The sequence below is a fragment of the Alligator mississippiensis genome, chromosome 4 (assembly GCF_030867095.1).
Source record: "Alligator mississippiensis isolate rAllMis1 chromosome 4, rAllMis1, whole genome shotgun sequence".
In the NCBI taxonomy this organism is placed as follows: domain Eukaryota; kingdom Metazoa; phylum Chordata; order Crocodylia; family Alligatoridae; genus Alligator; species Alligator mississippiensis.
This window is the reverse complement of record NC_081827.1, coordinates 4,182,622-4,253,468: the sequence shown is the minus strand read 5'-3', so window position 1 is coordinate 4,253,468 and position 70,847 is coordinate 4,182,622. Positions and strand designations below refer to the sequence as shown.

General features: G+C 52.0%; 1 protein-coding gene and 1 long non-coding RNA gene across 4 annotated transcripts; one reads left to right on the top strand and one right to left on the bottom strand.

The window, feature by feature from the left end:
- Positions 1–12,479: 12,479 nt before the first annotated feature.
- On the bottom strand, positions 12,480–56,979 carry LOC106739265 (uncharacterized). 3 transcript variants are annotated; one of them, XR_009461458.1, is made up of 6 exons: positions 56,917–56,979; positions 24,194–24,260; positions 24,009–24,096; positions 21,070–21,441; positions 17,816–17,923; positions 12,480–17,124 (listed from the first exon to the last, which is right to left on the bottom strand). It is a non-coding gene; the product is annotated as an uncharacterized LOC106739265 (long non-coding RNA). The 3 variants fall into 3 exon arrangements; XR_009461457.1 differs by having other exon boundaries at positions 24,194–24,263; positions 56,917–56,963; XR_009461459.1 differs by lacking the exon at positions 56,917–56,979 and adding an exon at positions 37,622–37,738.
- A 9,068-nt stretch (positions 56,980–66,047) lies between these two features.
- LOC132249885 (uncharacterized) lies at positions 66,048–69,687 on the top strand. The gene is made up of 3 exons (XM_059725545.1): positions 66,048–66,457; positions 68,784–69,083; positions 69,662–69,687. Exons 1-3 carry the CDS (start codon positions 66,079–66,081, stop codon positions 69,685–69,687), a joined length of 705 nt encoding a protein of 234 aa, XP_059581528.1. The 5' UTR covers positions 66,048–66,078.
- Positions 69,688–70,847: the final 1,160 nt, after the last annotated feature.

Below are 70,847 nucleotides of genomic sequence, written 5' to 3'. Positions count from 1 at the left end.
AGGAGGGGAACTACTGAGCACTCCTGGAGAAGCGGCAGCAACCCCAGAAGAAAGACGGTAGCACATGGTTGGGGAACAGAAGCACAAACCCCTGAGAAACTGTAAGCAGGCATGCTGCCTTCTTTAATCATGTTTTCTTGGTGGCGGTTATAGCCCATGGGCAGGACTGTTCATATTTTCTTTATTTGTTATTAAATAACATCAGTGGTTTGAGTGAGGCTATTGGAGGAGGAGTGTTTGGGGCACACAGGCACAGTGACAGAGAGGGCGCAGTATTCGGGGGCATAGGCCCGGCGCCAGAAAGGGCAAGCCTAAAAGGCTGGGCTGGCCTGGTGCACCCAGGGTGCAACTGTGTGGGGTTTTGGGGGGGACGGGGGGAGGGTTTGGACTAGGATGTTGGAGGTCCAAGGCCATTGTCTGGCTTCAAACTTGTGACCCTCTTGGATATGAATCAGAACTTGCAGCATGAAAGTAAATGACTTCTGCTTTAAAGGAGGCTGACATACAGGCCTCATTCTCCAGTTCCTTCCAATACCCATAAGTCAGCAGTAACATAACACATTACTACAACCAGGCAACCATCAGCTTCCCGTCACAGACTAGGAAGATCTCCTTTTCTCAGGTATTCTTTTATTCAGATGCACACACACTTCTTATAGTAAGAGGTGCTTTCCATCATTGAATCTGCTGCCAACTGAGATGCCAGGGGGCTTGAGGGAGTGGTCCTAGCAGGGCTTGCTGATAATAAACAGTGTGTCCTAAATTTCCAGCCTGAAAAAACTAGTAGCTGGGGATACTGGAGAACAATGCAAGACTGCTCCTCAACCTGAAACGCACTTCTCATTTCAAATGGGATGCTCTTTGTCGGGTGTGTCTGACAACACTAGTCCCAGCCCACTCACAGGAATGCTGGCTCTACGCAAAGATAGAGAAAGCACTGGACCCTGTGACAGAGACAAGCTTTTCTGCCTGGTGCAAGCACCGGCCTGTCCCCTGTCTACGGGTCAGCCACCCGCCTCTCTCGCCTGCCATGCCTGGATGTAATAATATAGATGTAATACTTAGGCGGGAGGCTGGCCATTATACACCCTGATATTGGGGCTATCCACGGCTCCATTCCACCCCTGCACTGTGGCCCAAGCCTTGCAAATGGCATCTCAGGCAGCCAACTTAACCATCCCTTCACCCATTAACTGTGGCCCCTTCCCTGGGACCTTCAGCTTTCCTTTAAGCCCTGGCCCCATCTCAGGTCAGCCAGGACCCCACGCTTCTCTGCTCTATATGAGCACCTCTCACGGTGGGTCCTGGCCCCAGCATTGACCAATAAGGTCCCTTGGGTTAGGTTTAAGCCTCCTGCCAGCACTCAGGGATTGGAGTCCCCCATTCCCAGATCAGGTGCTTTACAAAACATGCCTGGCCTGCAGGGTCACTCACCCCAGCAGGCTCAGGTGCTCCAAGAAACTTACCTGGCCTTCCCTGGAATTGACAGAACATATAACCCACCCGAAGGTGGGGGCTGGGGTTACGGCATCCCCACCTGCCTTTCAGCAGGGTGGTCACTGGCCTGGCATTTTCCTGGGGTTCCCATGCCACTGGGAGCCCCACCAGACCCCCCACTCTGAGCAAGGTGCAGTTTTAAGTCATGCCCAGGACCAAGAGCCTACAGCTCCGACCTACAAGATGTTCTGTGCAGCAGCTCAGCCAGGCGATGCTCCTGCCGGGCTCGCCAGCAGCGAACTGCTCGTGTTTATACAGGCGGCCAGAGGTCTAAAATGGCCACCGTAATCAAACACCAGGTGAGTGCTTGATCTACCCCTTAAAGCGGCAGGTACCACTGGTGCCCTGCCACAGATCAAATTACAATTACCTTCTGTTTTCTTCCTCCTGCCTTCTTTTAAGGTAGTAAATAATAATCCCAACCAAAATGAGAACAGGAACAATAACTGCAGCAATCCATCTACCTTTCACTTCAGAGTTTCTCTCTGCAGGTTTTTCTGAAAAATGATTAAAAAAGAAATTGAAACAGCTTTTCTGTCACCATTTCCAGTGAGACCCACCCCTGCAGTGACTATAGTCTTGGTGATATTCCATCTTTCTCCAGGTAGTCAGAAACGCTGGTCCCAGATTGAACTTGCTCCAGGGGTACAACATAGCATCAGCCACCACTTGGCCTAAGACAGACTAAAGCAAAGATATGGCAGGGTGAGCACAAGGAAGGATGGGCAGCTCAGCCACGTGCCCCACACCTCAGAGTGGAGAAAAGCAGCCACTGACCCCATAGCCAGTTGCTGCAGGGGAGAAATCTCCACCTGGGTTAAATCTAGCCCAGGGGTAAGCAAGGCCCAACCTGCACAGCCATGTCACCCAGCCCACAGGGCTTCCCCCAGCACCAGGCACTGGGCAGCAAGGTGTGTAGGGGCAGTACTCATTACCGTGGCTCCAGGAGCTACCGCCATTACAGAAGCTACCAATCCTCCTGCCACCAAATCTCCAGAGCCCTGTGTGCTGGACCTGGAGCCTGGAGCCACAGCATCTGGCTTGCGTGGCTGCCCATGGGGCTGAAAATCTGGCGGTGTGGGGAGCAGTGCTCGCAGCTGCTGTGACATCCACAGCAATTAAGCACTGCCAGAGCAACATTGTAGCCTTGTGGCCACACGCCCCAGATCCAGCCTGCACACCTGCCCCACGCCACTCCCCTGGCCTGGAGGGACAAGCGAGCTGGACACCACTGCTCTAGGCAGCAGGGGCTGGGCAGGCTGGTGGCTGGATGGGCAATGTTACAGAAGGCAGAAGAGAAAGGGGACTGAACAGAGGAGAGAAGATCTGTTGTGTGTGCATTAAGACTGTGGGTGGCATAGGAAGGTGGAAGAGCTGAAGGAGCAGAAAGGATATATTTCATCTTCCTTTTTCTCAAAGTATGAAGAACCTCGCACTTAGGCACCCACACTCAAGTTACAGATTTGGAAGAAGCAGGGAGGGGAGGGGGCAGGGTGCGAAGCAGGGAAATGGTATCACTAACTGTGCTTTCAAAGCTGGACGGAGCTCAAGCCATGGAGCCTCCTCCTAAACACTATTAGAAAGTGGACAGCAATGGCCCAAGTCTTACACTTAGTGTTTCTACCAGAAATAGGAGCTCTCTTCCAAGCTCAAGCTCTGTTGTATAGAGCCAGGCTTATTACATTAGTTTCTGACACATGGTGTAAGAGCACATTTCATTAACCAGGGTTACTGCGCCGACATACCTGTCACAGTAAGCCGGAAGGTGCGTTCAATAGGCTTACAATTATGGTAAAACAAATAGACATGGTAGGTTCCCGTATCGTTCAGGGTTACATCTCTCAGTTGCAAAGATACATTGCCGTTCTTCTCTGGAAACACTTTAGTTCGCCCATGAAACCTCTCGGCTTGGCGATCCAGGGCATCCTTGCAACGATGAAAGCTGTGAACAACTTCTCTCGCGTCGGTCTGCCAGTTAACAGTGAGTTCTGAGAGCTGCACATCTTCACTCGCAACAACATCTAGGGGAAGGACCACATCCCTGCACATGGAGCTTGTAATGTGTCTGGGTTCATTTCCATGCACGGACCATGCCGTGTCGTTGAGTATGCACCCTAGCAGTGAATAAAAGAACAGGGCATTATTTACCCTCCTCCCTTCATTTCCTCATTTGCCTTATCCTTTGCTCTTAGTTTGCCAACGTAATGCAGCCTACGGACACGCGGCTTGATCTGGCACCTCTACAATCACAAGGAACTTGCCAAAGGCAGCCCATTATCAAATACGTTAACTGAGACCTAAATAGATTATATCAGTGGTTTTCAACCTTTTTAGACCCAAGGCACCCCTCAGTAGACCCAGGGCACCCTTCAGAAAATGCCAACTTAGTTGACTACAGACTACAGAAAAACACCAGTGCAATTTTTCTGTTGCAAAGAACTCAGACCACAACAGGGCACTGCTGATCCCTGTTTGAATCTCTGGGTCTATTGCTAACATCACAGGCACCCCAGAGAGCCATGCATCCCGGCTGAGAATCACTGGATGAGATCAACGGCGCTTCCTTTGTCTAGCTCTGATCACAGAAAGCGGTGGGTTAGTCTGGTGCGGTTGATCTACAGGGAACCGACACTGCTTTGTACCCCTTTTCCCTTCTGCGTGTCTGTAGTCATTCCCTTTCCAGCTTCTTATTGCTTTGCACGCCCTTGGGATCAAACTACCCGGCCTGTAGTTGCCTCGTATCAGTCATCCCCTCACCCCACTTCTTAAAACACAGCCCCGCATGTGTTTTCCTCCAAGTGGACAGCACTATCCTGGGCTCAGATTTATTACAAATCCTTGCTATCGGACCTGTCCTTTCCTGGGACACCTCTTTTTATGAGCATTCATCTGCATTTGTCCAGTCTGCTGCCAGGAGCGCAAGAAAGAAAGCCGGTTTCACTTACCAGCTGCAGTGAACACGGCCAAACAGAGAACCAGGGCTGCTGTCCCGGTTCTTCGGGGTTTCATTCTCCGCCGTCTTCAAGCCTGTTGAAACAAATACCATTTGCTTAAACCATCAGGTTGGGGCAGCTCCTTGGAGGAGACACACAGGTTAATGCCCGCTGCACCCCCAGGAGCTGGAGACCTGGACCCAGACCCAGAAACCACTGACCCCCAGCAAAAGCTCTGCTAGCCTTGGTCCTGGCCAAAGGACTTAAACACAGTGTAGCCTGGGCGATAGTGACCGTGAATCCATTACGTTCACTGTCCGTCACAAGGCAGACAAATTAGATAGCAGGCTTGAAGTATGGGACTTCAAAAATTCAAACCTCAAGAAGCTCAGGTCACGAGTAGGGGAGGTGCTGTGGGACCAGGGACTGACGGCGAAAGGAGTACATGAAGAGCGGTTGTTCCTAAAAGACATGATCCTTGAAGCACAAAGGAAGTCCATTCCCACGCGGAGGAAAGGAAGCGGAAGGGCTGCGAAGCCCTCTTGGCTAACCAGGGAAATCACGGTCCTCTTAAGAAAGAAGAAAGAGACGTCCAGACGATGGAAGCTTAGGACAGGCCCCAAGGAGGACTACACAGCAATGGCCCGCACTTGTAGGGATCAGATTATAGATTCATAGATTCATAGATGTTAGGGTCGGAAGGGACCCCGACGCTCCCAGGAAAGGCTCTTAAGGCACCCCAAGGCCCAGCCCCTGGTCGAGACTCACGGCACTGAACAGGCGCAGGTGGATTGCCAGGCCTGGGGCCCAGGAGCCTGGAGGATGGATTTGCCTGGCTGCATCCAGCCAGGCCCTAGGGAAGCAGCCAGGCAGGGCGAACTAAAGCAGAGCTGAGTGCTGGAGACATTAGGGCTGAATCCAGCCAGCTCCAGCCAGGCGGCCAGGCCCCGCCACCCCGTGCGGAGCAAGTCGATGCAGTCCAGCGGCCGCACACCAGTGCCCAGACTCTCTCACGGGCAGGGTGGTGAAGCACTGGAATGGGGTACCCAGAAAGGTGGTGCAGTCTGCATCCTTGGAGGTTTTAAAGACCCGGCTAGACAAAGCCTTGGCTGGGACGATGTAGTTGGGGCTGGTCCTGCTTGGAGCAGGGGGTTGGACTGGATGTGACCTCCCGAGGTCCCTTCAGCCCTCATTTTCTGTGATTCTAGGGTTAAAATGAATCACCTGAGGGCCTGTAAGTGATCCATCAAACCAGTAACACTGTGACACGTGTGACTACCTGCCTTTGCTAGGCTTGGTGCCATCCCTGCCCTTCTGCCCTTCTCTTCCTGTGCTTTCTCAGACCTGCTGGTCACACGTTGCCTCGGGCTGTGAAATCATGGAGGCAGGGCAGTGTTTTCCCGTGTCCGCGCTATGCCCAGCACGACAGCACCAGGGCCTCCTCCAAGGGCTTCCTGACACCACCTCGATGCTGGGCCTAGGAGCACCGTGCTAGTTACATGCAATTTCTGTGCATAATATAACAGATGATTCTAGTAAAATAGTAATAAGATTTGGAATTTGGGGGGGATGAAGCACTGTGTCCTAGTAAACTACGGGTGGATTCTGCGACCCATGTACTTGAGGTCAGAAGTCACCCTAACCAGCTGTAGCTTGCGTGTGCTTTAAGCTCAGATAAGTGCAGAGTCCTGCACCCTTTCCCCCCAAGGCTGTGGGGTTAGAGTCTGCACAGGCCAATGAGCACAGAGCAGCTGGCACCCAAGAAACCCACCCCGCTTCTCAAATATCTGCCATGTGCTCATGGCCACTCACCCTTGCAGTGGAAAAAGGCCCTGGGGATGAGGAAACGTTGCCTCCAGTCATCTCAATCACATTAGATCCTGCAGCCCCATCTCAAGGTGGAGCTGCTTATGGGCCAGTGTCTGCAGCGTGAGTCTTGTCCATTGTCCCATGACAAAGCTCCACTCGCAGGCCCCCCCCCCCCCCGACCTGCTCTTCTGCTATTACTATAATCCCCCTATAACTACCAGGCTGCTTTTGCTCATTGATGATGTCAACAGGCTGGGTACCTGAGAGTAGATTAGGAAGTGGTACAGACTGGGCTTAAATTGATTTCCCTAGACCCTACTTTTGCAGAACCACCTTTGCTTGCACACCAGCTGGAGGAACCATATAAGCACCTCCAATGCTTTTAAAGCACCTCCAAGGGAGAAATGGAAGCCAATGCAAATGGTACAGGTTATAATCTAAGGGGACCCAAGCTAAAGTTGCTGTGTGATCACTTGTGTGCTTTAGCTGAAATAAACGGTTTTCCTAGACCAGTAGTAGAAGAGTGATGGTCCAGAAGTTATGCAAGTGGCCAATATTGCAAACCATATTACAAAGAGACCCTATTCTTAAAAAGATCTTCCCAGAGCCACCCATCCTAGCCTTCAGACAAGCACCGAACCTCGCCAACCTCATCACCAGAAGCAAACTTCCTCAAGCCCAGACACACCAAAAGGATCCAGACCGTGCCAGGACAAGAAATGCAAAGCCTGCCAACACATCTCCACACCCCACTATGACTGCACCCTGCAACAGAGCCATCGGCATCCCAGGGTCTTACAGCTGCACCTCCAGGAATGTGATATCCCTCCTCCAATGCCCCAAATGCCCTGATGGAAGAGAAGTAGGAGAGACCAGACAACAACTGCGCACCAGCATGAACGCACACTGGACATCCATCAAAGACAGAAATACCCAATTACCGGCGGGGGCACATTTCTCACGGGAGGGCCACTCTCTCTCCAGTCTCTCAGTCCTGATCCTCAAGGGAAACTTGCACAACACGTCCCAGAGACGAGCCTACGAGCTCCATTTCATCAACCTCCTGGATACCAGAGATCAGGGACTGAACATAGACACTGGATTTTTGATACATTATAATCTGCCTGGCAACTGACTCCCCAGCCCAGCCCAGCCCAGCCCAGCCCAGCCCAGCCCAGCCCCTGGCTTCTTCACTTGTCACCCCATCCAGGAAGAGCACACACTGACTGCTGCAGCTTCCTTAGCCTGACGAAGGGGTTTTGAACCCGAAAGCTTGCTTAATAACTGTTCTCCAACCATTTGGGTTGGTCTAATAGAAGAGATCAAATCACCCAAGGAACCTTGTCTGCAAGTGGCCAGGATTTTGTTGGGTGATCTCTTATCCCAACTACATAGTTGGTCCAGTAAAATTAGACAAGCTTTCAAATGCCAGACATTCGTCCTCTGTTCTTATGTTCCAAAGCTTGCCTAACCTTTACCTAAGTCAGTGCTGTAAGCGGTCCAGTTGTGCTAGGCCATAATTATGCTAAACTATAGTAAGCTCCGGTGCCAAAAAGCAGTATGGGAGAAAGGGGCTCTTGACTGCCAGGTGACCCAGTAAGAAAGAAAATAAATAAATAAATAACACCCCCCCTCCAAAAAAACCCAAACCAACAAAACCCCACACACCCCTGAACAAAAAGACACTGAAGGGAGTATGAAGCAGAAGCTACACATATACACGCTAGAACCTACTGATGAGAGTATGGTGTAGCATGTCGGGGCCACACAGGTGGCTGTGTCACCTTCCTGGTGGCTCTACAACCAGGCCCTGCTCTGCCCTTAAGGTGCCTTCTCTTCTTGCCTGCCATGCCTCGATGGAAAAATCATAATAATAGTAGGGAGGCTGTCCATGGGCCTTCGTGCGGTCCCAGTTCAATCGAACCCATGCTAGGGTTCCCCGGCACCCTACTGTCCATACTATTCCCCAGGCCCCTCACTGGGTCTCTCTGGCTGACTGTGCTCTGCAGGGCATCCAAAGCCTTAGGGGCTAATTTTGTGGCTCCAGTCCTTCCCTACCCCTTGCCCGAAGCCTTGCAGGTGTTACAATATCACTGTTCCCTCCGTTGGGGATTCAGCCTATTTGGCCTCTGCCCCTTTACTCCAGCGAGGCCTTCTAGCCTGGGACTATACTGGACCTGCCTTTGAGACGCTAGCTCTGACTCACCTCTTCTTGTTACTGGCTGCACCCCTGTTGGGCACCAGGCCCCTGGCCCCTGCCTGGCCCTGTGGCCTTGCTCAATAGTTACCTGGGCTTGAAACCTGCCCCTGGCAAGGCTTAAGGTGATCATGTGCCCCTCAGGCATTAGTGGGACCTCTGTATGCTGCCCTTTACAACCCCAGCTCAAACCACTGGTCTAAATATAACATCAACATCAAGCCTCTGGGCTACAACATAAACAGTGGAAGCAGCCCTCTGCCCCTTGGAGAGGGCAAACCCTCCTTCACCCCTTGTGCTGGCATATCTCCCAGCATGGGCTCCTCGTGAGCTCCCCAAGCCTCACTGTTCCTGCAGGCAGCAAAGCAATCAGGCCAGGGTCCCTGGATGGCTCTCCCAACCCTGCAGCTGGGCGGACTAGAGTGGCTTGCTAGCTCCCATCGCCCTGCCCGCTTCCAGTCAGCAAGCTGCCTGCAGGTGCCTGGCAACTTGTGTGCTGTGCCCTGCCTAGCCTGCCCGGCTCCTCGGCCCGCCTGCTTTTACAGGAGCTGAAAGGAACAGGGCACCCCGGGCTGTCTGGTACACAGCGTGGGTGTGTGACCTTGGCAAATGCAACGAAGATGAACACTTTGACTGCGAGAAGTAGGAGCGGGCACGCGGCGGGCAGTAAAAATACAGGGGTTGGGAGCCCTGCCCCTTGTAGAGACCGCGGGGAGCACGACCAACTAGGGCAGGGGGACTAGGGGAGGCGCTACGGGGTACATGCGGGTGGGTGGGGATGGGGCGTCCCCCCGCACCCAGGAGCAGGGCTGGGGGGGAATGCGGGCAGCCGGGCCCCTCTGCCGGCCGGGCACGCGCCGTGGGAGGGAAGCTGCGGGCAAGTCAGCCCCGCCGTGCGGCCGCTCCCATCCTCCTCTCCCTGCGGGCCGTGGGATCCGATCCGATCCGATCCGATCCGATGGGAGCGGGGCCGGGCCGGTTTGTCTCCCAGCCCCGGCTCGCTTACCGTCCAGGAGCAGGGGCCGGTGCCTGCTCCGCTTCCCCCGCCTCTCTCCGCCTGCACAAAGCCGGGGCCGGGCCGGGCCGGGCGATGCGCGGGGCCGGCGGCGCCTGGCGCGGAGCGGGAAGTGTCCCCGGCCCCCGCGCCGTGCGCCCGGCGCCGTGCTCGCGTGACCGGGGCGGCGAGTGCGGTCTGCAGGGAGCCGCGCCGGCAAGAGCCTGCGGCTGGACAGCACCGCCGCTGTCCTCTTGTACGGACTGACTGCGGGGCCGGGAGTCCCGCCGCTCTCGCCGCTGTCCTCTTGTACGGAGTGCGGGGCGGGGAGTCCCGCCGCTGTCCTCTTGTACGGAGTGCGGGGCGGGGAGTCCCGCCGCTGTCCTCTTGTACGGAGTGCGGGGCGGGGAGTCCCGCCGCTCTCCTCTTGTACGGAGTGCGGGGCCGGGAGTCCCGCCGCTCTCGCCGCTGTCCTCTTGTACGGAGTGCGGGGCGGGGAGTCCCGCCGCTGTCCTCTTGTACGGAGTGCGGGGCGGGGAGTCCCGCCGCTCTCGCCGCTGTCCTCTTGTACGGAGTGCGGGGCGGGGAGTCCCGCCGCTCTCCTCTTGTACGGAGTGCGGGGCCGGGAGTCCCGCCGCTGTCCTCTTGTACGGAGTGCGGGGCGGGGAGTCCCGCCGCTCTCCTCTTGTACGGAGTGCGGGGCCGGGAGTCCCGCCGCTCTCCTCTTGTACGGAGTGCGGGGCGGGGAGTCCCGCCGCTCTCCTCTTGTACGGAGTGCGGGGCCGGGAGTCCCGCCGCTCTCCTCTTGTACGGAGTGCGGGGCGGGGAGTCCCGCCGCTCTCCTCTTGTACGGAGTGCGGGGCCGGGAGTCCCGCCGCTCTCCTCTTGTACGGAGTGCGGGGCCGGGAGTCCCGCCGCTGTCCTCTTGTACGGAGTGCGGGGCGGGGAGTCCCGCCGCTCTCGCCGCTGTCCTCTTGTACGGAGTGCGGGGCGGGGAGTCCCCCGCACGTGGGCCCAGCCCCAGCGCAGGAGGAGGCAGGGCTGGGGCTGGGGCTGGGGCTGGGGCGAGCCGCCGGCCCGTGGGGACGTGCCCGGGGCAGCACGGGGCCGGGGGGGAGGCGGGACACTGCCCAGCCCCACCCTCCCCGGTGGGCCCCGCGGGGACGGGCCCTGGTGCTGCAGCCGCCCCCTGTGAGGCCCGCAGCTGGCGAGCGCGCCCCGTGCAGGCTTCGTCTAATCGCAGGAGGTCCATGACTTCCCCGTTGAGCCACGGAGGAGCCGGGCCGGCACTGCAGGAGCTGTAGTTGGGGGTGGGAGCAAGGCCCTGATGAAAGGAACCCCAGAATCTTGCTTTGATTTGAGGCAGAGGTGTAGCGAGCTCCGTCAGTGCTCTGCTGGGCACGGGCGAGGGGATCCTGCCGACCCCTGGCAGGGGGACCTGGAGCCTTGCCCTGCCCTGCCCTGCTCTCTGCAGGCGGCAGCTGCTCTTCCTGTGCTCTGGCTGTGGCAGTGCAGCTTGGGCTGCTGGGCCCCCTTGGGCAGGCTCATCTGGGGGCAAATGCAGCCCTGTTTTGCCCCCTCCCCTCTCCCAGCGTGCTGCTGGGCATGGGGTAGGTCTTCCAGGCTCTCAGCTGTGGCAGTGCCATTGTCCGTGGAGTTGGACCAGGGGCTGGGCCCCTCTCAGCCATCCCTGCTTTCACACCTGACTGGAGACGGCACCGGTCCTGGCTCACAGCAATACGTGATGGAGCTGAACCACAGGCCTGGCCCAGCCAGAGCTGGAGGAAGTGCTGCAAGCCCTTCCTGAGCGAGCAGGGGTTCGCTCCCCCCCAAGCTGGGCCGGGATACTGCCCAGGGAGCCCTGGTTCATGCTGATGTCCCAGCTCCCTTTTAAGCTATTTTGGTCTTTGTCCTTCTGTGATACAAGATCTTCCACGCTCATGATGTGAGCAGCCCTGAGCCTTGCTAGGATGAGCGGCTTGGGAATATACGTGAGGTCTGCTCTGAGCCGACGGCCCAGCCTAGAGCTGCGTCCCTTGTGGATGCCCCTGCCGGGGGCCCTGCCTGGAGTTTTTCCACCAGCTCCCAGGCTGTCCAGGCTCCGTGGGAGGACATCACAGCTCATGGCCAGACAAGGAGGGAAAGGTTGGGAGTCAACCAGCAGCTTCCCTCAAGTCACACTCTCCTCACCCCATAGCCATGGAGGGGAGGGACAGCCAGCACCTGGGGGCCTTCTCTGGCCAGGATCACCCAGGGCAGAGTCCCTGCCTGCCCATCCCTGCTTGGAGGCACCTTCCTAGGATGCTTACCCTGATGCCCATGGCCTGGGGATCCCCAAGACTGTGCACAAGGAGGGAGCATGAGGACTGGAAAGACTGCAGGGCCAGGGAGCTCGGGGAGGCTCAGCCCTTGGGACACAGCAGCATTTTCACCTGCAGACCTGCCGCTCCTCTACCCCCTCCCCAGTTGTGCTTTTCCTGCAGCTCAAGCGTCAGGACAGCTGCAGCCCTTCCTGCGGTCCCAGGCAACCCTGCATCACCACGGGGCTGCCCAGCGGGAGTGCAGGGGGCTGAGTAAACCTCTGGGCTGGCCCACGCAGTGCTGGATCGCAGCCCGTGCAGGTGTCCAGACCAACCAGGCACGTGAAGTGAACCAGGACGAGCGCTGGGGCCCGCTCCCCACAGCAACCCTGCCCCAGCCTTCCCTTGCAGCCTTTCAGCTGGGCTTTCTCCAGACCAGTCAGCCTTTCGTCCCTTCCCCCAGCCCTGCTCAGTCTCCTGCCCCATCTCCCTGTGCAGTCCAGATCCGGCCATCTCCCCTGTGAGCTTCTCCCCCTTTCACCCCCAGATCCCTTCTCCCTCCTATACCCCAGCCAGGGCAGATCCCCTGCGCTCTGGCTGTTGCTGGTCCATCCCATGGTGCTGGGCATGGGGGCTGGGATGCTGCACAGGAGCAAATCAGCAGCTGGCCATGCAGCCAGGTAGATGCTACTGAGTTCTGCTTCATTCTTCCACGTCGGGGGAGGACAGACACCATCAGACGCCCAGAGTGAAGCAAATGCACTTTATTACCCAATATAACAGCTAGAAAATGAACAGAACAAAAGCAGGACAAGCATTCAGCGCAGGGCTCCAACAACAAGTCCCTTCCTCCCGTTCCCTTGCTGAGGTCTCAGCAGTGTTAGCAAGTCCGCACGGGCCCCAGCCTGCTTCCCAAGGCCGGACTGATGGAGGACCGAGCCTTGAGACCGTTCCAATGATTAATTGGCCCTGGGACCCGTCAGTGTTATACACAGCAATTTTCCCCCTCCCTCCATTTCTCTACAAACCAGGGTAAGAGATACTATACACACATACATATACACAGACCTATGCAAACACACGTAAATAAGAACACATACTCACACATCCATCTCGCACACACATTTATAAACAGTGCCCCAGTGGTTCTTGGCAGGTGTGTGCTAGACACGAGGTAACACTGGGAAGAAACGTGTCCCTGAGTGGAAACGTGCTGGTCAGGCCGAGCGAGCGACTGAACTGCTTTGCCCAGACTCATTAGGCCTTTAACTTTCAGTTATTAATAAACACAACAGAATTGCAGAGCCAGCCCCGTTCAACACCTACCTCTTATAGTTGAACTAACAGTTTCCCTGTGAACAGGGTAAGTGCATGAAGTGCCTAGTGTCTCCCAGCTGCAGCCCCTGCCCTGCCACGGGGACAGGGATGCAGCGGGCAGACAGCAGCCTCTGCATCCCCTGGTGCTGAAGGGAGGTTGCAGCTGTGAAACTGGCCCTCTCCTCTCCCCGTCCAGACATAGGCAATAGAGTTGTGCATTTGATGCTTTCAGCAAGGAGGTGGAGGTGGAGCAGAGCCAGTTGTCTTTGGCCAGCTGTCCCACGTCCCGACAGATTTGCAGAGCAGCGGGGCTGCAGCTTGCATGGAAGCACGAATTCACAGTGTTGGACCTACCTGCAACAAAACCGTGCTGGATGTCATTCTGAAATTTGCCTTCTACTAGCGTATCAACAAGGAGAAATGCAAAGTGCTGCACCTAGGGAGGAAAAATGTCCAGCACACCTACAGCCTAGGAAATGACCTGCTGGGTGGCACAGAAGTGGAAAGGGATCTTGGAGTCCTAGTGGACTCCAAGATGAACATGAGCCGGCAGTGTGATGAAGTCATCAGGAAAGCTAATGGCACTTTATCGTGCATCAGCAGATGCATGATGAATAGGTCCAGGGAGGTGATACTTCCCCTCTATCGGGCGCTGGTCAGACCGCAGTTGGAGTACTGCGTGCAGTTTTGAGCGCCGCACTTCAAGAGGGATGCGGATAACCTGGAGAGGGTCCAGAGAAGGGCAACTCGTATGGTTAAGGGCTTGCAGGCCAAGCCCTATGAGGAGAGACTGGGGCACCTGGACCTCTTCAGCCTCCGCAAGAGAAGGTTGAGAGGCGACCTTGTGGCTGCCTATAAGTTCATCACGGGGGCACAGAAGGGAATTGGTGAGGATTTATTCACCAAGGCGCCCCCAGGGGTTACAAGGAATAATAGCCACAAGCTAGCAGAGAGCAGATTTAGATTGGACATTAGGAAGAACTTCTTCACAGTTCGAGTGGCCAAGGTCTGGAACGGGCTCCCAAGGGAGGTGGTGCTCTCCCCTACCCTGGGGGTCTTCAAGAGGAGGTTAGACGAGTATCTAGCTGGGGTCATCTAGACCCAGCACTCTTTCCTGCCTATACAGGGGTCGGACTCGATGATCTATTGAGTTCCCTTCCGACCCTAACATCTATGAATGTATGAATCTATGAATCACATATGGACTCCTTGACAAATTTTTCAAGGATTTTTCCTGGGAGTGGAGGTCAGGCTGATCAGCCTGTATTTCCCTGGGTCCTCTCTCCTTCCCTTCTTGAAGATGGGCACAACATTGGCCCTCTTCCAGTCTTCTGGGACCTCTCCCGAGTGCCACGAATTCCTGAAGAGGTTGGCCAGCGGTCCTGTGATGACTTTGGCTAGTTCATTCAGCACTCCCAGCTGGAGTTCATCTGGTCCTGCTGACTTATAGGTATCCATCCTCCCTAGCTGTTCTTTCACCAGCTCTACATTGACTGTGGTAAGTGATCAGCCCTCCTGCGACTCTTCTGTGTCATATTTGCATTCGGCAGCCTATGAAGTCTTACATTGGTGGACTACAGATGCACAGTATTTGTTTAGGAGTTCGGTTTTCTCCTTGGTGTTGGCAATCAGATGTCCAGATGCACTGAGAAGTGGTCCTACGTTTCCACTGGTTTTTTTCCTGTTACCTATATACCTATAGAAGAACTTCTTATTGCCCTTGATTTCGGTTGCCAGCCTGAATTCGGTCACCGCCTGTGCTTTTCTAATCTGCTCCCTGCAGGTCTGGGCCATTCTTATGTAGTTCTCCTTGGGGCCTATGCCTAGCTCCATCACTGGTAAGCTTCCCTTTTCTTTTTCAGAAGACCTAGGACTTCCCTATTGAGCCAAGATGAACTTCTGGCGGCTGTGCCACCTTTTTGCCGTAGCGGTATAGACAACTTCTGTGCACCGAGGATCGTGTCCTTGAGGAACGACCACTCTTCATCCACACTCTTTCCCTGCAGTCCATAATCCCATAGGGCATTGCTCACTAAGTCCTTAGCTTATTGAAGTTGGATAGACAGCTATCTATCTCTAGATAAAGATAGATGTGTTAGAATTATGAAATTTTAGGGAGGGGGGTCTTGGTGTCCTCAAGGTTTTCTTAGGCCCTTAGGGACTTGGAGATAGTGTTTGTCAGAGGAAGATGCATTTTCCCCTGGTTCACAGAAAAATGGGAGAGGGGGGGAAAAAGTAATATGTATCAATACATATATCAATTTCTCCTTCCCTTTTTAATACAAAACATGATAAATTATAACACACACACGCACACACACACAGATACATAAACAACAAAACACACATACACCCAGATTTGTAAATAGTACTCCCGGTGGTTTTTGAAAGTTGTCCATTGGACATGGAGGTAGCACTGAGGAGAAACACAGTCCCCGAGTGGAAACATTTGGGTCTGCTCCAGTGAGTAACTGAACTCATTAGGCCCGGACTCATTAGGCGTTGAACTTTTTAAACTTTCAGCTATTAATTAATGTAACAGCATAATAGAGCTAGCCCCATTCAACACCAATGCCCTCTCTCTCCTCTCCTCTCCATCTCCATCCTTCCCTCCAGAACCTGGCCAGAGCTGTCGTTCGCCAGCAGCCCCAAAGCTCAGCAGAGGACCACGATGGGGATTTGGCCACAGCGGGCAGGTGGTGGCATCAGCGGTGGGCACAGCCAGCAGGCTCTGGAGCCTGGACGCGGAGTCGCCAGCGGTGTCACAGCTGACACCCATCTGCCGCAGGCGCAGCTCCTGACCGCAGCCACGGCTCGTGCCAGCATCAGGTTCCAGGTCGGGGCTCTGCGCTGGGGCGGGGGCGGCGGCAGCAGCTGTGGACACAGCTGGCAGGTTCTGGGTTCAGACCCCTGAATCTGCCAGTAGTATCCATAGCTGACACCGCCACTCACCTGCTGTGGTGGAAACCCTGCTCAGGCCCACAGCTGATGCTGGGCTGATGGTGCTGGGTGGAAACAGGCTTGCCCAGCCACTTGGCACCACACAGTACCTGGACCTGCCAGCCACCTGTGAGCCAGATGCAATGAATTGGTGGCTGTCCACATGTGGGCCAGATCCAATCTGCTGGCACACCAGATCCAGCCTGTGGGCTGTATTTTGCCCACCCCTGCATTAGATCCTAGGGGCCCATCTCAAGGTGGACCTGGATACGGGCCATTGTCTCCAAATGAATCTCTTCCACTGTCCTATGACAAAGCTCCACCTGCAGCCTTTCCCCACCTGCTCCTCTGCTCCACATCCTTGCTTTGGTCCTGGCATGGCCTTTACCGCTACATCCCAAACTTGGGAGCAGCATCTGGGAATCATTCAAAAGTGTCTACTTTATGAATAAAGTGGTAGTGCCATTTTAAACACTTGACTGGTAAATTAAAGTGCAGAAACTTTTCCTAACATCCAATTGTATAAATTTATATTTTTTGTAAAAAAAAGTTTATTTCTACCAATAGCTAAAGGTTTATATATAAATCTCATGCTGGAATTAGGAACTTTGTTGGGTCTTAGTGTCCTCAAGGCTCTCTTAGGCCCTTATAGACTTAGAAATCGTGTCTGTCAGAGGAAGATGCATTTTCCCTTGGTTTGTAGAACCCCGCCCCCCAGTATGAATACATTAATATAAATGTTTTCCCTTCCACTAATAGATGGGGAAAAAATTATATGAATTTATACATATTAATTTCCCCCTCCCTCCATTTTTCTATAAACCAGGAGAAAATGTATTATTGCACACATAAAACACATACACCCCTCCCCCTACTAGCATTTGCACCCGCCAACCCATCCCTCCACCAGGAATCACTTTTAAGGCCTCCTCTCCGGTGGGACTTCTGCCTTGCCAGGTCCTGGGGAGACTTCCTGAAGCAGCAGCTCTTGGCAGACGTCCCACCGTCCGCTCCACTGGGCCCCGGCAGTCGCAGCAGCAGGCAGGTCACGTACCGTAGAGGTGCTGGGAAAGATGAAGCGAGACGCACTTTGGGTTCCTCAGTGCTCGGGCTCACAAGTCAGCATTTGCATCTGGGCTGCAACAAGCAGAGCTGCGTTACTGGAGGCGAGAGGCGGCCAGGCCAGCCAGCCTGCTCTTCCCTCCCCACGCCATGAACAAGGAGCCGTGGCCACTGCTCCCTGGGGCTTTATCCCCGCCATTGGGACTGACCCCATGGATCAGTGCCCACGACCCCAGAATCATGTCCCTGATACAGCAACCCATTCAGCCAGGTCCTGCACCTGGGGTGAGGAGACTAGGAGAGGCAGGACACGTTCCCCTTGGGACTCTGACCTGGGCAATGCGGCTGCAATCTCAGCAGCTCAAGCCAGGGCGCTTCGGTGACACTGAACACTGGCCTACAGTAACCACCAGCCTCCCCCTGCGGCTCCTTCCTCTGGTCCCCCTGGAGCTGGTTGGAGGAGGGGAGCCTCGTCTCTATTACTGCAACAGCTGCAAGGTGGTGGAAAACTGAGGTGGGGGGATAAAAAGGCCATGAAGTCTCTATACCCCATAGACTCCCCTGGGGTTTTCTCTAGGGACGGGGTTTGGGAGGGGTCGGTGCTCTGGACTAGGCATGAACTGACTTCTGATGTGAGACCCCCAATGCCTCGGCTGCAAATGCAACCCCACTTCATTACAAGGTGCTGGACAGGCGCGAGCAAATGCCTCGGTCTGCAGGAGCCGGCAGAGCCTGTTGGGCATCACGTGTGCCCCACTCAACTCACCTCTGCAGGAAGATAGATTATCTTCACGTGCTCACAACACCATGTACAGCAGCAGGACGGCAGCGAGACAGTGCACAGCTCCCAGCACTGGGACTGCAGCGCCCTTCCCTGTGGAGCAGAGCAAGTCCCAGGTGAGAACGGGCAGCCACTCCTCCATCCCCCTCAGCCGGGGGGAGCAGCTCCAGCACCACCTCCAGCTACTGGCCTCTGGGGTGATGGTGGCACATCCGCTGGATGCACAAAGTCCTAAAAGGCCAGGGCTGGAGATGGGTGGGGGCAGGGGCTGGGAAAATGCTTTGCCCGAGTACCCTGAATCACCAGACCGGGGCTTGCCTTGCAAGTACCACCCCTGCCATTAGCCCTGAGGCACACACTGGTGTACCAAGCAAAATGTCTTCACCTGCCACGCTCTGATACATGTGCCAGGGGTTGCCAACTCCTGGTGCAGAACATGGCATCGATAACCTTAGTTTTTCTTTCTTTCCAGCCCCTGGCCTATGAGACTGCAAGGCACAGACACCTGGGTCAGAGACAAATGCACCTTAGTGGTCTCAAGGCCCCAGGATTTGGCCTGCTACATCTTCATTTTAATCCTCTGCTTTCATGCCACTGCATCTTCAAGAGTGCCGTCCTTCAAAAGGAAAACCTTCATGCTTTGCTTTCTACTTGAAGAAGACTTTTTCCAAAAGGCCTAAAGGATCATTTTCCAGTTAATACTAAGTGGGGAAGGGGGGACCCCAGCCCACTTGGAAATGAAAAATCCAATCACATCAATAAGCCCAGACAGACTGGTTGCACCCAGCACCGCTTGGATAATCCTTCTCCCTATTTGAGGCATCATTACAAGGAGGGATGTTCTGTGAAGCACGTGGAAGGAAAACCCCCACTCCTTCAGCACCCAGACCTCGAGGAAGGCATGTTGCAACACACTTGAGTGGGCACAATGCCTTCCACAGGAGGTGGCAATGGAGCGTGGAAGTGTGCACACTCTCTCCCATGTGTGTATAGTACACATGTGCATGACAAGTGTGCAGGGATTTGGAAAGCGTGCGTGAGATACATGTTCACAGCTAAAAACTACGGGGCCTGGGCCTTCAGATCCCATTAACAACTCCTTGCTGATCCAGCCCCTCCCTGGGTCTTCTGCCCTCTCAGCCCCATTCCAGGCTTTCAGGCTCCTCCATCTCACTCTTGACCCCACTCAAGTTGCCAGACCCCTCAGCCTCTCCTCTGGCCCCTCGGTCTCACATGACGACTCCCCAGGCTGCCAGGCTCCTCGGGCTCCCTCCTGGCCCCTCTCCAGGCTGTCAGCTGCTCTCTGGTCCCTGGCCCTGGACCCATGCAGTTCTCCACTTTCCTAGACATGCTCCAGGCCTCCAGACTCGTCCGGTCCGACCCCCTGCTCCAGCCCCTCACTGGGCTGCACTGCTCATGCCCTTGGACCCGTCTGGCCCTGCACTCCATTCCCGGCCCTTGCCGGACCCTCTGGTCCCACTACACTGGCTGGACCTCACTATGCAGCTCAGGCCTCTCAGACCCACCCAGCCCTTCACTGGGCTTCTGGATGCACATAGTCCCCATCTTCCCAGCAAGTGCTTTTTGGTCTGGGCGTGCTCCTCTAGCCTCCCCCCTCCATGGGGTAACCCACAAGGCAGTGGGGGCTGAGGCTTTCCAGCACCCCTCCTTACTCTTCCCTGGAGTGGCTCATGTGTGGTATTATACGGAGGCTGCCCTGCCACAGGCAGCCCCACCGCACCAACCAACTCCAGTAGGGTGCACTGGGGGTCCTACCCAGGACCGGTCTACCCAATATGAATCCTCTCTCTGGGCTCCCCGAGCTGTTCTACACCTCTCCTGGGCTGCTAACTACCCGGCTTTGGCCCAGCTCACTCTTGGACCCCGTCCTTGATCCCTTCTCCTCAGATATCCTAGCCCCAGCCATTGTCATCCTGGGCTGCACACCCCTTGACCCCTTCCTCTTGGCTGTGACCCCCGTCAGGGACCTTTGTGCCCCACCTCCAGCCCTGTTGAGACTCCAGGCTCTCCCGGCTCTGGCAGTCTCGTGCAATGGGCATTTTCACCCGTCAGCCCTGCCTGGGCCCTGACCCCAGCTTGGCCCAGTTGAGGTGGTCAGGGTCAGTTCTCTGGCCATCAGCCCCCTCATATCCACAGGTCCATCTTCTCAGGCCTCTCTGTAAGTCACTCTTCCTCTTCCTGCAGTCACAGGGCCCTCTATAGATCTTCCTGGATGCAGCCCCTTTCTTCTGTGTGCCCCTTTGCAATAGAGTCCCACACCCTGCCACCCTCACCAGGTTCACCCGAGCCCTGAACTAGGTCTCACAGCTGCTCAGGCCCTGATGCACGCAGTCTCTGTCTCAGGCCTTACCTGGGCTCTCCCTATGCTCGGGCATTCAGCCCTACTTCCCAGGGCCCCCAGGTTCTCCATCCCCTGAGCTCCTACCCAAACCTCCACCTCTCTCTCCTAGCTGGCATTTAGGAGCTGCAGCCTTCCTGCTGGGTGGTGTTCTTCCACCAGCTCCCAAGATGTTATAGCCCTGCTCTCAGGGTCTGGGCTCAGACCCTGTCTACACCCCTCCCTCCTCCAACCAGGAGGCTCCCTTGCACTCAGGTGATCCTTCACCTGCCAGCCCTTGGGTCATCTGACTCAGCAATCAGCCCTGGCCCCCAACCTGCAGGCTGCCTGACCTCTTCAAGTGGCAGCACATCAAGTGCCCTGCCACACTCCTCCCCACTTAAGCTCAAAGTGGCAGATGCATCCAGGACCCTGCCACAGGAAGGCAGAAGAGAAAGAACGTGTGGACGGGGGCTGAACAGAGAAGAGGCAGATCTACTGCATTGGCATGAAGACTATGGGTGGCACAGGAAGGCAGAAGAGCTAAAGAAAGGATAAAGTTCACTTTCCTTTTTCTCAAAATATGAAGAGCCTCGTGCTTAGAGTCCCACATTCAAGCTACAGATTTGGGAGAAGCGAGGAGGGCAGGGGGAGAAGCAGGGAGACAGTATCACCAACTGCGCTTTCAAAGCTGGACTGAGCTTGGGGCCATGAGGCCTCCTCCTAAACACTGTTAGGAAGTGGACAACAGCCCAACTCTTACGCTTAGTATCCGTACAGGGAATAGCAGCTCCCTTCAAAACGCAAGCTCCTGTCCGTTATGAGCAAGATTAATTAAATTAGTCTCTGCTGAGGAGTGTAAGAGCACATTTCCTAAGCCAGGGTTACTGCACAGACATACCTGACACGTTAAGTTGGATGCTGCAGCATTCACTATGCTTTCCATCATCACTGAGGAAAAAGTAAGCGCAATAGGCTTGTGTATCATTCCAGGATATATTTTTCAGCAACAAAGATGCATTGCCACTGCGAATGTCCTTGGGAAAGACCTCGGTTCGCCCACGAAACCTCTCTGCCTGTTTGTCCAGCTGATCCTTGCCTTCGTGATAGGCATGCACAACTTCCTGCGAATCAGTCTGCCAGTTAAGAGTAGCTTTTAAATGATCCACAACCGTGTCTTGAACAACAAAGCGCAGGAGCACAGCAGTGTGCGCAGGCGCTGTAATGGATTCATTTCTACACTTGTGTCCGGTGGTGTCGACGGGCTCACACTCTAGCAGGGAATAAATAAAAGACAGGACATTAGTTACCACCTCCCTTCATCGTCTCGTTTGCATTTTCTATGGTTGTTAATCGGTCAACAAGATTCAGCTGACTTGACACGCAGACTGATCCCTGATGTGAGCTGCAACTTGGCAAAGGGGACAGGCTCATGCTGTAGCGCCCCATGGACACACCTCAAATCCACTTTGATCTTAACTGGCCCAGAACCGGCTCCAACAGGGCAACAGTCTGGGAGGCAAAACCACTCTCAGCACCACCTGCCTTGTAGGGTTTTCCCAGGTATTTCTGACCATGTTGATCGCTAACCCGAGATGCGTCCCACCCCTCCCAGCCCCTTTTCTCCCTGCTACAAAGCACTAGCTGTGGTTCTGTGATCGAAGTGAAATTCCTCTCTGCTCTCCAGCAGCAACGACTGACCCGTCTCAACCTACAACCTGGCAACATGCCCCCTTTTCTCCACCATGTCCTCACATATGAGGAAACATGTGAAGCTCCCCATTTGCCCAGGTCTCACACCCGTGTCCAAAAAGTCTTCCCTTGGAATATGTGCATCGCTGCATCTTGCTGCTCTCTGCACCCCTCTGGCCAGCTTCTGTCTGCAACACAGGTACCCCAGGGGCCAGATCCTGTTCTACCTACCTGGCACCTGAGCGTGGTCCTGTTCCACCCTGCCCAAGTGCCTGAAACTATTAACACAAAGGGTGGGTGGGTTTGTTCCCTTTCTCCTCCTCCTCCTCACTGCATTTTGTGACCTCAGCTCAAAGCGAAGGCAATAGCACAGGGCAAAGGCAAACACATTAACAGGACTCAGTCCTCCCAGCAGACAGTTCCAGACATGCTGCTCCGATGGCCAGAAGCCTTCAACTTTCCAGCCTGTATTTGCCAACCCGACAATAGACTGGCCCTGGATAAAGTAGCTTGCTGGCTATGGAAGCTCATGCCCGTCTAAACTCACTGGTTTCTAAGGTGCCACCCTGCCCTGACCTGATCCTTAATTTAGAAAGCTGTGCTCCCTCCCTAACCCTGACCCTGACCCTCCAGAGGTAGGAGAACCAGCTGTTCTCCATGAACCTTTCAGCCTCAGGGCCTTCAAAGAATAAAAAAAGCCCAAGCTCCCAGTCTCTGCCCATCAGTCAGGGTCTCCCATCCGCTGAAGCGGCTGATCTCTGCTCTCCTTCTGGCCTAAAAGCATCTTTCCAGCACATGGGCGACCAGAACTGCACTGAGCACTTCATACGAGGTCTCACCTGCACCCAGTACAACGGCTCGCAGGCTCCCCTCTCCCTGATCTACCCTAGCCAGGCCTTTGCCCCTTTCATGTAACCCTACAGGAATGCAACCCAGCAGCACGTAGCGCAGCGCCCAGCAGATAAGTCTGTGGAGGGGGAGAGGCAGGTGGAGTAGGAAGGTGGGGGGTGCAGATTGAGCCCCCTATTGTGAAGAAGGGAGTGGGGCAGGGGCGGGTTGTGGGATAGAGCCATGGGCGGCTCATCCAGGGGCACGGGGGTGGGGGGGGGGAAAAACATGGTTCCACGCCACTGTGCGCATGGGGGCCACATGCTCCCCGGATTTGTGCACGGGGCAGAGGTCGGCTGAGGCTCTACACCCTGCTCTCTTTTTGCCCGGGGTGCCACGTGCTGGCTGTACCATGCGTCCCCTGCCCACCTGGTAGCAGGAGGCACAAGATAGCATCGCGTGGCTCCCAGGGCAAAGGCAGCTGGGTACAGAGCCCCAGCCCGCACCAGGCAGCGTGCCTCTGACTCATACATAAATCCGGAGGGCACATGCCTCCCATGCCTCCACTGGGGTTGCACGCAGCAGTGGGAGCCTTCCTACCCACAGCCCTGGACAAGCCGCCTGCAGATCCGTTACAGGACCCACCCTGGCCCCAGGGCCACATTCACCCCAGCCCCTGCCCCATTCCCTCCCTTACTGTGGGAGCCTTGATCTGCAACCCCCCTGCCCCTTCCCTCTCCACCCAACAGACTTACCTATAGGGCGCTGCTCTACATGCCACCGAGTTCCAATCCTGGCCACATGAATGGGGCGTGTGCATGCACACGTGTGTTTATTTGCACGTGCGCGTGTGTGTGTGTGCGCGTGCACAGCCTGGAAGTGGCAGTGACAGCAGCACAGTGGAGCCCGGGCGTGAGCTCCAAAACTACACGTGCAATTAATGTGTTAACAAAAACAATGCAAGAAGCCAATTAACCTGTTAATCATGCACATAACAATGATTAATTGACAGCCCTAATTGTATCCAGTTTCCCATCTGCCTGTCTGTAGTCATTCCCTTTCCAACTTCCTACTGCTTTGCATGCCCTTGGGATCCAACTAACTGGCCCATAGTTGCCTAGGATCACTCTTCTCCCCGCCCCCACCGCCCTTCTTAAATTACAGCTCCCTCCATGTGTTATTCTCCAGCTCGATGGCACCAACCTGGGCTCAGATCCTTGCTACCAGACCTGTCATTTCCTGGGCCACCTCTGTTTATCAGCGTTCATCTGCATTTATCCAGTCTGGTGCCAAGGGAGCAAGAAAGACGGTTCAACTTACCAGATGCAGCGCACAGAAACAAACAGAGAAAATAGGCTGTTGTCCAGGTTCCCCAGGTTTTTGTTCTCTGCTGTTTCATTCTTCAAGCCTGTTAAAACAAACACCACTTGCTAAAACCATCATGTAAAGTTCTGCACCTCCGCGCACCACCACCTCCCAGCGCTGCAGTCCTGCTGTGGGTGTACCTTGTTGGACCGATGCTCAGTGCTGAATGGGAGGGAAATGCACCACGTGTGTACTCCCAAGCTCGATCTACTGGGAAAGACACAAGTGTTAGAAAATGTGTTGACAATCTGGGAGTTGGAACATGTGAGCACACAAGGGAGGGTCTAGCGCAGGCAAAGGGCCTGGCCAGGCTGGAGATGGTGTCTTTGCTGCTACTTAAGGCAATTGACTGCCACTTACCTCAACTGACCTCACTTGGCCGTACATGTTTGAATTTGTCACCAAGGTCCTTCCTACCCTGCAGTTAAGTGCCCATCAGGGCAGACCCAGCTCAGGGGGTCGGGTTCGGGGTTGGGGGGGGTCTCAAGTTATGACAGTCAAATGTTCTGGGCCAGACGGGACCAAGAACAGGTGTTAACACCACAGCACCAGGGCTGGCTCACACCACTTGTTTCCTCCGTGCAAACAGCTAGACGTTATCGTTCAATTTAATTGTCATTGAAACCTGGTACGTGGCCCCGAGTGATATCCCTGCCTAGCCAGCCCCACATCAACCCAGCTGCCTGTTTTCACCCTGATACTCCAGACTGCAGTTTTCTGCCACACCATTTACTTTGGCAAGACAAGCTAAAAAAAGACTTCAGCGGGAAAAACTGGCTGGAGGAGACACTAAACTCCCCCTCCTTTTCCCGCCACACTCCCCGGTCCCTGAAACTCAGCACCACAGACACGAGGGCAGGGTCGGCAGAGCTCAGACAGCGTCCCTGCCTGCTCTCCTGGCTTTCACCCAACAAGGACACTCCTCCAGGAGAGATACTGCCCTTTTGGAAGAGCCACCTGGATGCCACGCAAAGAACTGCGGCAGTACAAAAATAAAACTCTCACAAAATGCACGCCTTTATTTATGACAGACCATCCCTCCCTGGGACCTACATGGGGAATCCGCAAACAACTGCAACTCATTCTAGAAGATGACCTAATTCTTAAAGAGATCTGGCCAGAACCCCCCATCCCAGTCTTTAAACAAGCACTCACCCCCAGAAGTAAACTTCCTAGGGCCCAAACCACACCATGTGGATCCAGACCATGCCATGACAAGAAACGTAAACTTGCCAACACATCTCCAGCAGTCCCACAGTTACTACACCCCACAACAGAGCCATCGACATTCCTGATCTTATACCTCACCTCCAGAAATGTTATATGTCTCACTCAGTTGTGTACCAAACGCCCTGATGGAAAATACACAGGAGAGACCAAACAACAACCGCGCACCAGAATGAACACACTCTGGAAATCTATCGAAGACCAGAATACCCAACAACCTGTGGGGACACGTTTCTCCCAAGACAATCGCTCTCTCTCCGATCTCTCAGTTCTAACCCTCAAAGGGAACTTACAAGACACCTTTCCCAGACGAGCCCACAAACTTCACATCATCAATCTACTGGATGCAAAAAATCCTTTCTTCAGCTAGGAAGGAGGGGCAGGGTGCAAAAACATTACCTGCTTCTAATTAAAGTGCTGAACATTTTCTCAGCTGGAAGAAAGGCCTGGGAACTTCAGAGGCTGAGACTGACTGCAACCCCCTGGCAGAGGGAAGCAAAGGGCAGGTATGGCAGGGCTCAGTTACCTGCAGCCTCTGCGTGGCACTGCTCTGGGACCACAGCCTGGGGCCATGGGCCAGTGAGGCTGGGAGCAGGCGGGAACCATCTCCTCCCCATCAGGCCAACACAGTCCATTGTCCGATCTGGAGAGGGGAGCATGGGGCAAGAGCAGTAGGTGTTACCCCACCGGCTGGGAGGCCCTTGCAGTGGGTCTGCACCTGCACTACCACCTTGCACATGCGGGAGGCTCCACACAAGCCCTTTCCAGAAACAGCCTGGTCCTCAGGAGCTGGCCCAGGAGAGGAGAACTGGGCATCTCAGCTAATCTGTCTGCGCCAGTGGGTCCCTTCCTGGATGCTGGTGACCTGTGGAGGGTCACAGCTCCCTCGTCGCCCCACACTGGCCAGCGTGGAGCCTAGCCCAAGCCCCAGCCCCAGCGTCCACCCACCCAGGGCAGGGCTGCTGCAGCTGCAGTGGCCCTGGGTTTCCACGCTGCTGGCGGTGCTCCGAGTCCCCCGGAGTCACAGCGATGCCTGCTCACACCCCCGGGGGCTGCCCTGGCACAGAGTTGCAGTCACTGCCCACCAGCAGCAGTCCCTGGGTGGGCACCGCCCGTGGCCAGACCCTAAGTGTTGTTGTCCCGGCTCCTCCTGAGAGCTGTGTTTTGCCAGCCCAGATCTGGATGCTGGGCGTGAGGCACACCCCTGCCTGAGCACCTGGCAGAGATGCCAGGAGGATGGGGCCAGCCCAGGCAGTTACTGACCCTGCAGGAGCCCCCTTCTTCCTGGCCCCGAGTGGCAGAGGGGAGAGGGGGAGAGGCCTGTCCTGTGCCCGTGGCCCCCCGGAAGAGTCTGCTGTGCCCTCGCCTGGGAGGACTGGAGCTGCACAAGTGATGGTGTGGGGACTGCTCTCCCTCTCACTTGCTCCCTCAGTCTCTGGGCTTGGAGGAACCAGGCAAGGCAGCTGTGGCGGTGGCCAGCAGCTGCCGGGTCCAGACCAGGGCTGGGGTGTGCTAAAGCTGAGTGCTGTGACTGGCACAGAAGCCTCAACCTGCCCACAGCTGCAGCCGTGGGCCCTCCCATGCAAACCCCTGTTGTTGCCCCAGGGACGCAGGAGGAGGTAGGTGGTGCCGGCAGCACGGGGTGGGGGGCAGGCAGGGATGGTGCCTGCAGCTTTGCTAGCCCAGGGATTTGCTCACTCTCTGTCTAGAGATGTAAAACTTCTGGAAATTTTGAAGCCAGCCTTATACTTCCGGAGACTTTAAGATCCTCAGTTATTACTGTTTCTTGAAAAGCTTCTTTGTTTTTTTAGTAAACTTCCAAATGAGATCACCGCTCCACCCCAGCAGTTTTATTACAGAGTTTGGGCATTGCCATTTGATACTTGTCTTCCTGCTTCTTCTTAAAGACTGCAGCTGCAATGTGAGTAGGTTTTACATGTTTTATAACTTCTTTTGCTCTTCTATAAATCTTTTGAAGACTGTCCAACTTCATTAACAAGCAATTTTAACCTATGGGATGCAGGAATATGGGGATTTTTACCCATTATGATTTCCCATGCCGCTTTCATGTTACTTGCATTGTCAGTCAACCACGCAAATACTTTACCACGCCCAATCTTCTGTCGGACTTCACATATTTTACTACTGGTATACTCTGCAGTATGCCTGCTCTCTCCTGTTTCAATGCTTCTGTAAAAAACTGGTTGAGGTGTTGTTATCGCAAAGTTTATGATTCCTTCTCCCCTCACATTTGTCCATCTATTTGTAAGAACTGCAAGACACCGTGCTTCACTGATTTTTCCTTGCACAGATTGCATTACACGTTCATATTCTGACTCTAAAAGAGGCTTGCTCAAAGAATGTCTGCTGGGCAAACGGTATGATGGTCTTAGTAATTTAAAAGCTTCCTGCCAGCATGCATTTTCAGTTATTGACAATGGCATCCCAGAAGACTATATTGCTCTTGATGCTGCCAGTGTCCACTCGCAGTCCCTTCAGGCCTAGTCAGGAGGACAGGAGCAGAGCCACCAACCTCTACATCAAAAGTCAACAACAGAGGAAGACCACAAGCAAAGGCAGCACTAAATCCTTCTTCCTTCTCTCATGAAAATGGCAGTGCCCCGGGGGGCAGAAATGCATCTTGCTCTTGCATTTGAGAGTTGGACTGTACTGCTTGTCCTTGGTGTACAGGAGTTGGAAAGATCTGATACTGTAGATAGTCTTACTTAAAAGTCTTCCTATTACAGCACCAAAAGCAAACTTCCTTCTGCCCAAAACACACCGAATGGATCCAGACCATGCCATGACAAGGAATGCAAAATCTGCCGACACATCTCTACCACCCCCACAGTTACTACACCCCACGACAGAACCAAGTATCTATAAGTTTTAACAACTTGGAGTTTGATTCCCCCCAGGTTCCATGGGTATTCCATCAAACGGGTTCCCCAAAACATTATTTTGGATTTATCATCATTTATCTTTCAGTTATTTTGTCCACAAAGCTGCTCAAAAGTTGCAATTGCTCTCTGTATGTAATCTGATGGGGGCTCTTGACAGTATGACGGTGCCATCTGAATACATTAAAATAGGGATCGGGGCTAGTAATTTTGGGGGGTGAAAATGAGCGCCCTGCATATTTCCAATAATATCATTCATATAAAGGTGAAATCACAAGGGGGCCAAAACACACCCTTTTGTGTCTGAAATTTCTGTGTAAGTTCACCCCTCAGGCCCCACCTTACTTGGGCCCATGTATCTGTATGATTTTCTATCAGCAGATGCAAAAGAGAAGGGTCAATCCCATAATTAAACAATTTCTCCTAAAGTTTACTTGTCTATCCTGTCAAAAGCACTTGACAGATCAACAAATGCAACCTACAATGCTGATTCGTGCATTTGTGTATATTTATGTGTCAAAAACTGAAGGATAAATATGTTATCAATAGTGGAATATCCATCCCTAAATCCTTGTTTAGGCATGGATGGCCCGTGCTCAAGAAATCAAACCACTTAAGTCTCCTGCATCTATCTCTGGATGTGCCTTGAGCCTTTACCAAAAGGTAAGTACAATACAATTTAAAGACTGGCTGGAGTAACAAGGCTCCCAAAGAAGCAAGCCACTACAAGCATGTACATTAATCTTCGCCTGAAGAGGAAATTGCCTAATAGACCACAGGGGATTTTGCACGGCAGAACGGGGCAACGCTCAATGGTAATTGCATCTCAGATAAAGACTTCTTTTTCCTCAGCACACCGAATATCTGTTTTGCATGCACTAAGCATGAGACCTACGGTTCCTGTGTCTCAACATACATAAAAATGCATTTCCTGCCAAGTTGCTCAGTAACATGGTAGCTGGACTAACCCAAAATATTGTTTCCTTCTTTTTGTACATGGACCATAAAGATGACAGGGTACGAAGCATAAATAACCATCTCTCGGTATAATGGATAATTACATCGATCCCTGTGCCATCAATGAAAAGCTATTCCTCGTTACGGATGCTCAGGGAAGCAGCGTGCTGCCCGCGGCAGTGCCTGAGAGCGGGCAGCACAGGGAATCTGGGTAGGCATCAAGTCAGGCACTGAGAGGCCGCCAGTATTGCAGGACACCTACATGACCCAGTGTGGAAAAGGTGACCGGTTTGGGAACTCAGCGCAATTTCCCGCAGACACCGAAAGAAAGTCTGCTTGAAAGGAAGTTCCCATAATTAAACGTGGACACCAAAATGAGCACAAGCCTGGAGTTAACATACTCCATTTACCAGGACCACCCCAGCTGTAATACCTGCCAGGGGCTGCATTTGTATTCCTGTCTCATGGCACCCTACTTGAACCAAGTTAGTCATTTCCACATGCGTGTGCACCAGAAAACTGAATCCGTCCCACTGGGCAGTGTGTTAGGACTGGAAAGAACTGGCGATACAAAGTCCCATCAAAAATCACCACGCAGCTAAATTGATTGCTAGCAAAAACTAATGTTGCCCCAGGCAATCCTGTGTTCTTCTAGCTTTGTCCCAACCCACAAGAAGTCACCAAGATGACACAAGGCAAGGCAAGTTTCCCTGAAACTTAGCATGCACCGCATCAGTCCGTAAATGGACTTTTGCATACACCACACACAAACACTGAGCAAATAGAGTATAATAACTTGTTTCTGGAAGCCAGAGAAAGTCAGTGCTCAATGTCCTCTAGCATCTCTTCTGATTAAGCGCTGCACTTGCAATGAGTCACTTGTGTAGTCCTACATTCAGTCACAATGACTGAGTCACCTCCGAGGAGCGTTGCATCCATGTGACACCCTGGACTTTTATTTAAACCCTTAGTGAGCTTGTGCGTGTTTTCTGCTAACCTGCAGCTGCCTTGCAGAAATGCAGCCCTCCCCTAGAAAGATATTACTTCTTCATTTTAATCAATCCTAGATTAACCATAAGAGTGCCTGTACCTCCAACGGGTCCGTTGTCTGATCCTACCCTGCTGAGGGCAGAGATTCCTCCGTGACATAACCCTGAGCAAGATGCAGAGGGGGAGGCATTCATTAGGCTCCCGATACCTAACGGTCCCACATCATTTATGGAGTCAGAAGTGCACAGATTAGATGGGGCAGGATCGAGAGAAAGTACCTCCACTTCTTTCTCTTCTAGCTGTTTGCAGTGCTTCCAGTCCCGAAGCAGGCACCTGCTCTAGCTTAGATTTCGGTCTCCTTTAGACCTCAGGGCAGCTCCAAGTCGCACTTCCCCTCACCAGATGCAGATGTGCACGGCTGCTCATTTTCTTCCCTTTGTGGGTACAGTTCAGACGAGAGCTGCCCCGTGAGCTTCTAGGGTAACGTGCTTACAGCCAAACCAATAGCGGAAGTGCTTCACGCGTTCCGGCTGCTTGTTGCGGCATTAATACGAGGTCTCAGATGCCAACTATTTGCATCGTCCACTACGCCCGGCTGCTCTGAACAGATTTGAACACCTGCAGCTTCTGGCTATGCTTAGCGCATTAGACATGCTTTCAACTCCAGGTAAATACTAGAGCTGCCACCTGCCTTCGCAGAAGTACTGAAGAAAGATTTTTCTGTGCAGCATTATCCGTCAGCCCATGCACAGCATTACTTGATGGATTACTTCAAGCAGGCATCCGGGACAGACTTGCCACTACAGACAGCTTCAGGAGATGAGGAACTTTATAGAACGACAGGCAAGTTGTGCCGCCACCTCCGAAACAATTTCCAGTTTCCCGTGGCAGAGCAGCGGACAGTACCTTGTGCCTAGTAGGCCTCTCCCCAGTTCACCTGCACTCATTAGCTCCTTCTGCTCCTGCCAAAGCTGCCTTTAAACCCCCTGCTTGGCAGAAGCATTTATCTCATTTCATCAAAATGTGTTCAGCTTTTGAGCACAAAATGTGTTACTGCATGCAACCACTTCAATAGGCTGTTCAGGGACAGGGCTGCTCTGGAAAGCACCTAGGCTCTCTCCCCCACCGCCTCGGATGGGGCACGGCTCCGGAAGTGGGGACAAGGGGAAGAAAAGCAATGCAGATAACAGGTACAAAGGCCATGCAGCAAAGGGAGACATCCCAAGAAGAGCAGAGCTCAGCAACCACTGGCACAGCTGCCTCTGGACCAACATATCAAACCCAGCGTTACACAGACTGTGGCATTGCTTTCGACAGCTTGTCCAACTCTTGCTAACAGGTGACTCATCTAGCTCCTGTCTAACAACGGCCTGAAGACAGTCTTGCATTCAAAAGCTTGTCTAATTCAATCCTAGCTACATTAGTTGGTCCAATTAAAAACAAACAAACAAACAAACCACTGTAAGAAGCCCTCGCCTCTCACCTCAATTCTGCACCGTCAGGGCTACAACATCCCTCTCACACCCTCATTGCTTTAAGGCTCATTCAAGCCACGTCCAGGCAGAGGAGAGCTCCTGATTAAGGACACGCCGGGTACCCGTCCACCGCCCGCGGGGGCTGGAAGCTGCTCAGCTTTCTGCTGGTGACAAGGCTGCGAGAAGCTGGAGAATCCGGTTGCATCTGCCGGGGCAGCAGCGGTAGATGACAGCCCGGGCATCCACCAGATTTTGCACTGCAAGCTTTATTTCCCATTCTCAGCCCCGCCGTGCTCCCCGCTGCCTGGCGCTCTCCCCCCTTCGTGGCTGGACTGTAGGGCACGAACCCAGTGAGCTGGTCAAGACCTGAGGGTGGAGGCCAAGTGCACTGCAACATCTGCTGCCAGATGGGCCGTCTCCCCCCATAAAACCCCCGCTGCTTCCAAGAGGGGAGAAGAAGAGGGGCAAGAGGCAGGGCTGGGGCAGGGGGAAGTGACCCGCAGCTCCTTGCGCCAGGCAGCCCTCAAAGCAGGGCGGCCCCATCACAGAGGCAGCACATGGGATGCACGCCCAGTGCAAAAAAAGGCAATGGGGGTGGGGGGGGATGCACCGCCCGCCCAGCCCAAGAGCCAGGGCAGGAGGCAGCCCCTGGGCCCTGCGGGAAATCAGACATCGCCCGCGCGCCCGCCACGGCCCCGCACCACACCACAAAACCAACCGCAGGGCTGCGTGTTTGCGGGGCCCGCCCGCACCTCACCCGAGTCCGGCGCTGTGCAGGGGAAAGCCGCGGTCCCCGGAGCGAGCCCCTGAACAGGCCCCGCCGCAGCCAATGAGCGCGCCCCGTCCCCCGCCGCAGCCAATCAGCCCCCGGGGGAACAGCAGCACCCACTGCTGAAACTTCCTCCGCGTGACGCAGGGGTTTGAACCCGAAAGCTTGCTTAGAAATTGTTTCCCAACTATTGAAGTTGGTCTGATCAACGATCCCAGGTTCACTCAAAGACCCTGGTCTCCCCCTGTCCTTAGGCCAACACGGCTCCCACCTACCCCTGAGCCAGTGCAGCGCCGCACCGCAACTTTCCGCGTCTCCCTCCCCTCCCCTCCCCACCTCAGACGTGCTTGCGCGTTCAAACACAGGGTCCAAACACGCACCTACGCACACGCGCAGACGGGCGCACGCTCCACTCGCTCTCTGCACACGGACACACGGAGACAATCACACTCCCCCTCCTGCCATGGACACAGACACACGCATGCACAGACACACGGAGACGGGCGTGCAGTCTACTCACTCACTCTGCACGTGGAGACACAAACGCACTCTCCCTGCCATGAACACAGACACACGCATGCACAGACAGACACCTACTCACCCTCTGCACATGGACACACAGAGGCAAATACACTCTACCTGCCATGAACACAGATACATGCACGCACACAGACGTGTGCACACCCGTACGCAGACACACACAGACATGCAGCAGACACATGCATGCACAGAGGCACGAATGCACACACAGACATACTGCACATGCAGATGCACATGCACAATCATGTGCACTGACACGTATGCACACAGAGATGCATGTGCACACCCCCCCCCCCAGCCACATCCCTTCCTCTCCCAGGACCCCCCCTTCCCCCCAGCTGTCTGGGGCTCGCTCAGGCTGTTGCAGCGCCAGGCAACACACAGGGGCTCTGGTTTCCCACAGCTCGACTGACTGCCGTTACAGTCCCCAGGGATGCGGGTGTGTCCATCAGACTTGGCCACTGGTACAGCGGGTGTTGCCCGTTCAGCAAACTGCACGGGGGAGAGGATGCCTTCTTGTCCCAATCTGTCCAATTCTGTTTCAGTTCTCTCTCTGATGGCACTGGACCAGCTTTGAAATACTTTGGCTGGCCGCCCTCCCAGCCTTTATTCCCTTTGATGTACCTACCCCCTCTTGCAATACTGCTTGGTAGGCTGCCAGGATTTCTTTTCAGGCAGGTATTTCCTGTAGGTCTAATTTACGTATTTCTTCCCAGTCTAGCCTGAGTTTTTTCATCCATGTCCTACCAAACAAGTTTGGCCTTTCCGCTTTCGCTAATAAGGCCTTTAAGGTTTTCCGTTGTCCTTTACATGGAACAGGGACACTTACTGATCCTGTTACTGGGATGTTTTCCCCAGTGGAAGTCTTTCATTTCACTCTTGTCTTTCCCAATGGATTCAGGCCTGCTCTGCACTGTTGATAAGTCTCTTCATTACCCGCTGAGACAGAAGCCCCTGTATCTATTCCCATGCATGCAGGTTGATTATTTAACTGGGCAGTTACTCTCTGAGGTTCCACTTTATCCTCCATTACACAGTATACAGCGTGGACCTCTTCATCTGCCTCCTCTCCCTCCTCCTCCTGTACGTGATGAGCTTTTTGCTTTCTTCCCTTTTCTTTGGCCTGACCTTGTTGTGCAGCCGGATCGCCCCCCTTGCTTTTTTTGCTACATGCCCCATCTCTCTGCATTTATGGCACTGGGACATTTTGTGTCTGCAAACTGAGGCTGAATGCCCTCCGCAGGGAAAACATCTCTCCAAGTCTCTAAGCGGCAGGAGGGGAGGCAGGGAGGGGTCTTTCGCACCACTGACCAGCAGATAGCGCTTAGGGACTGTTAAAGCACAGTTAACCCTTAAATGGAACATGAAATACGAACACAGATGACTCAAGTGTCCTAAATCAAAATCTAACTTTATTAGTACAAGTATTATCTCTGCAGTTTCTATATTCAGAGAGAGAAAAACCACAGAGTACAACGATCTCACCCAATCCCAGAGTGACTTTGCTTCACAGAAAAGACAGCCGCTCAGTTCCTGAAGCAAAGGGTGTATTGTGGGCTGGGATGATCCAGACAGGTGTTGAAAGCTGGATTCGTGATGTAAATGATGATGATGATGTACTTAACTTTCTTGCTGCCCCCTTTTATGCTTTTCCTTTAACTTGACTCCTTTGATGACTCCTTGCTTTGGATTGGTCTCTGCAGTCAGCACATCGTCTGTATTTTATCCTGTCAGCATATTCCTTTGTTCAACAGCCCCACTACAAGCACACCTCTTAATTTGGCTCTTTTCCAGTGCCTTACTTTAAGCACTGTCCATTGGTCTCTTTTATCACCTTTCATTAACATAGCCAATCATTGCATCCCTCTGATTCAGCTGATTAGTGCCAAGTTCAGTTAATCTGAACTAGTAACAAAACCACAACTATGTGGTGTTCGAAAAACTTCTCACAAGGATAGAAAAAGAAAAGAAACATCATGTGAGCAAACTCAAAGCCATAAGCAAGAACAAGGCCAGCTGCTACTGCAAACAGCAGCAAAGTGAGGAGTTCAGACAACAACGAGGCTATACAGAACTTCAGGCTGACTATAAAAGACAACTTTAAACAATGCTGTAAGCCACCACTCTATAAACAGGTGCAACTTGAAAGCATCAAATCTGAGAAGCTACCCTAACAGGGGTAGAGGGAACAGCCCCGGCCCTGGGGAAGGTGGACCTCTGTTCCCGCCCCCTCTGCCCCCTCATCCGAGACGAGCAGTTGGCTAGTGTTCAAATAAGATCTTTGGCAACTCTGCCAAACTTTTATCTCCTGGCTTTTGAGGGAATCCCTTCTTAAAAGGGAATATGTTTTGCTGCCGCAGGCACTGAGGAATATTGCCCTCTGTTTGTCCCCGTCGTGATTTCATTAGCTTGAAAATCATGGCCCGATCTCTCAATACATTGCTGCCAATCCTCAGTGTCCGGATTAAATTCCTCAACTTTCCCACAGGAAGACATAGTTACATGCCCTCGTTGCCGCTGGCCAGTTCCTCACTTAACAGAGAACGCCGAGACTCGCCTTCTCCAGGCCCAAAACCGCAGGCTGGTTTAGTCGGGGACAAACAACAACTAACTCGGGAAATGAAGTGACTCTGGAACAGGGTGCAGTTCTGGTCTCGAGCTCCCTCCGTAACGAGAGCGAACACTTTTACCCCAGAACTGCCCAGTTACTACACTTGGGGAGACGCAGCTGAGCAAGGGGTCAGCTGGAGGGGGCAGTAAACAGACTTTCCCCGCACGGTGTCCCTTAGAGGGTGATGTGCCATAGCTGGCGAAGCAGGACTCGTCGGGCATGGAGAAACCCGGGTGGTTCACTGGGGACCTGGTGATTTCAGGGACAACATCCTCCAAAGGCAGACCTCATTTTTACGGCTGAGGTTGCTTGATACAGCCCCACAGCAGCGGTGCCCCTTGCTGCAGCCTGGTCCCAGCAAACTTCCTGGGAAGCCAACAATTTAAAGCTGTTTCCAAGATGGGTAACTGGGAAGGCTGAGAAGTGCTCGGCGCCATGGTGCAGGACACGGTCTAGACCTAGATAGACTTTGTCTCCAGGAGGCAAGGAGACTGCAGGGCAGAGACCTACAGGGTCTCAGAAGAAGATCTGGCGTCTGAGCAAAGGGGAGTTCGAGAGCTAGGACAGTGAAGGGCCTGGGAATCAAACGGGTTTCTGGATCTCAGAGCGAAGCAAAAGCTGGCAGAGAAGTCCAAGGAAAGGATCCGATCCTTCTGCAAGGACGTGGGGAGCAAAAGGAGAGACCTGATCAGCAATTCACATCAGGACAAAGGTTCCTCCGAAGCACATTTCTGTAGAAGTGAGTGCACTAAACCAAGTGATGTTCTTTTCTGATTTTGCAAATCCCCCCTCACTCCCCGGTGCCATTTCCTCAGATCCCAGAATCATTCACTCCGTCTGGGGCAGCTAAAGAGGGCGAGAGGGAAACAACAAGTCGGGCTTTGCTTTGGCTTGGGCTCACTTGACTTGCCAAATCCAATCAAGTATTCAGAGTCAAGTCAAGTGAGTCAAGTCAAATCAAATGAAGTATTCAAAGTCTTGACTCACTTGACTTGACTCTGAATACAGAATCAAGCCTTTCTGTCACTCGTCGAACAAGGAGCCATGTCAATCCCTCGGCTAGCCCAGAATCCTAGGTTTTTATGGGCTAGCGCTATGTGATGACACCAAAAAGGGGCTAGGTGTGCCCCTGATGTTATTAGCAGCAGCTGCCTCCTTCAGCAGAGACCATCAAAGGGGATTAAGAGGAAGGTCCTGCTATATAAAACAGCCTTGCTTGTCTTTGCCTCTTTCTTGTAGTTTTTATTTCATTCAAATCGCTGATCAAGGCATTTAAAGGGAAATAAATGCTTGGAGAACATTATCCTCACCCACGTACTGTATCTGCCCTTTCCGATTGATGCCTATGGAGGGAATGGTCTGGGTGTATTAAATACAGGGGTATCCAACAATCCTGCCACGAGAAGCAACCCTGTAGTTCCCACAAAATCCAGCTTAAAATGTGTTAGCAGCTCCTCAGCGTGTTTTGGTACCAGTGCCACACAAACCAGAAGACTCTTTCCTTGGAGAGAAGTAATGAAATGGTTGATTTTGTACCGACTTTTAAACACACAATGCAAGTCACGGTGTTGGGGCCTGTTTTTTCTTGTTTGCCAGCAATGGCAAGGCCTGAAAATTGACTATTGTAGGAACACGTGACATTGCGTGGACAGGGGGACAGGGGATCTTTAGCAATCAGAAGTGGCCAAGAATCCTGTTTTAAATTGCATCCAAAAATATCTTCAGCAGCACAGGTCGCCAGTACCATGGCAAGGCATTACAGACCCAGAAGGAAGAATATCCTGAGTCACTAGCACCACTTCTTGACGTTCCCCGATCCTAGTGTTATTCAGTTTACAAAATCTGGCAGGAACCTAGCTGCCTGCAGTGTGGGTGGTAATCATCCCTCCTCTGCTTCCTCTGGTTAGAGAGATAATGCAGAGGCTTAGAGAAATGCTTTAGCCCACATCATAACAAGGGGCTCAGGCCAAGGCAGGTTGAAAGAGGGGGTAGACACAGAAATTAAGACAGCATCTTCACAAGGATGTTAAACATTAGTTTTTTGCCTTGTGCAATTCAACCGAGGTCAGCTGCCTATAATAATAGTGCCAGTCATTGACCTTGGTTTCCCTGTGTTCAGAGGGCACTTTCCAGCTGTTCCAAGATGTGCGCAGTCTGGAGCGTGGAGCAGAGATGGGCACATCAGGAGATGCGGTGCCAGCTGCAAAATGGATATAGGGAACTGTCACAACCCAAAGTTGTGAGTTTTTGCTTGTGTGTGCTTCGGCAACGCTAAATTATGTTCCCGCTAAACTTACAGCTTCCTTGCACGGCGGAGTTCTCTGCTGCGGGAGAGAACTCTGATGCAACGGGGGATTTCCCGCCAAATTTGCAGCTTCTTTGCATGGTGCATTTCTTTTACATCTCAGAGATGCACGGTGCAAAGGAGTTCCCGCCATTTGTATGGGAGTTCGTGCCACATTAGTGGACAACTCTAATATATGCATACGTGGCGGCTAGCTATTGGCTTGCTAGCCGTACAAAAGGCTTGGGTGGTTTCCGCCCAAGCCGGAGAGAGAGAGCTCGCCAGGAGGAGGAGACTTCACGCTGTGTGACGATCTCCAAGCGATGTGGACCCTTACGGACCCAACGCGCCTTTCTTAAGCAGACAACAGAGGTCTAAACAGCCTCTGGCCTCTCCCCGTCGCCGAGCGCAATCCTAGACGTATCCCTTTCCTATATACCCAATTTTTGAACCCACGGAGCTTTAACAGCTCCGGGGCCTGGGAACCGAACAAAACCCACGGAGCTTCGACAACTCCGTGGGAAAGAATTGCCGAACCCGCGGAGCCTTAACAACTCTGGGGCCAAAGAACCGAATTTGTCGTAGTCCTCCAACGAGGATTCAAGCGGAGCTGTGCCTGGAAAGCTGTCCAGCCTACACCACTACCATCTTTTGGTGTAAGTAAACGATCCCAGAATCATTCACTCCGTCTGGGGCAGCTAAAGAGGGCGAGAGGGAAACAACAAGTCGGGTGCGAGATCTACCTCCAACCAAGGCACAAGGCCAGCATGTCTCACCCCAAGGACCCAGTTCAGCCATCAGCAATGGGGGTTGGGGACTGGCCTCAAACTCCCACATCTCAGAGCAACCGTGTCTGCAGCTGTTGGTGGAAAGCAGCAGCTTCCACTTCTGTTGCAGAAAACGGACAGCAGGTCCCCGAAGTACGTGCACAACAAGCCTCCACCCCGAGACTCTCTTGCAGATGGTGACAGGGCTGGGATGACGGTGCTGGATGTGACCACGCATCCAGCACTTCAGCGCCAAGCCGGCGAGGCTATTCTCACAGCGCTCTTCTGGTGCTCCTTCCCGGTGCCTGGACAAGGGCCTGATGCTCTCCCATTTACCCTGCTACTCGCACAGGACAGAGGCCTAAACAGCGTGCTCCCCACACAGCCCCCCTACTTGAACAGCTAGCTTCCCCTCATCCCCCAAATGCCTTGTGTTAGTACTTTAAAACAAACAGCGCTGTGTCTGATTTGATTTCCACCTGGAGGTTAGAAGGTCAGAGTCCACATTTGTGCTGGAGATAACAATCCTGTCTAACGAGCGCGCTGTGAGCAGGGAGGGTCTTCCTGGGCGCCCCCCGCCCCTCCTCCTTTCCCAGTCTGAAATAGGAGAGGGCACGGCCATCCTAAAGGAGGGCAGAGGGAGCCAGACGCTCCCTCACTCGTGCTCAGGGCGTTCAGCCAGTGCCTGCGGGCTAAGGTCAAGTGTCGTCGCTGCGCTGCTTTGTTGCCTGAGCCAGGATGGATTTCAATGGCATTGTGTAGTGGAGCGTGCGCCCCAGTCCAATGCACCGCACACAGCACGCCCTAGGACTCTTGTACGTAGCTTCCCACTGGCAGGATGGGGGCTGCGCGCCTGCTTTATGGAAATGGGGGACTCCTCCCTAGCTCGCCCTGTGGCCTTTGGTTAAGGGCAGGTGAGACTTGGGGGCATCTGAACCCCAAGACCCCCAGGCTTGGGCCTGCACATTGGATGCCCACCAACGGATTTGGGAGCATCTAAGCTCCAGGCTGAAAAGTCTGGGGTGGAGGATACTTGCCCGTTGTAGTGCCGCATACGGCGTTTGAACAATTGAGTTGGCTCAGCTGAAAAGATGCGGAACCAATTTGGCTATTTTGACCTGGAATATGATTTAGTATTTACAAAAATAATACTAATGTCCTATCACAGGGTCTCTGGTTTCCCACAGTCTGGGTGAGACCAGCAAGCTTGTGTGGCTTAAATAGGAGTGTACTTGGACAATTTCCCAGTTGGTCTAATAAAAAGGTATCGTTTTGGAACCAAGAGTTCTAGCGTTTTGTATGTCCTGTTGCTTAAATACACATTCAGATGGGGACTGGAAGCGAGAAGCTCCCAAATTCAAGTTCTTCATCTGCAAGAGATTACCTGCAACAATTAGGTCTAATTGTTCAGAAGCCTCCACTGTATCTGCGTACTCAATTTTTGGCCCCCAAGAGTCTCATCTTCAAGTATTCTGCAGCATCCACAACAGGGATTGTGCTCTTAAGAAAGCTTGGTTTCCTTCTGGGCGCCAAAACAAGGTCCAGACTGAAGAGAGGTCAGCTTTCAACATGCTGATCTCTGAAAAGCTGGCCTGGTTTGGGGAGGTGAGCCCTCTTGAAAGCTCTGGCCTTAGTCTTCGTATGAATTTAGGATCGTTATACAACTATTCCAGCAGTGGCATACCTGCCTGGTGTGAGTTCACCCAAGGAGAAGGCAATTTTGCAATTAGGACACAACTTTGAGCAGCTTTTGTGTGACAGTGGTAGAAATGCCCAGGGTTTTCCCATACTAGTGCTACTGGAAGTATGGACACACCATTTCTGGTTCAGACGTGTTTTATCCCAGGCCTGATTTTCATTGTTGTGGAATAGCTGCAGCTGATCTCGGCTAGTGTTCAGACCAGGAATTGTGCGATTCAAATCAATTTAGAAAACGAGTCGCCCAAGACTGTACAATCCACATAAGTGGCTGCTCTTATTCTGGTTCGAGAATGCCTTATCCATTTAGTACCAGCTGACTCATAACTTCAGTTGGCAAAGGCTCATGTAAGGCTGAATCAGGTTTCAACATCTACATCAGGCTGGCTCATTCACATGAGACATGAATCATCGGGTTTCCTCAACACTTCAGATTTGTTTTCAGGGGTGTGGAGCACCTGCCGCTTCGGCAGGACCCGCAGATGTGCAGTACCTCTAGGAAGCTGAGCCCAGGTGTTGTCAGGTGGGCAACTTCGAATGCTTGGGCCTATGGGTGTCAAGCTGAACAACCCAAGCAAATGGATATTTAGTGAAAGGCAATGATTTCTCAGGGTGATATAGTTTATTGGCCCTACTCTGCAGTTTGGATGGAAGCTTTTGAATGGGAAGCATTCTTCCTCAAGTTTCTGGATATTTAGCCTAACTCCTCTGCCTTATCCTCTCTCAAAGCAATGGGGGTGGGAGGACGAGGAGGAAAAGAGGCAGTTAGGCAAGCCTTGTGTGCACTGGCAGCAAAATATTTTAGCACTCTCTCTGTTGTAGAGAATGGGTTGAAGTTTGTTAGGGAGAGGAAGGTATCCAGGTTGTAGCCATGCTGGTTTAGAGGAAAAAGCAATCTGATACCCAAAGAAAGGTGTTTGTGCCCCAAAGCTTGCACTTAAATCACTTTTTGTTTGCAAAAATCTAGTTGGTCTAATAAAAGAGATCATCTCTACCATGAGCCCTGGTTGCTTTAAGGAGAGAACAGCCCTTCCAGGCACCACACAATCATCCCTCGCTCCTCCCTCCCCCCGTACACGCATTTAACATATCATCGCTCCTGCCTTCAGGATCGGTACCAAAGAAAGGACAAAACCAAACAAAACGTGGTTTTGGCGAGAGCTAAGGAAACCCACTGCGCAGCGGAGCCCTGCTGGGCGGGGAGCGAGGGTGGAAAAGCAGCTCCTCTCGTGCACGCCGTCCGAGGCCAGCCCGGCCAGGAAGCTGTTTGTCACCCTCCCTTCCAGTCCCTTCGGACACACTTCTGCATTGGCCTCCACGTCAACACATGTTGGCAACTGTGGAAACACACATAGTGGGTGACTCCATTCATCAGCATGCATGGTGCAGCCACTTCTGGGGTGGAATGAACGATGCAGCTACTTGACTGTGAGCTGCCACACCACAAACAGGAAGCCCCCAGCATCCTTTCTGGTTATTATTACATACAAGCAGGCAGGATACAAGTGACCACACTGCACTCCACCTGGGGCAGGGAAGACATCACCAGTGAGAGGGGCAAGGCCAGTAAAGGGAGACACATCTGGAACCCAACACAGACATCATTCATCAGCTTGGGGGGGGATTCAGCACTCATGGTACTGGAGCTCCCTCAGTCTACCTCCCTTTCTGAGTCTCCGGAGGGTTTCCATCCTCTGGGCCAGGAACCAGGCAGAGCTATTCGGCAACCAACCTGGGAAGAGCCACTGCACATCTACCCTGTGCTGTGCTCCCTGCTCCAGGTCCTAAGAGCTGAGCTGAGCTGGGGATGGACCAAAGCCTTGCCATCTGACCTGGCCCCTGCAGCATCCCAAACCCCTGCTGGCCCTGGGACAGAGGAGACCGCAGAACTGGCAAGCAAACTTCGGGAGTCTTTGAGCAGCGTGGAGCGTAAAAGCTAGGATGCAAAGCTGGCCCCAGCCTGGGACCTGTGGTTGAAATTCCCACTAAGAGTTAAGCAGACATCTTGCTGGATTGTTTCCTGCCCCTGGCAAGACCGGAATCACAGACCCTGCCCCGCCAAAAGCGTCACCCCTCTCATCTCTGCAGCTGCTAAACCACCAGATTCCTGCACTCAGAGACTTGAAGGACAAAGAGCATACGCCTTTTCCTGCCATTGATAATCTGGGTGTAGGTTAATCTGTGCCCCCACCCCCTCCTGGGAAGCAGCATGTCTGACCTTTGGAGAAGAGGAAGTGGTTTCTCAGGCTAATATCTTCTGCAAGTCTCATCTTTCAGGGAACTTTCTGTCCTAGCACGAGCCTGTGTGCAGCAGAGCCCTCCATTACCATCTCAGCTGCCACACTCACCTGGCCTGTGTGCTGAAAAGCATCCTGAGCCTGGGGTCAAAGCAGACGAAGGGAAGAGCCACAGCCTGGCCGGTGACCGTGGCCACTGCCCTGGTATAGTAGCAGTGCTCTGCTGTGCAGCAGGGGAGGGAAAGCCTCAGTCTCATCTCTCTGCAGAGACCACCCATTCTCTCTCTGCATATTGAGCAGACTTCGGAGCTTCCCTGCTGAGCACCTCTATTCTGCCTGCCTTTTTCTTCTACCCTAGGATCTTGGTAGCGAGCCTAGTGTCTGCCAACAGGAGAGCTCAAGGCCAGTAGTGAGCCAAGTGCCTACAGGTGAAGAGGATTTACCACTAGAGTGAAGAAAATGTACCCCGACGACACCACTATGCCCTTTGGGAAAGGAAAAAGCCTCTACCTAGTTCCTGAGGTAGGGTTAGTTAGTCGTGACTTGAGTACTTCTCAGGCTTTCCTTTTGGATCATCTTATATGAACTTAAAGACTCACCATCTAAAAGAAACTTTGTAAATCAGACTAGACTTCAAAACAGGTCAAAAAGATCACTGCCACACTGGCATGCTCACCAAAATGCTTTTCTTCAACTGTCTTATCAATATGCAAAGGATTTAAATGTTTCTAAATGTTAGGTATGTTCCCACTTGCCTCCTGGTACAATAACAAGGGCGCCCATAATTGCTTTATCCCTTAAGTGGACTGACTTTTGTGATATGTATGTTAAAATAGTGAAAAGGTAAAGAGAAAGAAAAATGAGAAGTTAAAAGGCCCATGGCTATAAATATCTAATACGTTGGGCCAAAAAGGCCCAAAAGGGGGAAGCATGGAAATAAGTTTAACCAGGCCTCTTACTTGACTAAGAAGAGAGACAAAGAGGGAGAAAGAAAAAAGATGCTGATGCTATGTGTTTTAAAATGTTCGAAGATAAGGAAAAACCTTCATTGCCTTGTTTTGTCTGTGTGCAGATGTTAACCTCCTCCTTCCCAGGAACCAAAAACCCCCAAACTGAGAGCTGTTCCCAAAACAACGTGTGTGCTGAAAAAGTAAACTGCTTACATGTGACAAGCAAACGATCAACTTCTTCCTGTTTCTCTCAAGGTTGCTTTGTCTGAACCCTGCATCTTTTCTCGCTGTCTAAAGTAGAAATATGCTTGTAAACGTGTAGAGGTCAGAGTTCCTTCGAGAACCCTCCTTGTGATCACTCGTATAGCTTTAAATAAACCTAGATGGCTCTGCCAGTTCTGATCTAACCACAGCACAAAGTTTGATTTCCTCCACAGATCCCATGCATTCCCTCCCCCACCCCTCGAAATACCCTAACTACTGATGCTGCGCAGAGCAGCAAGAGGAAACTGCTCGCAGTTCACCTGCGTATCTGCAACTAGAGCAGCAGAGACAGGGACTCGGGTGAGGAGCAAGCAGCACTCAGATCATCTCCCCCAGAGATCCACTTAAACGGCTCCTGAGAATTTATCTTCAAGCCACAGGGTAGAGCTGGTTACTGAAGACCCTTGCAGTCCTGCCCAAATTAGGATTACTGACACCTATTTTCCCTGTCTGTATCCCAGGGGTTTATGGTTGTGTATCTGCCATACAGGAAGGCTTGGGCTATCTATGCCTTAGCAACATCAAGTACAGGGATGGTTAACACAGCTACCCACCTCTCTGATCAGGTGCAGAGAGCTACTAGTAGGCAGCAGGACTGCAGAGAGGATAAATGTCCCCTTTTAATCCTAGCTCTGCAGCCTTCCATAGAGCTCCCAGGAATGGCACAATCAGCTGGGGTAAGTATTTGAGGGGTGGAAGAAACAAGCTAGTTTCAGCCTGGATCCAAAGGAGTCTGGCCAGACTGAATTAGGCTTTGGACCCAGGCCCCTAACAAGAGAGCGGCCATGAAGGTGCATGCACAGTACCCGGGATGATCAGCCCCAACTGCAACAGGCAAAGCAGCATTTGTGGAACATTTATTTCCAGGAAGCAGGGGGTAGTTTTGAATCTGGTTTGCTGTCAGGAGGAGTCAACCCATTTCCCAGCACAGACATACAACATGGAAGGGCAGCTCTCTCAAGGAGCAGAGGGAAGTAGGGGACAGTGAAGGAAAGAAAGCACTTAACAGAACAACAGCACTATACGGTTTGAAAGAGGACATGAAAAAACCCGCATGCCTACCAAAATGGAGCCAGAAGCATGTCAGTGCCTGGGCCAGAGAAAGCAGCCTGCTGCCTTACCCGCTCGGGGCACCCCGCTACATTCGCAGCCCAGGCAAGCTGCTGTCTAAAGCCCTCGGCCAGACTCCCTTGCTATCCTGCCTACGTGATGGCTTTAAAACTCATGCCAAACTGGGGCCTACCCACAAAAGTACAAATACAAAATACTGATGCTGACTGCACAGTGCAAGAGGATGCGAGCTCATGGCTAGGCCATCTGGGAAGAAATAATGAGGTATCCCTTCCAACTTACCTTCCTAGACTCATGGATTTCAAGCAGGCTCCTAGCTGTCTGGTACGTAACGGTGCGAAATGGCTGTCCTTGATTAATTAGTATGCTAAATATTTATTTTGCAATTAACTGGTGTTTGTGTGCAGGAAGAGCCATTCTGCACATGTGATAGGTGTCTCCCGATTTAGTCTAGTTTTTGTTGTTCCCTCATGGTCTACCTCACTTCCCAAGGACACGTGTCTTTTTCCTGGTTCTGAAATCAGCTCCTGGAGATGTTTAGGCTGGATAGATACCTCTCGTCACCGAGGAAGGTCATTCATTCAAACTGGAGCTTTCTGATCACCAATAATGAGCAGTTTGATTCACAGGATTTTCCTGTCAAATACTGCTTGGGACACCCTCCTGATTTACACAACTACAAGGATGCTTGGACGACGCTGGACTAAGGGCATAGGAAAGCAGCTAACAGGGCACGCTTCAGGAGTGAGAAATCTCTGACACCAACTGCTGCTGCGCCCAGCTTACGCGAGACGTTGATGAGAAACAGACTGCCTCTTTGCTGCCTGCTTGGTGAGAAATCATCACCTTACAGCCAATTACTGGGCTTTGCTTTGGCTTGGGCTCACTTGACTTGTCAAATCCAATCAAGTATTCAGAGTCAAGTCAAGTGAGTCAAGTCAAATCAAATGAAGTATTCAAAGTCTTGACTTGAATCACTTGACTTGACTCTGAATACAGAATCAAGCCTTTCTGTCACTCGTCGAACAAGGAGCCATGTCAATCCCTCGGCTAGCCCAGAATCCTAGGTTTTTATGGGCTAGCGCTATGTGATGACACCAAAAAGGGGCTAGGTGTGCCCCTGATGTTATTAGCAGCAGCTGCCTCCTTCAGCAGAGACCATCAAAGGGGATTAAGAGGAAGGTCCTGCTATATAAAACAGCCTTGCCTGTCTTTGCCTTTTTGGTGTAGTTTTTATTTCATTCAAATCGCTGATCAAGGCATTTAAAGGGAAATAAATGCTTGGAGAACATTATCCTCACCCACGTACTGTATCTGCCCTTTCCGATTGATGCCTATGGAGGGAATGGTCTGGGTGTATTAAATACAGGGGTATCCAACAATCCTGCCATGAGAAGCAACCCTGTAGTTCGCACAAAATCCAGCTTAAAATGTGTTAGCAGCTCCTCAGAGTGTTTTGGTACCAGTGCCACACAAACCAGAAGACTCTTTCCTTGGAGAGAAGTAATGAAATGGTTGATTTTGTACCGACTTTTAAACACACAATGCAAGTCACGGTGTTGAGGCCTGTTTTTTCTTGTTTGCCAGTAATGGCAAGGCCTGAAAATTGACTATTGTAGGAACACGTGACATTGCATGGACAGGGGGACAGGGGATCTTTAGCAATCAGAAGTGGCCAAGAATCCTGTTTTAAACTGCATCCAAAAATATCTTCAGCAGCACAGCTCGCCAGTACTATGGCAAGGCATTACAGACCCAGAAGGAAGAATATCCTGAGTCACTAGCACCACTTCTTGAAGTTCCCCGATCCTAATGCTATTCAGTTTACAAAATCTGGCAGGAACCTAGCTGCCTGCAGTGTGGGTGGTAATCATCCCTCCTCTGCTTCCTCTGGTTAGAGAGATAATGCAGAGGCTTAGAGAAATGCTTTAGCCCACATCATAACAAGGGGCTCAGGCCAAGGCAGGTTGAAAGAGGGGGTAGACACAGAAATTAAGACAGCATCTTCACAAGGATGTTAAACATTATTTTTTTGCTTTGTGCAATTCAACTGAGGGCAGATGCCTATAATAATAGTGCCAGTCATTGACCTTGGTTTCCCTGTGTTCAGAGGGCACTTTCCAGCTGTTCCAAGATGTGCGCAGTCTGGAGCGTGGAGCAGAGATGGGCACATCAGGAGATGCGGTGCCAGCTGCAAAATGGATATAGGGAACAAGCAGCAAAAAGTGAGGGGAGACAAGGGGAAGGGGTTACACCTAGAGGCATGGGTGCGTGCCTCCTTGCCATAACGATCAGGCCAATTAAAGCAAGTCTAAAGGTAAAGGCCATCTGAAACACCTCATCTCTGCTGGTGCTGGCGATGCTCCTACAGCAGGGCTCATTTGCACAAGCAGATTCAAGTGGGAGACAGGATGTCTCACGGAAAATGCTTGGGAGAGAAGGAGCAGGTTGGGTTCTTTATGGGTCAGATCTAAGGATCCTCTTCAAACAGAGGATGGGATCAGCTCCAGGTGAACCAGCAGCATAGAGCCTGACCGATCGTGGAGCAACAGTAGCTGAGCTGGGAGCCATGCAGAGGCAATAGCTCCTTTGTTTTAAGTTCATGAAGTTCGCAGTGCCAAGGCCCCCTCCCCCTCGCAGTCCAAACCTGCATACCCCCAATCCTGCTGTCTGCACGTGGGGAGCAAGCCCACTTCCCCCTGCTTTGCCTATGCACCTGCCGCAGCCCCTCCTGCTCCCTCTCCGGGCGTGTGGGAGGGAGGGAGGGAGGGTTACAGAAGGGGTTTCTCTACCGAATTAGAAGTGATTAATAAAGTTTTCTTTAGTACAGACCTACAAAAGGAAACCCACAGACATTTATCTTCATACAGCAGCAGGGGAGAACATGGCAAGGGCCCAAGGACCTGCACAGCACTGAGACCCATCCCAGCACCATGGGGATGCAGGGACAAGGCTGCAGGTTTCACACATGGCAGAGCAGTCCTCTGACCTGAACAAGCCCACCTGGACCAGATGGGTCTTTCACCCCCCACAGGGAAGCAGTCATCCCCTGCACTGGGCCTGGAGAGGACAGACAAAATGCTAACTATCCCTCCTTTAACTTGACAGCAGCCCTGTTTCCTTCCTTACCAGAGCTAGATGCCTGACTCCAGCTGCTCCCCCCACCCCTGAGGATGACCATCCTCATCCTCTTCACCCCTCAGCACAGCTCAGAGATACGGCTGCCCCGGAGGGGAGCTGGGCTGCAACTCCCCCACCCTCCCCGACCCAAGCCTCACAAGGAAGAAAGGGGGCAGAGATCCTACAAAGTAGCTCATCTCCCCCTTCCCCTTCCCCAGTTAAGACAACACGGGACATGGACAATTTGAGAGGTCTGGACATGTTCACTGGACTGGCCATCCCTCCTCCTTGGGCTCCAATGAGTTTACTGGGGAGTGCCTTATCCTTTATCCCTATCAACTTGTCCACCACCTCTCCGTTCTTCATGGCCGGCACTGCAAGGCCCTGGGAGGGAAGCAGGGGAAGGGCAGAGACGCACACGATTAGCTATGTTCGGAGGAGCCTGGCTGCCAAAGGATTTGGGGCATACCTTGTGATCCCTGATGGACCAAAAGGATTTTGCAATTGATTTTCTTGCTGGTTTTGACATGAGAAACCCAGGGCTTCCTTCTCCAAGGAGCCTCTATGGCCGGAGAACTAGTGAAAGAGCATCCTGACGAGAAAGTGCAAGCTGAGTAACGGAGCAGGGCAGAGATTTTTAAGCAGGTAGTTGAAGACATTGGGTTCTCCATGTACAGGTATTTGGCTTTGATGATGGCTCCACATTTTTGATGAGGGCCATTCAACCCTCAGTCTTTTCATTTAAGGGGTGAGAGCTAACAGCATCCAGCATCCTAACACAGCCTCCAGCAAAACCTAGGGGAAGCCCAAGCCAGCACCTCTCACATGTTTGAAGCCTTGTCCCTGCACTAGTTTAACCGAAATACCATCTGTTGAATGTGATGATCTCCAGATAGGCTGTAATGGGAGGAGCGGAGCAGTGCTCTTCTCCAAGGAGGATGGTATGGGGAGGGGTGTGAACAGAGGCTCCCTACCCTCTCTCCCTTCCAGTCCCAGATTGTGCCCTGAGACTCCCTTTATCTCTTCTTTCTCCCTGCACTTGGCAGTGACAGCAGCCTGTCTGCAACCATCTGCTAGCGATGCTCAGTGACTAGGCAGGAACAGGAAAGCCCCAGATCTGGGCTGGCAAACAGTTCCAGCACTTTGGGCATTTCCCCTGAAAACTTTGTTCTGAACAAAACAGTGCAAAGCACCAGAGACTGTGCTGAGAGGAAAGAGGCCTCGTGGACATCTTTATGAGAAGGCATGTGGAGGCTCAAACAGCTGCAGAATGACAAGGGGAAAAATTGGTAGCATTTCAAGGCAGCCGCACACCCTGCTGTTTCAATGTCCTTATCAGCACACAGTGTGGTCCTCATGTCCCCATCCTCATCCCATAGGCTGGATTTCCATCTACTGGAAAGCCTCATCTCCTCGAGTTTGTTCCCAGCTGTGTCATGTCCCGATCCCCACGGGGATCTGCCCCACACATTTTCAACCTCTCCCTCCCCCAGGAAACTCTTCAGGGATCCCGCTCTTCTCTCATTACAAGGTTAAAATGAAGAAAAATATTGTATTCACCCTTTCCCACCCCATCACTGCTGGCCAGTCCTTCCAGCCTGAACTCAATCACTTTGAACAGTCCCAATTCAACAACACGTAAAACAGCGTTCCTGCCATTTCCTGCAGGGCTTACTTAATTTGTGTTCTTCAGTCCCCTCTACATGCAGGGTCTCTGCAGCCCCGAAGAAGGATCACCAGAATCAGCCTGTGCAAGCTGTAAAGACCAGGAGAGCTTGCATTTTGCTTTGACTGGCCCCTCCTGAGACAGCATGGATCTGATGCTCCTGAGATCCTTCTTCTTGTTTCCAAAGTAGGTTAATACCAAGCAGAGTTCCTCCAAAGCATCTCTAAAACAACCTCATATTTAGCTATGCAGCAATTTTAAAGGTCATGATTGGTGAACCCACACCAGTGCATGGGGCTACCAATGCTTCTCCCTTGCCCAGTGAGGTTTGTGTTGGACCTCAAAGAGGTGCAGCAAACTTGCCACCCTGGGGAGGAGAGTTATGGTGACCTGAAGCCCCTTTTAAGTCCTCCTGATTACCGTCTGCTCCAAGAACAGCAGCGTCCCTGCTCTGGAAGCCCTAAGGATCTGCCTTTATGACAGACGTCTCCCAGGCCTGCAGGCAGGAGCACTGCCCGAGGGTGTCTGAAAAGCCTAGGAAAAGAGCAGGAATTTCCTTGTTGGAAATTTTCCAGAGCAACAAAAGTTCCTTGATCTTCGAATGTTTTCTTTGAGACACCTTGGGTTTCATGAACTTTCTCCGACTTCCAGGCAGGACTTCAAAGGCAGCTTTGTCTCACAGCTGAAGACCCTGAAAGCTCTGGGTTCCCATCTCTGGGGCAGTTTGTGTGCCAGAAATACAACACATGTCGCTCTGGGTGGACCCACCGGGCGGAGAACGCTGCTTGTTAGCGTTTCCGTGCTCTCTGTGCCCTGGAGCCAGGAGCTGTAAAGTCCTGGCTCTATTATGTCTGCAATCCCAGTAATACGGCAGGAGGAATCGGAGGTGCTGCATATGAACTGTGAAAGCTTGGACAGCATCTCTTGCCTAAAAATGCAGGACAGCGGCTGGGGCAAGCCTGGGTTGTAACAAGACGGCCACAAGAAAAATCAAGCTCCACTGTCTTGCAACCCATTAGGCATTGAGACAGTGGAGTGCTTGTGATACCCAATATCAGACTCATGCCATGAAATAATAAAAGTGGTTAAAACTGTTGGCAGAGTCCCGATGTGCTCATCACATATGCGTACCTAAAAAAGCCCTTTAAAGAAAGGCTGAGCCAGTGAAGGTGAGGAAACTGTACACAGCTGACTGGTGCCACCTAGTCAGCAACTGAGGGGGGGAGGTCCCCCTACGGTTGATCGCAATGACTGGGGGGTCCCCCGTGGCTAATCATGCTCACCAGAAGTGGCTGCTTCATCCAGTGCTCCCACTCCTTGGCCAGCGCTCACAGGGGGCACATCAGTGCTCCCATCTGCCTGTTGCCTAAGTAGGGATTGCAGCCTGACAGGGGGTGCACCAGCGCTCTCAGGGGGTACACATGCACCCCCTAAGCATCGCCACTGAAACTGCACATGCATTTCAATTGACCTAGCTACTAAAGAAAACCAAAGAGTAAATATGCATCTCAAAAGAAACCTGTAAAAGGCGCACTGAATATAGGGAGGATGTTCTGTACCTGACATCCTCCCATTTCTCAAACAGGCATCCATGTCACTCTAAGGTATTAAAAATGTCTGAACCATTCCCTGTATGTCTGACGTTCTGTAAATAGACCATCATCAGTATAAACTTCTGCACATGTGCCCCACTGATAAACAAGTACCCCAAAACAAGTTTGGTGACACCTCTAAGTAGCATCCTGGCTGACACTCAAGGCCCATCATCTGTGACTGACCTACAATTGCAGGGACTGCAGAAACACAGGCTTTACACCGAGACAATCAAGAACAGGAGCCAGGCGATTAACAGTTACAATATGATGCTCAACCTTTTCCTCCATCTTTTGTTCAGACTTTAATTGGCCAACCAACAAGGAAAATGCTTTGAAGAAACAGTATTAAAACTAAGTGGATTTGTCAGCAAGTTGTATGCAGTCTAGATCAGAAGCCATCCTGTCACCCAGCCAAGAAGTCCTGAATGAGTTGTGGAGCAAGTATGAGTTACAAAAGGAAAGCCCAGCCACTGTGTCCAACCACAAAAGGATACAGAAGGCACTCAGGTTATCAACCGTGGAGACACTCCCCGATGAGGACTGCCAAGTCATCTGGAACCAGATCTTCCACAAGGACCTCCGCAAGGACCACAGGGACTTGAGTTGGTCAACAGTGCACCAAGTACTCCCAGCGAGGGCGTGGAGTTATAGGGAGGGATGAGGGTTTCGACCCAATCAGGAAACTTACCCCTAGGGAAGCTTGTCTGAGCCCAACACTGCTGCTTACTCCAGCTCCACAAAAGCATGGAGCTGTCTGCAGCAGACCCTTGGCTATCGGCTGCCAGGAGTGCCCACACTGGGGGACCGCCATCACCCCTGGGTGAGCCCCCTGCCCACCAGACTCATCGAGGCATATGCACCTGCAGGGGAATGGTCAGAGGCTGGAGTGCTGGTGCCTATCCCCAGGCTCTGCCCCCATGTGTCCCCACCCCCAGCCTCAAGAGGGCACATGCACAAACCACATTGTAATAGTTTGCATGGGGAAGAGGGTGTTTAATTGTTGGTGGGTAGGGTGGATAGTGGAGGGGCTCTTTAGAGGAGGGAGGGGGGGAAAAGGGAGGTCTCTTTGTTGTGAGGGCAATCAAGTGTTTTCCTGAGAACCGGCTGCAGTGAGTGTAGTGCTAGGGTTAGGGGTGGGAGAGGTCCATGGACATCTGTCCAGGCTGGCTACTGTAGGGAGTGCAAGAGGAGGTGGTTGGCCAGAGCTTCTTGCACCCAGCAGCAGGTGTGTGGCTCACCTCACCACGGAGAGCCCACTGCTGTTGCTGCCATTGCAGCTGGTGCTCCTGCTGCCAGGCATCCCCTGCCTGCTGAGCCAACTCCACCCAGGCTTTGTGGAAGAGCTTCCCCTGGGTCTTGTGGATGTTTTGCAGCATGCAAGCTGCAATGACGACCCAGGGGATGTTGTCTTCGGTGAAGTTAGGCAGGCAGTGAGGATGCACCAGCATCCCTTGAGACCGTCGAAGGTGCACTTCACCAGGGTGTGGGTCAGGCCTAGGCACCTGTTGGCCAGTGCCGCAGACCAGCAGGACCAGCGCGGTGGCCAGCAGGAGCCTGGAGCACTGGTCTGTGACAGCTGAAATTATGTCTGTGTGATAAAGAAGCTTGCTGAAGGCTCTATGAAGATTAGACCAAGTGTTTTTTCTGTATTTGTTTAAATATTAAGCTATATGTTGTTGCTAAAAGCCTAATTAAAGTTTAAGATGTAGTAAGGTAAGGCCTAGTAAATTTAGCAAAGCCTTGAAATAGTAAGACCCTGTGGCATAGTTAAAATTAACCTTATCAAAGGAATGCAAGGCATGAACTTCTATTGGTCAGTCTAAGGACAGTTGAAGTAAAATGAATCTGAGTGGCTGTACATTATCAGTACCGTTCAGAAGCTATAAATTAGCTAAATGTTCGGAAATCATTCAGAAGGAAGATACAGCTCTGTGAAAAGGATTAGTTAGCTGTTGACCTAGAACAGTGGGCCTGTGGATCTCAAGGAGCCCAAGGACTGAATACCAGGGTCCTTCCCGGTACCTCTTGGACAGCGCTGATGGGGGGGGGGGGGGGGGGGGGGGGGAAGATGGACAGACGCCTGACTTTGCTGAGCTTTGTGGAAAGAGAAACTTGTTGTATATCAGCCATCAGAGGGGACTGTCGATAAATTGTCGACGTGAATTGTTCTCGTCTGTCATTGTTGGTCTTGTTACTACGCATAGTTGTGTTTTGGTTAAGTCAATAAACCTTTCTACCCCCAACAATACTCTCAATCCTGAAACCTCTGCAGGTGGCTGGGACATGGGCGTCACTGCCGGAAACAAGAGCAGGAGCAGCCATGGCGCAGGGAGTCAGAGGCTCTGGCACAAGAGCTGCCATGTGCTGCCCCCATGCTCTGCATGCTGCTCCTGGCCAGAAACAGTTGGCCAGGGAGCAGGGAGCCCACTTGGCTTTTAAAGATCGCCTCTGGCTGCAGGCAGCTGTGGCGAGAGCCTCTAACTGCTCCTGGTAGCTGCAGGGGCCCATTGCAGAGCCCCAGGAAGTAGAAGCAGTTTGCTGCCGTAAGCAGCAAATCTGTTCCCACATCCCTGCACATGTAAATGCCTACCTGGGAGTACTTACTCATGAGTAGTTTACTTGCAAGGAAACTGGTCCCACATCAAATGCACATGTAAACACACCTATGTAGTAGTGTCCATCACCTCACATCTAAATGCTGTCCAACAATATGACATGACATTTTGCTTGGAATTAAATCCCTTCACTTTGTGCAAATATATCGGGTGCTGTTGGTTGGGGGGTGGTGCTGGGGTTTGCAGTTTTGCTTGTGCACAAATGCACTCTCTCTTGCAGTTAGCGAGTGCTGGCCTGGCCTGCACACAAAGCCTGCCTGGTACACAGGGGTAGGGGGTGCAGAGGTAAACAGGGGGGCTGTTGAAGAGTCAGGGCATCAACTCCTATTGCTTTAGCAATGCCCTGTGGACAAGCACTCAGGATGCTTAAAAAAAACTAATACATTTTGGTACATCTTAATACAGACTACATCAAGGAGAAAGTAGTACCTGCCAAACTCAACACTGGTCATGACTCAAGAAAACGGATCCTGGTCACACGGCAAAAAGTAACTGTTAAAACAAATCCTAAAAGACAGGCACATGTCTGACTTGTCTTCTCGTATGATGCACCACTATATGCCACAGTTTTATCCATGCTGGGTCTGGATCCTAAACATGTTCAGAATCAGAGTTCTGTTAACTGGCTCCTAACCTGTGATTTAAGTCCATGTTCATTCCATAGTAGTTGTTTCCACCGTACATAATCATGGTCCCAGGATTCAAATAAAATGCTCACTATAAGACATCTTGTTCTAATGCAGCATGGCAAGGAAATAACAAGATGCACTCTTATTCAGAGTTATTACTAAGAGAACAGGGGAAAAAAAGCAAAACTCAAGGACTTTGTAACAAACCAATAGGTAGTCATTTATCTAGCTGAGGCTATAATATGGCGTCACTGAATCATGATAGTTAAGCCACAAACCATTAATAGTACTATTCAATCAACAGCAGTCCAGTCCACAAAGCCACCTAACAAATTATGGTGTGGTTCACCACCAAAAAAAAGCAATGATTAGCGTCATGGAGCTTAGAAACATCAATTTGTGACAACACGATTGCACGAGAATCCATTCCCTGAATTCTGACCTTTGTAATTGTTCATTTTTGCAAATAAATTTTGGCAAAAGACATATTGGTGACCTGTCACCAAATGACACACTCTTCCAAACTTCTGAAAGACAAAGTTGACACCTGGGAGTCTATCTGATCTTCTCTAGCACACAAGGCAAATAACACCCTGAAGCTGTACTCAACTTAGTCTTTAATTATACTGATAATGATCCTGATGGCACAGCCACAACAATATTACCCAGTGCCCTGAAGATCTGCCTTATCACATTAACATAAAAATCACACAGCAATTCTGGCTACAAGTCAGGACCGCTGCATACTCAGCTGGCAGCAGAGGACAAGAAATGTTCAGTGCAGCTCAAATGACCCTTCCAGTCAATTAAAAGAAGATTTTTGGTTTGGAAAATGTTTCCATTTCAAAAGCTCAACGTTTTGACAAGGATCATTGGGGATGTCTGGGGTCGGCCAGCAGAATTGTGTGGAACAAACCCTCCACAAGAGGCATGGAAATTGTGAGAAGCGTAGAAAACCAGCTGCTGCAGCCAAATGCCTGCTTTATACGGATGACAATTTCACAATTCACCTTCTATTTCACGATGTAGTTTATACATCAGCTCACGGACCCTTGGGGACATGACACATCAGTGAAACATCAGGGAAAATCATTTAAAGGAACTTAAAAGAGCATTAACCAGCTTCAGTCCCTAAGCTTGCCTAATTTTATTAAGCACCAATACAAGTAGCTGGTAAGAAGTTCACTGCAGCAATTCAGGCTGCCTGAGAAATAGTCTATTCACCTACACAAAAGAGTGGGAGAGCCTGAAAGGCTGCCATCTTCTTCTGTTCAGCTGTAGGGAGCAATAAGAAGTCCCGACTTGTATTGTGCAAGCAGATTTTTTTTTTCCAGGGGCAGACTTCCCCTTGGCGTCTCAGGGGCCGATTCACAGGTCAGCTTCCCACTCTGGATGTGCCTAGTGCAACACACCCACAGTTACAGAGCTCTTGCATCACCAGGGCCAGATACAGGCATGGGCAAACTGGGCAGCCACCCAGGACCCGGACAGAAGGGGGCCTGAAAGTGAAATTATTATCATCATTATTTCTGGCGAAGAGGGGCTTGATACTAAAAGTTCACCCAGGGCCGCCAGGAGCCTAGGTACGGAGCGGTACATCACTGTCGGCATTTGGGCCAGACATCCCGGGAGCAACAGCACGCAAGCACCCGGACGGACGCACTTTTTGTGGGCAAGAGCTGGCTTTTCTCAACCACTGCTCTGAGGCCAAACCTACAAATGACATTTTATTAATAACCAAAGCTCTTGGCAACTTTACCCTTGTGTTGTCAGCCACTTATTTAAGTGCCCTCCACGGCAAGGGAGGGGAAGAGTCAACAGCAACATTTGTGCCACGTATAAACACCGATACGAAAATAACTGCTCTTAAAGTATTTAATTTATTGACTCCCCTGTGAAACCCCACGAAATATGAACTTTCTCTTCTACCCAGAAAAACTTTTACAATCTTTTCTCCAATGCCCGATGAAGGGTGCCTGAAAACTCGCAATGAAATTTTTTTTTTTTTTTTTTGCAAAAAAAAATTAAATTAATAATAAGAAGAAGAATCTTGTTGGTGTAATAAAAGATATCACCTCTACTACAAGTCCCGATTGCCCTTAAATTCTGGATGGATTGTCCCTCCCCATGCATTTCACTTTCCCCCCCTTGTTAAAAAAAAATTAAGTATTTAACTGTCCATTAAATTAAAACCTGCGGGTTTTATACAAGTATTTCATGGTTCTCAACCGTTTTCGTACCAGGCCCCATTTGTAAGACATCGAGGCCCGCGCCGAGCCAGCGCCCCTCACCCCGGTGCTGGAGGCTGGGGAGCCCCGAGCAGCCTGGTCCCCGGCCAGCCCCCCAAAAAAGCGGTCTCCGGCCTCACTTACGCTGGTAATTAGCTAACGAGCCGTTAATGACGGACCACTATGTTCTTAATAACTCCCATGACCCGAGCACGGAGTAGGAGGGGAAGAAAAAAGACCTCTCCATCATGACCGCTAGGAGCCCATTACCTTTCCCGCCGCCGCCTCCAGCACCTCTGCCGCCCGACTTCCGCCCGCCACCGGAAGTAGTACCACCCGCCCCGCCCAATCAGACGCCGAGTTCTCCTCCAGCTGCGGCTCCGCCCCCCCCACACCCCCGAGAGGCGTCGTCTCTGCGCTGCGCATGCGCGAAGGGGGGGCTAAACTGAGGAATCGAGGGGGCGTGACCGTTAGAAAGGGCGGGAAAGCAGGAGCCGTGACCGTTACATCCTGTCACACCCACAGCGACATCATGGCGTCACCCTGACGTCATGCTGCGAGGCGTGGCACATTGTGCTGCCGTGCCTTGAGGTCAGTTAATCGTGATGGCACCCCACTGTGTGGCACTATTCCCCTCTCAAATCCATCCCCCACATGCCTGACACGTCGCGCCCGTGCAATAAATACCTCGCCATGCGCGGTCCGCCTCGGCCATCGGAGAGCGTGCGTCCCGTGACATCGAAATGCCAAATCGTGACATCTTGTCAGAAACACCTTGCGTTTGAAGCGAGCCCGCGGATGATCAAAATGCCAAATTGTGACATCCTGTCAGAAACACATGTTTGAAGCGTGATATGCAACTCTCCGGCCCCAGCGCTGCACGAATGGCAGGAGGCCCGTCCGGGATGGATCCCGCACGGATCAGGCCCCGCTAGGGCGTCAATCGAGGCGCCTCAAGAATAGAGCACAGTCGCGTTTAGTGCCAAGTGATCGTGTTTTTTCAACCTTTCTGAGCTGAAGGACATCTTCCGCTTGGGCGTGTTGAAGGAAGGGTGATGGCTGGCTGATTTTGAAGACAAACATTGACCAGCGGCAAGCAATAGCCGTAACGTTAGGACGTCATTAGGAAGCATGACAGACCGGATCTTCATTGGCATTCGCAGGACCAAGACAAACACAGGATTAATTAAATGACAAATAGGTGAACCACTGAATATAAATGACAAATAGGTTGACGAATGAAGATAAACAATTGAAGTTCAGTTATGGGTTGAAAGGTTTTCAAGAGAAAAACAGAGGAGATGAAGGCGTCTAGGTGTCGTATCAATAGAGAGCAGCAGAAAACCGGACCATCCTACATAAAACCGGGTGAATGGCCGCCCTAGGCCCCACACAGCCAAATCGATCCCGAAGTCCTGGATTGGGGCCTGCGCTGCCTCAGTCTGCTCCCATGTGCCCAGATCAGGCCCTGCGTCACCTCAGCCCAGTCCCATGCACCTGCAATGGTGCCCACATGCCCAAATCAGGCCCTGTGCTGGGATCCAGCCCCATGCTGCTCCAGCCCCACGCACCCAACCTAGTGCATGGGGTCACTTCATCCAGCTCGCCAGGCTCCCCACAGCTCCGGGAATTTGGTGGCAGAGGAGGAGTGGCAATTAATGCCATCGCCGCTGCTCCGCTGCCCAATATTTGCACCGCAGGCAGCGTGATGGGCTGGTGACGGGGCTCTGCAGGGCCAGGGGTTCAGCCCTGCTGCGCTAGATCAAAGTGCTAGGTCAGATGCCTGCCATGTACCGCGCGTGCTGTCATAGTCACAACGTTGTGCCATCAGGCATGAATCATAGGAAAGTAGGGCTGGAAAGGACCTCATCTTGTTCAGCCCTTGCTCCAGGCAGGATCATCCCTGACTAAACCATCCAACCCAACGTGGAAAGGTTTCAGCAATGGAGATGCCACAATTTCTCCAGGTGCCATTTCCAGTGCCTGGCCACCCTCAGCGTCAGAAAGTTCCTCCTCATCTCCAGCCTAAATTTCCTCCGCTGCAGCTTGGGGTCATGGGTCCTGGTCCTGTCCTCGACAGCCACAGGAAAAAGCCCATCTCCATCCTCTCTATAATTGCCCTTCAGGGATTTGAAGATTTAGTCATCAAATCTCCCTTCAGTCTTTTCTTCTCCAGACTAAATAACATTAGTTCTTTCAGCCTTTTCTCATCAGTCTTGTTTTATACAGCTGCACAGATAGGACATGAGACAATATATGAAAGTTATTACTAAGAGAATGGGGGGGGCAGTAAGACCCAAGGACCCCGTAACATTGTTAAAATCAATAGGAAGTCATTTATCTCCCTGAGGCTATAATATGCCATTACTGAATCATGATAATTAAGCCACAAACCACTAACAGTACGTATACAATCGACGGCAGTCAAATCCACAAAGCCGCCTAACAAATTATGGTGTGGTTCACCACCAAAAATGAAGCAATAATTAGTGGCACGGAGTTAAGAAATGTCAATCTGTGACAACAGGATCGCACGAGAATCAACCTGTTGAATTCTGACCTTTGTAATTGTTCGTTTTTGCAAATAAATTTTGGCAAGATGACACTGGTGACAGGTCACCAACTGACCCACTCTTCCGAACTTCTGAAAGATAAAGTTGACATCTGGGAGGTTAACTGATCTCTTCTAGCACACATTTTCATCTGGGACAGACTTTCTCTTAGTGTCTCAGGGGCCGATTCACAGGTCAGCTTCCCACTCTGTATGCACCTAGTGCAACACACCCACGGTTACACAGCTCTTGCATCACCAGGGCCAGACACAGGCATGGGCAAACTGGGCAGCCACCCAGGACCCAGACAGAAAGGGGGCCCGAAAATGGTAATTTAAAAATTATTATTATCATTATCTCTGGCGAAGGCGAGCTCGATACTAAAAGTTCACCCGGCGCCACCAGGAGCCTTGGTGTGGTGATGTACATCACCTTCAGCGCTTGGGCCAGACATCCCGGGAGAAACAGCACGCAAGCACCCAGACAGACGCACTCTTTGTGGGCAGGAGCTGACTTTTCTCAACCACTGCTCTGTGGCCAAACCTACAAATGGCGCTTGATAAATAACCAAAGCTCTTGGAAACTTTAACCTCATGTCATCAGCCACTTAAATAAGTGCTGTCCACGGGAAGGGAGGGGAGAGTCAACGGCAACATTTGTGCCATGCATAAATGCTGATATGAAAATAACCGTTCTTAAACTATTAAATCTATTGACTCCCCTGTGAAATCCTATGAAATATGAAATCTCATTTCTACCCAGGAGAACTATTACAATCTTTTCTCCAATGCCTGATGAAGGGTGTTTGTGCCTGAAAGCTTGCAATGAAAGACCTTTTTTTTTGCAGAAAATCTTGTTGGTCTAATAAAAGATATCACCTCTACTACGAGTCCCAATCGCTCTTAAACTATGGATGGATTGTCCCACCCCGTGCATTTCGCTTCCCTCCCTTGTACCAAGCTGAGATGCGGGTTTTATAGAAGTATTTAATGGTTCTCAACCTTTTTTGTACCAGGATCCATTTGTAAACATCAATGGCCAGCCAGTGCCCCTCTCCCCCAGTGCATGGAGGCAGGGGAGGAGCCCCAAGCAGCCTGGATCTCTGCCAGCCTGCAAGGGAAACGCTGCAGCTTCCCACATTTTCATAGATTTCATGGACATTAGGGTTGGAAGGGACCTCGCAAGATCCCCCTGCCCAAGGGACAGGAAGTCAGCAGGGGTCAAATCACCTCAGCAGGAGAAGCACCCAAGTGTTTCCTAAAGGGATCCAGAGTAGGTGCTTGCACCACATCTAGAGGGAGTCTATTTTTCTCCTTTAAACATTTTTAAATTTTGCTTGGATCCCTGGGGCTGCTCCTGAGGCTGGAGAAGCCCAAACAAGGGTCCTGCCAGGGCCTTGGGATGTGAAGACCCACAGGGCACCTGCCCAGCCCAGCCCAGAGGCAAAGGGAAAGCAGCTGATCCCTTACACCAAGATATATAAAAAAAAAAATTTGCATAATTATCTTTGCAACAATTTACCCAAAGTTGTGGTAGATTATCCAGGAATGGACTTTTTTAGCTTAAAATGTAGGTGTTTTCCTAAAAGAAATATGTTCTCATTCGAACAGGAATTAATTCAGGGAAGTCCAGAAGTGTACAGATCAGACTAGGTGATCCAGTGGTCATCTCTGGCCTTATATCTATGAATATCCTGCTAAAGATGTCCTTCTCCTGTAAGGTTTGCAAAGGGAGAAAGGGGAAATACTACATGATGGGAAGAGACACTAACTCCTACTTTAGATTGCCCAGAGTACTTGTTCTTCATATAAATGATTTATATGTAGGAGTGTGATCAGACCTAGAGCCAACATCCAGAGTTACAGTCCCATCGTGCAATAGAAACAAAGTGTGTTGAAGAGATTTCAGCCTAAATAGTCTTGATTTTATGGTCTCTTGGACTCTTTTAGTATGTGTCTATAGCATGGTGCCAAGCATGCAGCTGGTGTTTAGCAAGTAAAATACAATTAAAATGATTAGTAATGAATAAGAAAGCATTGCATGCATGACACTGCAGGTAACTGATAAACCTCACAGATGTGACGGCATTTCTGATGTATGCCAAAGTGACAAAGGGTAAAAGCACAAAATGAATACATTTTCTATGACTTGCTCAGATGGGTTCATTCTGGGGGACAATTCTGTGTGAACATATACGAGATGGAAAGGTGAATTATACCTTGATGAGTCCTCCTTTCAACCTCAAATGTCCCGTTTGCTGAATCTGTTTTTAAAATGTATGTAAGCTTTGTCTCCAAACACAGAACAATATTTTGCTTGGTCTAAAATAGCTTCATTGCACGTCCCTGTAGTGTGTCTATGGTCTAGTCCTACAATGCAGAACCACTCTGGCTTCACTGCATTCAGGATCTATGTATTTGTGGGGAGATGGAGGGAATTTCCCATTACATGCTGTATTGAAAAGAAGCGGAGAGGGATTTTACACCCTGGGAAATCTTATGAACATTAAATAAGAGACACCTTCATGCCCCAAAGCTTTTCCAACAACTCTCTCAACTATATGGTTGGTTCAATAAAGGATACCACCAGAAACCTTTGCCACTCTCACTTTTCTTGGACCATCATGACTAAATACTTCAGCCTTAACTAATGCTCTATTGCAGGGTTTGTCAACCAGGGGTACGCACACCCCTGGGTGTACTGGAGAAGGCCCTAAGGGTTATGCACGGGTGGGCAGGGATAGAGTGCTGCCACCCACCACCCCACGCCAACGACTCCCAGGAGCAGGGCCGGGAGGGGCGAAGGTAGTGGTGCCACTCTGTGAGTCGCACAGGTGCCACCTGGTTGGTCGGACGTGGGAAGGAGGTGTGGGGGAGCTCGCATATAGTGGTCGCCACAGCAACCCACCACCCTGTGCTGCTGCTGCTTTGTGACCGGCCGTGCGCCACCCCCGACCTCTGTGTGCAGCTGCCGGAGTACACTTATTAAAAAAGGTTGAAAACCCCTGATCTATTGTATAAATAAAGGAGTAGCTAGCATCACCTCCTCCATCTTAAATGAGCTTGCATTTTATACAGAGCCCAACTTGCTACAGGTACTCATAGAGTACCTATAACAGGGATCAGCAACATTTTTGGCCAGTGCCAAAAACACCCCAACCTCCACCCATGCCTCAACTTGGCGTGGTAGAGGCAGATGGTGGGGGAGCTACAAGTGGCCTGATCCTCACTGCTGGTGGTGGACGCACGTACTTCTCTGGGCGGATGGCGAGGGAGAGGCCAGGGTTGTGCTGCCCCAAGCCAGGAGCCCTGAGGCATGCAGGCACCTGCCACAGCCATGGAGCCCAGTGAGGGCTCCAGAGCCTGGTGCAGTGGTTTGCAGTCTCTTGGCTGCCTGTCACAGCCAGCCCAGGCTCTGGGCAGCTGTTGCCTGCCACAGAGCCCAGGCTGCATGCATCAGGCCTGAAGCCTCCCAGTCACCTGCTGCGACCAGATCAGACTCCGTGGCTGGCGGAAGCTGCCCAGACGCAAGGCTGGCTGTGGCACACCAAGGAAAATGGCCTGACACTCTGGCACGGGTGCTGGGGTTGCCACCCCAATTCCTTCTAAACACTTTATTCCACAGGTGTTAACAACCCTCTAATCAAGTTAGCCTTTCTTCTGCAATTCTGCTGTCTATTAGCTGCTCCTAGTCATGTAACTCTGTAACTGAGAACCCTAGCCCTGTTACCAAGAAACAGGGTGGTCCCTTTAAATCCAGAACCTTCTGGGCATGGCTGGCCAGTTGAGTAGGGGTTAAGGATTGAGCCCTGCCTGCTGGCCAGGTGACGGGAAGGTGAAGGCCAGAACCATATAAACTGCAAGTGGAGAAGACCAGAGGGGGAGCAGAGAGGAGGACTCCTGATGATTGTGGTACAGCCTCTGCAGCCTCTTTGGGAAGAATATACCATGCTGTGAGACAGAATCATGATCACACAAAGTAAGCGGGCACTATGCCTCTCTTATTTCTTTATTATTATTTTCATTATATGGCCATAGGAGCCTATGGTTAACATTTGATGTTAAAAATGCCGGTGGTTTGTGGCTGAGGCTGTAGGTGTGGAGGAGGCCTCATTAGCACCAAGGGGTGCCATAATAGAGGGCTCGAGAAGCCCTGCTGCACTAGGGGTGCCGCACTAGGGCCATGAGCCCAAAGTCGCTTGAAGGCAAGATAGGAGCTTTGAAGCCAGGTCCTAGTGGGTGGGCTTAAGCGAAAGGCCCTAGCTACAGAAAGAGGGGCAAAGCTGAAGGGGGCTGAAACCCCAACAGTCTGGTGCCACAGGGGTGCACAGTGTAGAAGGGCCAGTAGGCCTGGTGTTGTGGACAGAATGGAACGGAGGGCCTTGAGCCTGAGTGAGTTAGAGAGCTAGAGTCTCAAAGTCATGCCCCAATTAGTGAGTTTTGACTGACAGGCCTAGCTAGAGAGAGACGGCAAGCCCCCAGCAGCTGAGACCCCCAACATAAAGAGACATTTATAAAACCATCTGTGAGGCATGGGGCATGTCAAGGGAAGGTAGGAGCATGCATTTTTGCCCTTAAGGCAACACCTCATCATCCTATGGGTGGTGAGCCTGAAGCCTGCCTGGGAACCTGTGAGTCAGCCTCCCCCTTTCTTTAGAACCAAGTAACAGCGAGTCGTGGCAGGAGAGTAAAGGGAGGGTGGAGCTGATCCCCAGAGAAGAAAAATCTAGCAAGACTTGGCAGGAGCACACTTCCTGGTATATTTAAAAAAAAAAAAGCAGTGTTGCCATGAAAGCAAGTCCCCATGTTCTGAGACCCGTGTTCATAGTATTTTAGTACGGATATTTAAACTGTCTGAAAACTGGACATACAGAGTGATCACCTATACTATGCATGTTCATGCAGCCAAATGAAGGCACTTATCAAGGAGCAAGGAAGGATCTGAGAAAGATGTAGGGAGCACTGTGGGTGGGCACTGTGGCAGAAGGCCACCTCTGTTTCTCCCCAAAAACTCTGCTCTGTGACAGTTTGGTTAAGATGGGCCCTGCAGGAGGTACTCACCTTACCCTATCTCTTTAGGTAACCTGAGCTGGATACATTCCTGAGGGAGGGGGGAAACCTGGTCCCTCTGCCTATGTGACTGGTATCACATACCTGGGTGAGGGGCTTGGGCACCCTGGGGAGCTAGGAACTGCCAGTCTGCCCAGCAAATAGTGATGCATTTCAAATTGGTTGGCTGATAGCCAACAGGTGCTAGCCTCTATTGGACCAGGTAAATGAGGTCATAAGGGCTATATAAGTTAAGGACTGCCCAGGAGGAGGGGGCAGCAGCCATGAGGAAGACTCAGAGAGAGAAGAGATGAACCATCTGAAACTTGCTCTCTCTCACAAACTCATGATCAAGGAACTGCCTGCCTCCAGAGGGAATCTCCACCTGCCTCTGGATGATACACGTGAGTAAGCTACCTGAGATCTAACTAGATATACAGCTTGCAGTAACTCAGATGCGCAATGAAAGGCTACCCAGCCATGCCAGTTTGTTCTATGGGATTTCTCTGATATTGCTCTACCTGTACCCTATTCCAACCCTACCCCTTGTAACCAATACAGTTCTCCATTGTACCTAGTGTGGGAGACTTATTGGGAGTGGGTCTAGATTATGCCTTGGGCTCCCCTTGGTTCGGCTGACTAAGGGAGACCATTACTTGTGCTTCCGACTGAGGGAAGCACCCCCAAGTGCTTGAAGTGAGTCAAGTACCCTCAAGGGCTACTAGGCCTGTGTTACCCAGGGGATGCAGAGCCAGAATCTAGCCCAGCCCTGGTTGGTGGCAGTTTTTACTCCAGGCTAGCAGGTGTGCTCCAGGAATGGGGTTGACCAGATGTGAAGCACCCCCAGGGAGGCACTCAGAGCCTGAAAGGTGGTCCGGGGCAGTGAGGTGGGCGGCTCAACGCAGGATCACCCCCTACTGGCCTGCCACAGGCACTGCATGTGAGCGTCCGGCAGATGCTCTTGCAGAAAGGGTCTGTGCCATCCATGGGTGCAGGAAAACACACACTTTTTTTTTTTTAAACCATGCATTATGAAAAAGCTATAAAGGGGCACAGATCTGCTGGTTTTGTAAAAATAATTTTCTCTTCCCTTTTAAAAGGCCCAGGTGTTTATCCTGCTTCCTTTATCTTGCCCCTCCTCCAGTAACAGCACTACCCACGGCCCCTTTAGAAGCAGGGCTCAGCTGCACAGCCGAGGAGAGTCACAGGCGGCACAGGCCATGTGGTTATTTTAAAATTCTCACCCTGTGAAGTGGTCAGAAGGATGTTAGTCACTGACTAGAATGGCACAGCTGCTCTTCTCTCTCGGGCTGCTGGGCACAGCGCTGTGTGCAGGTAAGAAGCAACATCTCTGTATTTTCCTAGGACAGCTCAGGGGGTCTCCACTGCCCTGGTCTCTAGATAATGAGGCACCTGGGAGAGCAGCTGGGGATAGCAGAGCCCTGGGCCCCGCACACCTGGGTTACTTTTGAAAGCAAAACCGAGGCTTTGAAATCATGCGTGTCTTCCTGAAAATTTCACCCTCAACCTCTAAATCCCAGTTTTATTACTGGGCCTGTTAAGTGATGGGCAGAGCCGGATCTGACCCCGTCTCAGTTGGTCTGATTTCCAAGTTGGCTTCAGCTACTAAATGCTGCCTCCATCTCACTTTACATGATGGTTTAACATCCCAGGGTAGAAGGGCAGTGCAATAACTGGTATAAAAGCAGCAGGTTTGTTCACCTGGTCACTGCACCTCTCCCATCTCCTACGGGTGGGGGATGCTGCACAATGGGAGGTTGCTACCGACTGACCGAGCCCTGGTGCTGGCTCTTCTGCTCTGATCATCCGTCATGGCCTCATCTCTTCCCCCAGCTTCTGCCAAGTTGGACCAGGCGCCGGTTGTCAGAGCAGCCCGGGGAAACACGGTGACGCTGACCTGCTCCTGCAAGGCCTGCAACTTCACCGACTTCCTCTCCATGTGGGACTTCTACAGCAGGGACGGAGGCACCGAGAGGCCAGTCCAGGTCGCACTCAGACCTTCCAGCAAGGCGAGAGCAGAAGATGCAGGGTCTCGATTTCCTATCACACATCACGGAAACTCACAGTCTTCACTGGTCATCAGAGACCTTCAGATAAATGACACGGGCACCTACGTGTGCACAATGATCACCAAGACACCACCTCCAACACTAGTTCTCAAGGGACCTAAAACTCGCCTGGAAGTCTACGGTAACCACCCTTTATTATTAATCACCATGGCTGAGAGAGCAACCCAGGCCCCGTTAAAACCCAGGGGAGTTTTGCTGCTGGTTTCAAGGGGGTGAAGATGGCACCCACAGTTTGTGACTCGGTCCTTGACAGACTGGGCTGCTAGAGAGGGGGCCAAGCCCCCTTTCTTCCCTCTGACCTTTGTTATTATAAAGATTAAAAACAAGTTTTGGGACACAGAACAAACCAGATCATTTCAGGGCCCAGTTTCTTATCAAAATAGAGGTGCTGAATTTCATGTCCCCATGAAAATGCACTCAAAAAGAAATGGTCTTTTAAGAAGGTGCTTCCCTTGCCATTTCTTGCGTTTCTCGGTGTCACGTGACAGTCACTTGCCAGTGTTCCCAGACCTGTGGTGATGGTTTCCAGGGCAGGTATCTGGATTTCATAGAACTGGGGCGTGCAAAGTGATCCCCCAGGTATTTCCAAGCAGTCACATGTAAAGTTGCTCATCTAGGAAAAGAGATGCAAGGAGCAGTGGCTGAATGGGCCTGCGTGCCGGCCAGCAGGACTCCTCCAGGGACGGAGAGAGCTCTGCGGGTGGGCAGCGAGTGTGAGCTCCCAGCATGATGCACTTGCACAAGGAGTCAGTTGGTGCAATGCGTGGGTGCAGGAAGGTAGGGGGGAGGGAATAGGGAGAGGATGCTGCGCGTTGTGTCCGGTGCTGGAGCCCACAGTTTAGACAGGATGTTGCAAAATGGCCACAGGTGCAGAAAAGAGCTACAAACATGAGTCAAGGGCTGCGGGAAATTCCTCGCAGCGATGGACTCATTTAGCCTTTCAGCTTCTCAGAAAAGGACTGAGATGTGGCTTGAGGCCGGTTTCCAAAGATCTGCACAGGGAGAAGGTCCTGGGTACCAAGGGGCAGGGCAGATCTGGTGGGGGGCAGTAGTGCAGTCGCCCCCCATATGATGCCACCCAAACTGTAATACTAAGCGCCTGGGAGGGGCCGTGGCCGTGGCAGTGCTACTGAGTCACTGCTGAACAAGTCAACTGAACATCACAGTTTACTTTACTATCGTCTCCCTGGTTCCTGCTAATCTCTCTCCACTCCACAGGTGCTAACGACTGTCCATCCTTTTTAATGGTCTTGATGTTTCACTACTTAAACTGTCCTTTCCTCTGCAGTGTTGCTGTCTGTTAGCCCCTCCTGGGAATGCCTCTTCTCTTTCACAGCCCTGCAGCCTGCTTCTGGCTCCAGCTAAAACCCTTAACCCAGGCAAGGTCCAGTCCACTCAGGTGTAGAAACGACTGACAGAGAAGTATTGGAGGCACTCTCCAGACACTCAGAAAGACTAGATTTTGTTTTAAGAGTCTGAATAAGACACGTACATTTAGCTATAGTGACTACAGTCCTTTGACTATTCCTTTGCCTAGTCAGTTGTTTTTTTTATAAAAGTTCATATTTACTCTTGCAAATGAGTGCACATGCCAACAGCAATATTTGTTTTTTGCTTTGATCTTAACTTGAATAATACAGTGGTCACCCCCTAGCATATTAATAAAGCTTCTAGTTTCTCTGTAATAGGAAAATATGTGGCACGTTCTAGGTGATGCTGTGCCACATCGCCTGCACCCTCCCCTCCAGTTCAAAACCCTAGATCCACCCATGCTAAGGGGGTATTAATCCAATGGACAAAAGCAGATTAAAACCAAAGCCTGGAGGGACCATAATTGCTATTCAAACTAAAACACATGTTTACAGGGGAGGATCGTGACCCCTGAGAGCAAACTATCAGGAGAAGCAGCACCTTCTCTGTCTCTTGTTGTCTTCAGGTTAAGATGGGACGCCTTTCTGGGAGGGATGATCTGGCCAAACACAAGATCTTGGGCTCAACCCTGGAGAAACTGGATGAAATTGTGAGCTGTCATGAAGAGATCAGAAGAAATAAGCTAATGGCCTTAACCTTTATAAATGAAATCATAGCCTGCCAAGGCAGCACGTGCTTTTCCTACACAGCCACTTACATGTGCTGTGAGGCAATTCAGAAAATAAGTTCCTCTAGGCATTGGGGCAGCTAGCTGGACACACGTGTTCAGCATGACACGGCAGCCCATGCTTCGCTACCTTAAATGGTCACAGAGGCGTTGCATTAATATGCAGCAGGAAGGGGCGGGCCAAGGGACGTGTAGGGGCATCGTTGAAGGTGGAGGGGAAGCCCACAGTGGACAACATGGAGGGAGCGGATGCTCACACAGAAAATGGCAGCCTGTTGCCGCTCTTGGACGTCCCGGGCCCTCCTGTTCTCCAGCGTGGGTTGCAGCGCTATTCCCTCCTTCCCCACAGCTCCACCCCACATCTGGCTCTCTTCTGCCACGAATGCAGATCACACCTCCCTCGTGACGTGCATGGCCAGCGACTTCTACCCTCAGACCCTGGGGATCACGCTGACCGTGACCTGCGGGGAATACAGGGTGCTGGACGACAACACGTCACTGGTCGTGACCAGCGCTGGGACCTTCAACATGACCCAGAGAGCCTGGGTGGACGCGGCCGGCTGCCGCGATGGGACGGCGGTGACCTGCTCGGTCAAACAGCTGACGGAGACCCGCAGGACTCTCTGGATCCCCGGGCTGAGACAGAGAGGTAGGAGCCCTTGTTAGGTGACAGAGGTGACAGCTCTGGGGGAGCTCCTGGGCTTTGCTCTGTTTGGGGGGGGTTGGGGTCACCTTCGGAGAGACCAGGTCTTCCCCTGTAAGTGACTCAAGTCTCCAAAACACATTTAGAAATGGGAATGTGCATGTCTGCAGACTCCACCCCAGAGTGAGGATGCCACCTTGACCTAGCGGCTCTGTGTCCCCAGTGGGATTTGGGGGAAAGGAGCATGTGTTGTGGTCCTGCCACCCCTCTGCAGCCTGAAGGAGGGAGGGGGGACATGTGAAAGCCGCGCTCCTGCCCCCAGCTCAGCCAGTGCCCACGTGCCCCCAGCTCCCCGTCTCCAAAGTGCTCCTGACCTACCCTATATCAGAGCCTGAGCTCAGCCCAGGGGCTCTGGTTCTGCCCGAGCTCTCAGCAGACGCGGGGGGACTGGAAGAGCTGGAGGCCTCTCGGGCAAACCTCGGAGCAGCGAGTGCCAGCCCGCGGGATCTGACTCCTGCCCATCCCAACAGCAGCCGGCAACCCCTTTCAGCTCCCCTTGAACCTCACGTGGTCCGTGCCCCCAGGCCGTGAAAGCAAAGGCAGCCTGTGAAGGGCTGCAGCAGAAAGCAGGGCTTCCGGCACCGTTAGAGCAAAGCCTAACCACAGCCCTCGAGATCAGGGTGTACGACTGCCCGGGGGTCTGACAGCAGGCAGGAAAAAGCTGCTCACAGTCTGTGGTCAGAGGCCTCGATGCCAAGTGGCTTTGTGGCCAAGGCTTCTCCTGCAGCTGGCTCAGACCATGCCCCGTGCGCAGAGCTCCTGCTGAAACCCATGGTGGTATGCAGCTCTGCAGCCCAGGGGAGGCTTCTTTTTTTGCAATGAGAAGGAGACACACAAGGTTAATACTGTATTTTCTGTCATGCAACGCCCCCCTTCCTCTCCCCCACATAGCACACCTTGTGTATGTAACCTGGGCGGTACTCCAAGACGTACCCCCTCTCCAATTGAAGGGATCAAAGCAGGTGCACGAGCGCTGTGGGAGGTGTAGGGACCCTCCTTCCCCTAAAGAGCAGAGCCAGACCACCAATAGGGACTTAACCATATACCTTTTAATGGGAAAACAGTAGTGGGAACATAACATGTATAAATTAGGGGGTATAGGGGACACTACAATGCCCCGAGGGGGCAGGATTCAACAAAGGTTAGACACGTACAACCATAGACATATTCATCCAGTTGACAAAAGACAGGGTTAACAAAGTATAAAACACAAACAGAAGAGCAAACAATACCGATGGGTGAAATATAAAAGGCACAAAATACAAAACGTCAAATAACAAGGAACATAGGACCTACGTACCTGGAGGGGGGCAGGGGAAAGAGGGAAAACACAATGATCCCTTTCCTCTGCAACAAGAATTTCACTTGGTCACTTCACTCACCCCAAGCCATCCCAGCAGAGACTTGAACTCAGATCTCCCACATGGTAGGGAGAAACCCTACCACAGCAACCAGCACTGGTGTTGCTTTAAGCTGCTAGGTGTCTTGACCTTCCTGGATCCCCGGCCTCATGTCAAGCTTCCTGGCCTCTGATTGGAGGAGCTGGTAGCAGAGCTGGGAACCTCTCAAGTCACTGCTCAGATCCTTGCTGGAGCGGGGGAGCCTCTCCTGCTGGCCACAGCCTCTCGTAGGGGATCCTGGAGCCCAGCGGGAGCCTCTCCTACTGGCCACACGCTGAAGACCCCAGTGCTGCCTGCAGGTCCCACTTCT

What these genes read in the sequence shown, in the direction of transcription:
- LOC132249885 (XM_059725545.1), top strand. Translation starts at nt 66,079, where the DNA reads ATGGCCTCATCTCTTCCCCCAGCTTCTGCCAAGTTGGACCAGGCGCCG. An exon ending in AACTCGCCTGGAAGTCTACG is followed by an intron (nt 66,458 to 68,783) that starts GTAACCACCCTT and finishes CCTTCCCCACAG; the next exon opens with CTCCACCCCACATCTGGCTC. An exon ending in CCCCGGGCTGAGACAGAGAG is followed by an intron (nt 69,084 to 69,661) that starts GTAGGAGCCCTT and finishes CCGTGCCCCCAG; the next exon opens with GCCGTGAAAGCAAAGGCAGC.